The 71,718-nt window shown below is 35.7% G+C and overlaps 2 protein-coding genes across 4 annotated transcripts; one reads left to right on the top strand and one right to left on the bottom strand.

The window, feature by feature from the left end:
* The first annotated feature begins 20,542 nt into the window (after positions 1-20,542).
* On the top strand, positions 20,543-36,021 carry LOC131153989 (phosphoglycolate phosphatase 2). Of its 2 annotated transcripts, XM_058106436.1 has the most exons (12): positions 20,546-20,816; positions 20,939-21,006; positions 21,095-21,187; positions 21,929-22,000; positions 22,600-22,671; positions 23,323-23,442; positions 33,590-33,649; positions 33,733-33,785; positions 34,306-34,403; positions 34,509-34,608; positions 35,282-35,385; positions 35,608-36,021. In XM_058106436.1, the coding sequence occupies exons 1-12, from the start codon at positions 20,696-20,698 to the stop codon at positions 35,706-35,708; spliced, it is 1,062 nt and encodes a 353-aa protein (XP_057962419.1). In that variant the 5' UTR covers positions 20,546-20,695; the 3' UTR covers positions 35,709-36,021. The 2 variants fall into 2 exon arrangements, with proteins under 2 accessions (XP_057962420.1, XP_057962419.1); XM_058106437.1 differs by lacking the exon at positions 23,323-23,442 and having other exon boundaries at positions 20,543-20,816.
* A 19,685-nt stretch (positions 36,022-55,706) lies between these two features.
* LOC131153473 (uncharacterized) lies at positions 55,707-60,579 on the bottom strand. Of its 2 annotated transcripts, none has more exons than XM_058105815.1 (5): positions 60,531-60,579; positions 59,698-60,175; positions 56,661-56,779; positions 56,472-56,587; positions 55,707-56,186 (listed from the first exon to the last, which is right to left on the bottom strand). In XM_058105815.1, exons 2-5 carry the CDS (start codon positions 60,131-60,133, stop codon positions 55,934-55,936), a joined length of 924 nt encoding a protein of 307 aa, XP_057961798.1. In that variant the 5' UTR covers positions 60,134-60,175; positions 60,531-60,579; the 3' UTR covers positions 55,707-55,933. The 2 variants fall into 2 exon arrangements, with proteins under 2 accessions (XP_057961798.1, XP_057961797.1); XM_058105814.1 differs by having other exon boundaries at positions 60,426-60,566.
* Between the last annotated feature and the right edge of the window lie 11,139 nt (positions 60,580-71,718).

Genomic DNA, 71,718 nt, shown 5'->3' on the forward strand with positions numbered 1-71,718 from the left:
TAATTTAAATGTTACTGTATTATATTTAAATTCAAAAAAAAATCCCTTAATATGTGTAAGTTAAGTAGGAATATATATATTTTCATTGCATATTCAATTCCCATCAAGTATCCAAATTTGATTTAGGAGTACAAATTTTGACGGAATTTTAATTTTTATAAATTTATAAAAGTTAATACAACTTAAATTTTACTATATTATATGTATAAAAAAAAATTATATAGCTAAAAAAAAGTCTCATGGGTGGAAATCATCGGCTATAGCTCAATTACCCCTAAAATAAGGTTAAGACATGAGACCATTTGGGCATAGTGGGGACTTGAACCCGCAATCACATGGATACACAGTCGGTTCCTTACCACTAGGCCACCCACCCAATTGGTGACTTGAGTATGGAATTAATTATAGTTAAAGCATTAATAAAGATGCAGAAACATGAACAGAACATTGAGTTCACAAATTATGCAATACGCGTCACTCGCTCGATTTTCGCAGCACGCGTCACTCTCTCTCGATTTTCGTGACACATATCGCTCTTCCTCGATTTTTGAAAAGCATGTCACTCGAGGCACGCGTCGTTCTCTCTCAATTTTCGTAGCCCACGTCGCTCTCCCTCGATTTTTACAAAACACGTCGCTCTCTCTTGATTCTCGCAGCACACCTCGCTCTCCCTCGATTTTTGCAAAAATGCGTCACTCGATATCTGTGACACGCGTCGCTCTCTCTCGATTCTCATGGCACATGTCGCTCTCTCTCAACACGCGGCTATTCCTCTAAAAAAAAGGGTTTGCCTCCTCGAACTTTAAGTATCACAACTTTCTACCATCTTGAACAACCACATTTCGGTTTGCAGAGATTAGCTTTTCTCAACTTTTCTTTTGGTTGTCTCATTACTCGAAAATGTTGCCAACTTACCTAACTCCCCAAGTTGTTGAGAGCAGCATTAGATCGTCAATCCAAAGATGGAAACCCAGCAAGACACAGCTAGAGATTTTAGAGGAGGCCTTCCGCAGCAGTCAAGGGGAACTCCCTTCTGTGGAGCGGGCTATCTTACTTGCAGCACGACTTCGACGGTATGGTCCATCGAGCCGAAAAATGTACGCTCTTGGTTTGAGAATCGTAGGCGTAAGCGGGGATTAGTTGAAGAAGCCACTATTTCAACTACTGCCCCACCAACTATCCATCTTACCTCCTCCGCCACTATCGCCCCGAGCAGTGCCCCTGCCATTTTCCCAACCACTTGTACTCTCATCCCTTTTGATAATATTCCGTCTATGAAACTTATAACTAACATCACACCAATGAGTCATATCCCTTACAATGGAAGCATCGCAGTCACCACACTAAGGGTTTGTGATAATGCCTGCCTACTCCACCATTACAAAGAGATCCAAAACTTGAGACTCATGTACGAGTCACCGATGACTCGTTATGAGCATCCCCACCAAAGGCCACAAGGGGAAGAGGGTAGCACTTCCTCCCTTGCCGAACAAACGGGTGTTCTCTCCCTTTTTCCGACCCAAGCCGATGACATTACAAGAGGTCAACTCTACCAAGAAATAACCCAGGCAGTTAGCAGTGACACCGTTAGTACTTCGATAGATGTTGACGTTGAGCTAAGGCTCTAAAGGCTGATTTCGTTTCATTTTGTTTTATATATATATATTTAATTTATAGGACATGTATAATATATATATATATATATATATAAAATTATCCTTTTCCACATCTTCTAAATTTCTTTTCCATTTCAATCCCTATTAGACCGACGATTCACACTTCAGTTCCCAAAATAAATTATTTCACCAAATTGACCATCAATCTATTCTAAGATTTACTAAAATCGTTCATCAATTTACTCTTTCAAATAACGCAACCAATTATACAACACTCATTTTACATTAGCAAATTTTGAGAATAAAATTTTTATAAGGAGGGGAGAATGTGATGACCCAAAAATATATATACGATTAAAGCATAATAATAATAATAATAAAATAACAAAAATGCTCATTAAGTTAATATCAATACAGAAGTGTTGTTTTGTAGGATCCTTGATTCAATATTTGATGCCTAAGAAAGACCTTATCTTAGCGAATGCTCAGAGACCATTGCGGCTCAGTCGCTCTTTGAGGTCGGCTTAGTCAGAATGAAATTTCGTAAGATAAACAACATATACACTGTTTGTACACGTAAATAAGTATATATACATAAAATAGTATTTTGACAGACATAATTTGTAGAAATACATGGTAAATAATAATAATAATATAGGTATCCTATGTGGGGCCCACAAAACTGTGTGAGGCCCACATAATTCTTGAAGTCGCGTGGGATCCACATGAGTCCCGAAACTATGTAGGACTCATAAAATCATGTGAGAACTAATGGAGTTACGTAGGACCCATTTAGGTCTCGAAGTTGTACGGGGCCCACATGAGTTTTCAAAATTCAAACTTAATTTTTTATAAAAAAAAAATACTAAAACATAACTTAAAAATAATAAAAATGATAATAATAATAATAATAATAATAATAATAATAATTTTAAAAATAAAAAAATATGTTAATTAATTAATTAAGTAATTAATAAAAAATTAATTAAATGAGAGTGGTAGCAAGCACTTCCACATGACCTCCATCCCTATCCCATACCTAACTCATGTCTAGCCCATTCCATGCCCATTCCTTAATTTTTAAAAATTATAATTTCACCCCTCTCCCCACACATTTATAAATTCAATTTTCTTCTCCAAAATTTTCCTATAAATAGGAAGCTCTCAACCTTCATTTTTCACAAAAAAAAATTCAAAAGAAGAGAAGAATTAGTGAGTGAAAGAATTAGTGGTGGAGGGAGAATTTTTGCTATAATTAAAATTCTCAATCACCCACTTTTTCCGATCTCATTTTTTAGAGATATTCGTTGTATTCGTAGTACAAAGTAAATGAAAAGGTAAGTAAATTTGATTATGTTAGACTTTTATTAAAATTCATACCCGAATTTATTTGTAAGTAAATTTGATTATGTTATATTTTTATTTAAAATTCATACCCGAGTTTATTTGTAAATAAATTTTGATTATGTTAGTTATTTTTAGGCATATTTAATTATACTAGTTTTATTTTTAATATACTTGCATTTATTTTTGAGTTAAGAAATGTTTTAAACTTCGCGGGTAATTTATATCATTAATTTCTATTCAAGAAAATATTTTTAACATGAAAATTGTGTGGCATGAGTTTATTTATACGTTGCATATTCACGAAATTTACTTTTCATAATACTACTACTATTTCTGAAAATTTACTTATCCTTATAATATCTGAGAAAATTTCCCTGGATGGCTATATGTCATGATTTAACCCCTCATGATAGGGTTGTGCGACCAGAAGGTGAGACCTATCCTGACTGGCCGACCAAGGTAAGTCAACTGAACTCTGATAGTCTGATCGGCCCCCTCAATCCATATCTGATGGAGAGCTTGTCTCAAAGTGGGCACGATCAACCTTATACCACTGACTATCTGAGTGAAGTGGTTGCACTCTGAATTCAATGTTTATAGCTATGGTACCATGCTCTGCTGAATCTGATCCATCAGTGTCTGATACTATATAGGTAGCTGATAACTTTAACATACTGTTTTTCCATGATTTCTGAAATAACCATAATCCCATAGAATTTATCTGAAATTTTAAATTAATTGACTGAAAATCTAATTTCTAAATAACTGAACTGTTATTTGTATAACTAAATATTGGGGTGTTATTCTAGAGACCCGAACCTGCATAAACTGGATTCGTCGACGAAGTCCTTCAGAGTCTCGTCGACAAGAAAATGCTGAGGGGTTTTGGGGGTTCTCGGGAAATCCTCGTCGATAAAATTCAGGGCCCTGTCGACGATTTGTGTGGTGGATTCGTCAACGAAGACGCCGCCTTGTCGACGAATTGGACCGGGTCAAAGGTCCTATAAATATCCCATATGAGTTGCTTAAGGGCTAAGTCTCACAAAAAATCTCTCTCTCTCTCTCTCTAAGCTATGAGTCTCTCTCTCTAGGATTCTTCGCTGTTCGTCGTCCTTTTCCAAAAACGGAGGATACTGCGTGGATCAAAAGAGAAAACTCTACACTTTTAGTGGATCGAATCGTCGTTTTGAAGAGTTTCGGGTTTTCCCAAAAAAATCGAGGTAGGAATCTGATCTTAGTTTTGACTAGATATTTGGATAGCAGTAGAAAACATTGCGATTTGGACCATATTCATACGAAGTTTCATTTCGAGTATAAGAAAGGGGAACTTGATTACAACAGCTATTTTGAAAAACTAAACCACTAAAAAGCTAGTTTATGTTATTATGTATGATTTAACTGCTTATTTATGAAATTCTACCGAGTAGAAATGCTGGTATGATGATTTTACGATTTTTGGTAAAAACGAGGATTTTGACGTGTGATCTCCAAATTTTACAAATATTGTTTATTTGTGTTTATACTATAGTAGGAGAGGCTTGAATTTTTTATTTAATTCAATTAAACTATGTATATTAAAATTCTATCATTTAGTGGGTTTTTTTTTAAGTAAACTTGTGTGATATATGTTGAAATGGAAATGGATGGAATTTTCTATACTATTGATATAGAATATGGGAACGAAGTTCCAAATTTGTTATATTGAGAATGTGATAAATGGAGGCCGGTGATACACCGAGCTGAATCAGTAGACAAAGAGGGGTAAATTGAGTGGATAGACGCCGGTTTGAACCCAATGCTATTATATGAATTTGTGAAAAATACTGAAAATGCGCATGTTATCATATTTGTATAAATTGAATTTATGATACACGGAACCATAGCTTGAGAGTCCCGGGAGGGTTGAAAGATACCTTCTTTGCAGGGTTGAAATAAACTACTGCCATATGATACGGCGCGATATCGTAGCTAGATGTACACGTGCAACCACACGTATTAAACGATGTGGGTACCAAGATGGTCGGCTAGTAGGGTGAAACCATTGACTGATATTGGGCCAATGGAGGCAGTCGGATCGTAAGTAGGTACTCAACAGTGTCTGCACGAACAGGGCATTGGATGAGTATCAGTGCACAACCCGGGAAACAGGGTAAAACTGGTTATAGGGATATTTTTTTGTTGGTCATCTGATAAATCATTAAATGGTCAAAAGACAGATGTGAGAATTTTGTAATATGAATACTGATATACCTGATGCATAACTGTATTGAAAATATGTGATTTATATTCTAGATGTTGAATGAAAATATGCATGTATGTAGTCACACACTGTTGTGACTTCTTCTTCCTTACTAAGAGGTGTCTCACCCTATCATACAACTTTTGTTTTCAGGTCCATCAGTGCGTTGGTCTTAGTAGCTAAAGGGACTGGGGAGATTATTTTGGTTAGCTTACGTAAGCATCTGAATCTTGTATTAAACTTAGATGGAAGTCCTTTTTGGAGGGGTGTAACAACAAGATTTATTCTATGTTTGGAATTTATGTATATGATGGATGTATTAGTAAACTCTGGTATAAGTCTAGTAGAAATCTCACTGGATGTTTATGTTTTTCCGCGACATTTACATCATGATTATGTATGATTTACACCCTTATATCCCTATTTAGGGCGGGTTGTTTCCATATCTTGAACAGGTATAGGTATTTGATATATGTGAGTGACGCCTGGGTCCGTGTAAAGGGCCGGGTCGTGACAATTATGGTACTGAAAAACTGATTATTCTAAAATTACTGAAAATATATTTTTCTAAATATGCTGTATACTGAAAGTCCTTTATTCTATTAGCGTGTAAATATCATGGTATTTATGTTCATAAACTGTAAATATGGTATTCATGGTTTGTATAAATACAGTACTGTACTCTAATCAACTCAAGCCACACTAATAAATATTATCATAATCAGGCTCTGAAAACCATATATATAATTTGAATAATAATTTGATAACAATCTATATTTTGTACTAGAATCATAATAAAGTTTCCTAGCATAGCATGTTTCCCTTACCTGATTTTGGCTAAAACCCCCTACTATATTGAGTCTTACACTCGTAGGGCTTCCCACTCAACACCCCGAAAACCATATATTCTAGAACAAAATATTATTATTTCTACGTCTACTGCATTTCCTATAACTGCTGGAAAGCCAAATTTCAACAAAAGGCCTTACCCTGAACCTAGGGAGAATTCAACTCGATCCCACCGATGATTTGCCCCAGTAAACTTGGAGAGAACTTTTCCAGGAGTGTCGTGGTGGCCTCAGATCGTCGATCCGGAGACTGATAGGGCCGAAATCGAAGAGAGAAGGGAGAGAAACCGCAGGAGAGAGAAAGAGGGAAAACGGTGCCGAATTTTCTGCATTTAACTGAGGTTTTGCACTATTTATACTGTGAGATTTGTTGACGAGTCTTGTAGAAAATTCGTCGACGAACCTGCACCCTTGTCGATGAATTTCAGACTTCCCAACAATCCTCTCTCAGTATCTTCTCATCGATGAGACGGGACCTCATTGACGAGATCCTAAAGAACCTTTGTCGACGAAACCCCTATGTTCGTCGACAAAGTTTGCTGCCTCCTTCTGCTATCGTTTCCCATTTACTCTTTTCTTTATTACTTAAATACTATTATTTTTTGGGTCGTTACATATAGTATTAAATATTACTTTAAGAAATTATGAAAGCTCATTTTGGCTACACACTAATAATAATCTTAGTTACTTACTGAGCGTCGTCTCACTCCAATAATTATTTTACATTTCATATCATTTTAAGGAGCGTATTAGAAATCCGGAGTAACAAGTGCATGGGCGGGAGTAGAAAGAGTAAAGTAGAATATAAATTTAGCATAATACAATTTAGAATACGTTTGTGTATTTTAAAATTTTAAAATTTTGCATTTTAATAATTGAGACACATATTTGTAATAAAGTTAATTAGTGCTTTGGTAATAAAAATAATTTAGATTTATTTGCGTCCGCTGAAAAATTTATATGTAGGAACCCACTCGAGTTTGGGTTGTTATAGCCCTACACCACCAGATGTAGTTCCAACTCCTAGACCATACCAGGGAGGTTATCAGGCGCCACGTGGGAGCCAACAGAGGAATACAACTCCAGCCAGAGTGTTCGATCTGATGCCGGGTGATGCTGAGACGATAGGTGACGTGATGACATGTATGGTTAGTATGCTTTCTTTTAAAGTTATTGCATTGTTTGATTCAGGAGCCAAACACTCGTTTGTGTCTTCGGGGTGCGTTATACTAAGTGGGGCAGAAACATAGTTGTTGAATATTGAACTGTTGGTTTCTACACCGATTGGGTCGGCAGTGAGGTGTAGTAGGTTGCTTCGGGGTTGTTCAGTTGATATTCAAGGGAAAATTTTGTCTACTGATCTGGTTGTGCTAGATATACATGAATTCAATGTAATCTTCGACATGGATTGGCTAGCAGCTAATTTTGCCAGCATAGCTTGCCATTCACGAGAAGTGATATTTAGACCTCCGGGACGAGTGGAATTCAAGTTCGTAGGGTCGCGAGTGCAATCCCCGCCTTAGCTAGTTTCAGCTATCCAGGCTAGGAGATTTCTGCTGAGTGGTTGTCAGGGGTTTGTGGTAGTTGTAAAGGAAATGTCAGAGAAGGAATTGAAACTTGCTAGCACGCCTGTAGTAAAAGAGTTTACAAATGTTTTTTCCAGAAGAGTTATCAGGCTTGCCACATGATCGTGAGATAAATTTCCCTATTGATCTACTTCCAGGTACAATGCCGATTTCTAAAGCACCTTACCGGATGGTGTTAGCGGAGTTAGCAGAATTGAAGAACCAGTTGCAAGATTTGCTTGATAAGAACTTTATACGACCTAGTGTATCTCCGTGGGGGGCTCCAATTCTATTTGTGAAGAAGAAAAACGAGTCTATGAGGATGTGTATAGATTATAAGGAGATTAATAAAGTGACAATCAAGAATAAATATCCTCTACCCCGCATAGATGATTTGTTTGACCAGCTCTAGGGTACACGGGTGTATTCAAAGATTGACCTCAGATCTGGCTATCATTAAGTGAAAGTGAAAGCAAAAGACGTCTCGAAGACGACCTTCAGGACCAGGTACGGGCATTACGAGTTCCTTGTTATGCCATTTGGTCTGACAAATCCTCCTACTATATTTATGGATTTGATGAATATGATTTTTCATCCATATTTAGATTACTTTGTTGTTATTTTTATTGATGATGTACTGGTCTATTCGAGGAGCTATGAGGAGCATGAGATGCACTTAAGGCAGGTTCTGCAGACGCTCAGGGAAAAGAAGTTATACGCCAAATTCAATAAATGTGACTTCTGGCTTAAGAAGGTCATGTTTTTAGGGCATGTCATTTCTAGGAATGTTATTTCTGTGGATCATAGTAAGATTGAGGCAGTTGTGAATTAGGCTAGACTAAGGAACGTCTAGGAGATAAGGAGTTTCTTGGGGTTAGCTGGTTGTTACCATTGTTTCGTTGAAGGATTCCTAGCTTTATCAGGGTCTCTGACACGACTAGGAAGAATGCCAGATTTGAATGGGATGACAGCTGAGAGCAGAGTTTTCAAGAGTTGAAGCAAAGGCTAGTCACAGTGTCGGTGTTGATCATCCCGTCAGGGGGTGAAGATTATACTATCTAAAGTGATGCGTCCTTGAAGGGACTTGGCTGTGTATTGATGCAACATGGTAGGGTGGTGGTATATGCTTCTAGGAAGTTGAAAGAATACAAAAAGAATTACCCTACCCATGATCTTGAATTGGCAGCAGTAGTACACGCATTGAAAATTTGGAGGCATTACCTGTATGGCGAGCGGTGTGAGATCTTCTCCAACCATAAAAGTTTAAAGTACTTTTTTCACTCAGAGGGAACTGAATATGAGGCAGAAAAGGTGGTTGGAGTTTATTAAGGAATTTGATTACACTATCAGTTACCACCCAGGAAAGGCTAATGTGGTAGTTGATGCATTGAGTAGGAAATCTAGGGAATCAGTGTTGGCAGCTATGGAGATCCAGTATCCGATCATGATGGATCTAGAGAGACTCGACATTGAATTAGTTGAAAATGGTTCTCAGGCTCACATTGCCAGTTTAGTGGTGCAACCTACTTTACAGGAAAGGATTAAAGCTGTTAAGAGAGAAGACCAAGAATTAGCAAAGGTGATGAACAGAGTGCAGAGTGGTTAGGGAGAGGAATTCAGTGTTGTAGATGACGAAGCTTTGCAGTTCCGTTCTAGGTTATGTGTTCCTTCTGATGCTAACATAAGAAAGACTATTTTAGAGGAAGCTCACAGATCTTTGTATATAGTTCATCCCGGCAGTACGAAGATGTATAGGGATATGCGAGAGTCGTACTGGTGGAGTGGTATGAAGAAAGAGATCTCTGAGTATGTAGCGTAGTGTTTAACGTGCTAGCAGGTAAAAGATGAGCACCAGAGGCCGGTAAGTCAGTTGTAGCTGTTATTTATCCCAGAGTGGAAGTGGGATCATTTATCCATGGACTTTGTGTCAGGAATGTCGATGGCGTTACATGACTAGAATGCAATTTGGGTGATAGTAGACCAATTGACTAAGAATGCCCACTTTTTACCTATCAAGATCAGCTACTCCCTCAACCGTTTAGCGGAGATCTACATTCAAGAGATAGTTTCTTCTCATGGGGTACCAGTATCGATTGTGTCAGATCGAGACCCGTGTTTTATGTCACGTTTCTGGAGGAGCTTGTAGGAAGCTCTAGGGTCTCAGTTATCGTTTAGCACGACATTCCATCCTTGGTTAGATGGGCAGACTGAGAGGACGATACAGATATTAGAGGATATGCTCTGAGCATACGTATTGGATTTTGGGGGTAGTTGGACTCAATTCATGCCGCCGGTAGAGTTTGCGTATAATAACAGTTATCAGACTAGTATTGACATGACACCGTTTGAGGCTCTTTATGGTAGGAGATGTCATTCTCGTTTATTTTGGGATGAAGTGGGTAAGCGGCGAGTTATGGGACCAGAGTTTGTGCAGCAAGCCCGTGATAAAGTTCGAATCATCAGAGAGAGAATCAGTGCAACTCCGAGCCGACAAAAGAGTTATGCTGACAATCGTCGCAGGAATCTGGAATTTGATGTGGGTAATCATGTATTTTTGAAAATAGCTCCGTTGAAAGGGGTTATGCGATTTGGAAAGAAGGGTAAACTTAGCCCTACGTTTATCGGTCCATTTGAGATTTTAGATGAAGTGGGGCCGGTGGCCTATAGGCTAGCTTTGCCACCTACATTATCCAGGATGCACGACGTGTTCCACGTTTCTATGTTGAGGAAATATGTCCCAAATCCTTCTCATATCATCAATTATGGTGAATTAAAGCTGAGTGATTTCACTAGTGTATGAGGAGGTACCAGTACAGATTTTGGATAGGAAAGTGCAGGAGTTACGCAATAAGAAGATTCCTTTGGTAAAAGTTTTATGGAGGAATCATGCAGTGGAAGAGGCTTCTCGGGAGTCCGAGAAGTAGATAAAGCAAAAGTATCCGCACTTATTTTAAGAAGTTTAAGTAGTTAGGTAATATTTCTTTTGCAGGTACATGTAATAGTTAGTAAGTAGCATTTTTGTTTTGGGAGAATTTTCTTTTATATATGTAATCTCCCAGGACTGGAAATGTAACCAGGGTATTCCTTCACCATAAGAGAGGGTAAGTAATAAAATAAGTAGACTGCTTGGTTTTAAAGGATGATGAATTACATGAATAGCAAATTTTGAGAACGAAATTTTTATAAGGAGGGAATAATATTATGACTCGGATAAATTGTGGTATTTTAAATAATGATAAAGAGGGGGGAAAGTAGAAGTTGGAAGGGAAAAGAAAGGGCCAGCAGGCCTCGTCGACGAAGTTACAATTGGGCTCGTCGACGAGAAAATACAAAGAGAGGGTTTTAGGTGATTCTGAATTTCGTCAATGAGGAGAGAGTTCATCGACGAGTCTTCTTCTTGGCCTCATCGACGAGATGACGTGGCTCGTCGATGAATCCCATTGTATAAATAGAGCCAACCTTCATTTTTTGGCCATTTCCGGTGCAAATACTCCTCCTTCTATCTCCTCTATACCCCTCCTCCCTTCTCTCTGAAATCTCAGGTCAATCTTTCACCAGATCCAATATCCGGAGCCACCACGACACTCTTGGGAAAGTTCTCTGCATATCTGCTGGAGTGGATCGTCGGTGGGTCGAGTTCGGAATTCATCCCAGATCCAGGGTAAGACTTTCTACTCAATATTTGACTTATTGACAGTTGTAGAAAGCGTAGTACACATAAAAATACTGAAGTTTAGTTCTGGGGAATGTTGTTTTTAGGATGTTGATCGGAAAACCCTGCAGGTGCAGGACTGCTTATTTTAAGGGCTTTTCAAGAATCAGGTAAGGGGATAAACTAAGATAGTTATTTTATGAAAATGTATGTATGTTATTACAACATCTGATTTTAGGAAAATAAATAAATATATATATATGTTTTATATTTGGGAAATACTACTGAAAAATGATGGTATGTTAAATATATGAAAAACCTATTTCGTGTGGCATGAGTAGAATTTATAATGAAATACTATTTTCTGGGAATATGATAATGATATGTATATGATTTACCGGCGTACGGGCCGTGCTATGGAGATGTTTGCCGGTGTACGGGTCGAGCTATACGTATGATTTGCTGGTGTACAGGCCGTGCTATGGATATGTTTTGCTGGCGTACGGGCCGAGCTATGGTAAAATATGAAATACCAACGTATGGGCCAATGATTTTCATGATAAATGTATAAATATGCAAAATGATGCAATGATACTGATTTGGCAACTAATAGTATGAAATATCCATGTATCACAGTTTGATTATATGTTATATTATATCAGAACCTGGTTGCCTTGGTCTAGGCTAGTACTTGCATTGTACCAATGCTATATGTTCATGATTTATCATGATATTTGTGTTAACGCTGTTGTACGGAGTGGCGTGATGTTGGATGGTCGATGTAGTTTTAAGGAGTGTAAGCGCCCCTAGTGTACGAAAAAGGTCTGGCAGACCCATTGGACTTACATACTGTACTCTTGACTTGGCAGTGGTTGGCCAACCAATATCAAGTCCCACCTTCGGCCCACACAATCCAGTCATATGGGGGTAATACATGTCGACAACCAGCTAAACTATCAAGGTTGTTTTCGTATTATATGAGATGTATATATGTTTCCTAGATATGATACAGACAGTTATACTGATATGTTTACGTATGATTTTATATAGAACACAAAAATACTCATGTTGTCACACACTAGTATTAGTTTATTTCCCTTACTGAGAGGTGTCTCACTCCGAATTTCATAAACATTTCAGGAGGTCCTGATAAGAGAGCGGATAAAACTCCGTTGAGATAGATACAGCAGAGTTGCCTTTTCTCGAAGGGTAAGCGTTTTGGTAGGGTCAGATGTATTTTGTAGGAATTGACCCTAGTTCTCTTTTGGGTTGTGTATTGTGTATAAATGAATACAATGGATGTAGTACTTTGGTATTTTGATGACTGGTGTTATGTAAATGGTTTTATGAGTTATTGATGATTTTATGTTTCCTACTGCTTAGGCTTCCATTATGTGTTTCTGTTATATCTCTACCACCCACGGGTTCAAGTTGACCATGATCTGCTGGATTTATTATACTGATTTGTATTATTTAAGGAAAAAGATGTGTGAAAATTAAGCAAGTCATTACATCATGTTAGCTACACGCTATTTTAATATGTATATTTTTTCCCTTATTGAGATGTGTCTCACCCGAATTTGATTATTTTTTTTTCAGGACATCCTCGAGGTCGAGCTTAAAGAGCTCGAGGGTTTTTAGACTTTTTGAGAAGTATTAAGAGAATGGGTATATAATGATAATACTTTGGGGATTGTAAATATTTATGATTTATGTCTTTATGTTTTAAGGATGTTGAGTAAGGAATGATTGTGAAAATATTGAAATGTTTTGGGAGTTATGTAGATTAATGGAAGTGCAGGTGATGGATGATTACTATGGATTATAGATAGGAATTAGTAAACTCTAGTATTATGATATTATATGCATAGAGATTATGTTTATGTTTTCTGCTGCATATGTTATGAATTTTGGATTATCAGGATTTTATTAGGTATAACGCACTGGACCTGGGTTTAAGGGTTGGGGGCGTTACATATGTGTATTTTCGTTTTCGTCCATCATAATAAACAAAAATAACCATTAAAATATCTATACATTAAAGGTCCACAACCGTTTCAGATACATTAAAATCCATCATAATCCAAAATAATCGATCATTTTTAAATAGAGTCTTTCCTTATTAAACAGTCTACAATACATAATTGTTTCACATATATGTCATAATTGAATTTTGATCCAACATATTTAATTAAAATAAAACTGACAAATTGTTAAATATATATTTTTTAATTTGAAATATATAACATTAATATGGTAATACTAATAACATTTTTATTCCATTATTTTCCTACTCATTCTATATGTCGTAAACCAAACATAATGTTATTATACACACACATTCTTTTTGAGAAATGAAAGGTAGGAGAGATAGTTACACCCTAATAGAATTTAAATTCCTTTACTCATGTGTTGGGAAGTAGATTTTAAATTTATATTTAGATAAAAATAGTGAAAAATTGTATTGAGTTTCTTTAAATTTGTCCAAATCCAAACCTAACAATGAAATTTTTGCTCCCATTAAACAATTAGAAGAATGATACGTGGAGAAATTTTTAAAATAAATAAAATTAAAAAAACCATAGGTTCAAATGTTTAAAACTACTAATAATTATGAAAAAAAATTAGATTAATAATATGTGGTACTTACACACACATAACACATGTATCCAACATGAGAAAATTACAAAACCTTTCCTTGTTTAATCAAAAACCAATAAATCATTCTTTAATGTTATTTTGATTAGTAAATTCTCCTATGGTTTTCAACTTTATAAAAAGTTAATTCTATAAGGAAAGTTGTTATACATAAATTTAAGGAGAAATAATAACAGTTAATAACCTTGAATAGTAGACAAAATAAAAGTCAAATAGATTTTTTCTTTATTAGGAGGGTAGATTGTTTATCATATAAGAATTGTAAAGTTATTTCAGTGAAAGATTAATCACGTAACATAGAGTTTAGTGTTAGATATATGTATTACAAAATGGAAAAGAAATGATAAAATAAACTAATGTAAGAAAACTATGTGGTGGAACTTAAAGGGAGAAAATATAGTAAAATTTAAAAATAAAATGATCAAAGATGGTGATTAGATTATTGAGGATGGTATAGTTACAAATACTCTTTGTAGTAGAACAACGAATTCTATTCAAAAATACCTAAAAAGATTTCTTACTTTAGTAAGTTATTTAATGAACCAAATAAAAGACTTAAACTTAAAATTGAAAAATGAGAAAAAAAAAACTAAAAATATGATATTTATTCGCAATATTAGAATTAACGAAATTAAGTTTGCACTAAAGAAGATGAAAAATGGAAAAGTTATAGGATCGAATAACATTCCAATTAAAGTTTGAAAATTTTTAGGTGATAACAAAATTATATGGTTAACTAATTTATTTAATAAAACTATAAATAAAAAAAATGTCAGATGAATGGAGGAGAAACACTTTAATACCTATACACAAAAATAAAGGAGATATTCAAAATTTTAATAGTTATCATTGAATTAAACTTATGAAATGAAACTGTGGTAAAAGGTAATTGAATAAAGATTAAGAGTAGAAACTTATAAAACAGTAGTAAAAACGGAAAACAAAGCAGGAAGGAAAAGAATGAAGAAGAATATTATTGAGTGCTTTTCACTTGGTTACATTGCTACAGCTACAGGATATATATAACAAAGAATAGAATATTGTTGCAACAGATTTCAGTCATAGCAAATGGAACTTTTACACGTGATAACTGAAATTATTCTTGAGCATTCTGACTTGGCACATGGCCATATGAGGTGTCCATTAAGGGTTGTTCCCATGTGGGAAAGGTAGTGCTAATAAGCCCTTGCGAGCCAAACATGTCTGAAAGAACAGTGAGGCTCGATCGAAGAGTTGAAAATCTGGAAATAGACAAGGGCTTGGTAAATATATTGGCAAGCTGATCCTTGCTTGAGAGAAAAGAAACTTTAAGAGCATTAGCCTGAATTCGATCCCGTACAAAATGATAGTTAACATCCACATGTTTGGCATGAGAATGTAGCACATGATTCATGGAAAGGTAAGTTGCTCCCAGATTATCACAGTAAATAATAAGGGGTTTTGATAAGAAAATTCCCAATTTTGATAAGAGAGATTGAAGCCACAACAATTCATATGTGGCAAAAGCAAGGGCCTTATACTCCACCTCCGTACTCGATCTGGCTATCATAGATGTTTCTTGGAGCTACATGAGACTAAGTTTTTCCCAAAAAATATACAATAACCACTGGTCGACTTTCTATCATTGGGGCACCTTGCCCAGTCGACATCAGAGTAAGCAACTAGACCTAGGGTAGAAGATGATTGCAGAAATAAACCATAATGAAGTGTATGCTTTAAGTAGCGTAAGGTATGCTTAACACTTTGTTGATGAGATAAGCATGGAGCATGCATGAACTAACAAACATGATTGACAGAGAAAGTAAGGTCTGGCCTGGTGAAGAGCAAGTACTGCAAACTGCCCACTACACTTTGATGTAAGGTAGGATCTTCCACAGAGGTGGAGTTAAAAGTAGACAACTTAGTGGAAGGAAACATAGGGTTGCCAACTAGCTTATAGTTCAACATGTTTGTCTTCTTGAGCAAATCCAAAATATATTTCCTCTAGGAAAGCATGAGTCTAGCAAAATCACGACGACATTCAAGACCCAAGAAATAATGTGAATCCCCCAGATCCTTAAAGGGAAAATTAGCTCGTAAGACAGAAATAAGACGAGCTAAAGCACTCGAACTGGAACCAGTAAGCAATATATCATCCACATAGACTAGGAAATAGACCGTCACAAATTGATGTCAATAAATGAAGAGGGAGGTGTCGGATTTTGAAATAGTAAAGCTCAACTTCAGTAGCTGAGAGCTGAGTCGCGCATACTAGGCCCGTGGAGCTTGTTTAAGGCCATATAAAGCTTTATTGAGTTTGCAGACATAGTTGGGAAATTGAGGATGGATAAAACCAGGTGGTTGAGTCATGAAAACATGTTAATCAAAAGTCCCATGCAAAAAGGCATTCTAAACATCCAATTGATGAATGGGCCAACTAGAAGATACAACCAACAATATTTTGATTAGGGTCAGGAGGAACCAGCAACCAAGTATTGGTGGACATAAGGGCATTAAACTCCATTTGCATCGCATGCCTCCATTTAGGAAATTTAGAGGCTTGAGTAATAGAGGGGGGTTCCTTGGGAACAACAGTGGTAGTGACGAGAGCACGAGGCCAAGGTCATGAAACAGTGCCATCAATCCTTATTTTGGGGCAAGCTTTATTGGCTTTGGATCTGTTTTGCATGGGATGTATGAAGGTGGAAGAGATCGCAAATGGAGAAGTGGCGGTTGGAGAGGATGAAGCTAAGGGTGCCCTAGAAGTGTTAATAGATGGGTTAGAAGATGGAGAGGATTCAAGTAAGATGATGGGAAGGTGGGCTCGTGGGCTACGAGTAGAATAGTGAGATGGAGACGAAAAGGTATTGGGGTTTGGACTTGGGCTGAGCCGAGTAGGGAGTTGGTTAGAAGACGGAGAAGGCCTGTGAGACTGAGATGGAGAAAAGAAGGGTGACTGAACATGGGATGGGTTGGGCGGAGTTGGAAAGGCTGGAGATGGACTGGAAAGAGAAGCAGAGAAAGGGAATTTGGTTTCATCAAACAGGACATTCCTGGAGATATACATTCTTGCAGTAGGGACATGGAAGCACATATAGCCATGGTGAGAAAAACTATAGCCAAGAAAAATACACGGGAGAGACTTGAAATTCATTTTATGATTATTATATGTGTCACGCCCCGAACCCGAAAATGGGACCCAGGGGTGAATTTAGTAACCTAACCTGTCTCTGTATCAATTAAAACCATAACTGATACCACATACAAAGAGGGTCTGACCCCGTGGGGTGAACGGATGCCCTATATACATACATATACATGTCTATACTCAACAAAATACGCAGCGGAATACGGTCTTTCTATACATCAAACTGTACCATACCAGAGTTTATATCATACAAGGTTATACATTCCCACAATACTATACATACTATGGGTGTCTACAAAATTCATCACGACAACCCGGTTACAAAACTCGTACCTATCAGGTACTAGCAGTAGTTAAACACACCCCCCCGCTTCCGGATGCTAGGATGCTAGTTTCGGCTACCCGAAGGACCTGAAAAACATTTGTATATATTCGGGGTTAGACACCTCTCAGTAAGGGAGAAAACAAGTTATATCAGTGTGTGGTATACCAGTGTTATTTTCATACTTCATAACACATACATACGATACAGTTTGAAAAAAATATGTACAATTTCAAAACAAGTTCCATACAATTCCATACAGTTCTAGTATTTTCACAAAAACTATTCCAGTGCATACGATACTCAAATACATACATACATACATACGGTCAGTGTCGTCACACTACTCACAACTACACAAGTCACCTAGTCACACAGCGGTTACATTCCAACACATTAAACTATGAAGGTTTCCGACTTAGGCCCAATAGTGAATCCATTGCTACATATGCAACTACACAAGGTCACCTGGTCTAACCCCGATTACGTTACCATGTGCAAACTACGCTGTGTCAACCTAGGCCCACTGTGGTCCTTTGCTACATTCGGTGACCAGCCGAATCATACTGGTGATATTTCGCACCTCGGATATAGAGCCGGCCACTCTTGATGATATTTCGCACCCTGGATATAGAGCCAGCCACTCTTGGTGATATTTCGCATCCTGGACATAGAGCCAGCCACTCTTGGTGATATTTCACACCCTGGATATAGAGCCAGCCACTATTGGTGATATTTCGCACCCCGGATATAGAGCCGGCCACTCTCGGCGTACGGTAATTAGCCGCCCCTAGCTGATTTCACAAAACCTGGAATCACTTTGGAACTCACGTCCCTATACATTTCAGCGTACGGTAATAAGCCGCCACATAGCTGTTTTTCACAAATATCTGGAACACAATACATACATACACACGTACCACACTTATTTGGTTTACGGAAAATCATATCGTTTACAATTTCAAGTATACAATTTATGCAAATATGGATTACGGTCACCTCAATAATACAGTTTAAACAACATAAACGGTTTTCCAATCAAGTAAGAGATGATACCCGAAATTCCCAATTTTCCCGAAAACTATAACCCGAAAATCCCAAATTTTTACCCAACAGATTTTCCCAAATAAGTAGTCAAAACATACATACGATCGTAGCCTACAGGCCTATCGATCCTAATTTCAAAAATGAACTAATATAGACAGAATCCCCTTACCTCAACCCGAAACCAAGTCACAAACTCTACGGCCCTCAAAACTACGAACCGAGACTCTGAAATCTACAAACCACAATACTAAACATGCTTACAATCCATACTACTATACATATACCGAATCAGAAATGAAAACCGAGCCTTACCTCGATTTTGGCCCGAAACCCGAAAATCTCTGAAACGGGATTCCGATCCGCAGAAGTTGTAGAGAATCCTTCCACGATCCTCGTGGTAACCTCGAATTTCTGATTCCACCAACAACCGAGGAAATCTAGAGAGAGAGAGTAGAGAGAGTAGAGAGTTTAGAGAGAGAGAGAGAGAGAGAGAGTGAAACTTAATGAAGAAGAAAGAGTGAATTTCCTTTTATACCCCCTTTTACCCGCCCGGTTTTCGTCGACGAAAAATCAAGGATTTCATCGCGGATGTCGGCCGCCTCGTTGACGAAGTCTGATATTTCAAATTTCCCAAACCTCTCGACTTCTCTTCGTCGACGAACCTCTGAATTTCATTGACGAAAAGTCTTCTGCCTTTGTCGATGAAATCTGCAGAAATTCATTTAATATTTTTTGGGTTCTTACAATATGGTCTAAAAATCAAGCCACCAAAGGCAACCAAAGGTTTTAAGAAACAAGTAATCTGGTTTTTGATTAAATAGAACCTCAAAAGGTGATTTGTGATGTAAAGTGGGAGTAGGAAGGCAGTTGATTAAGAAAACAACAATGAAAAAAACATAGAACCAGTAAGAATGCGGTAGCGAAAAATGAGCAAGAAGTGCAAGACCTGTTTCCACAATATGTCTGTGTTTTCTTTCAATTGAACCATTTTGTGAATGAGCATATGGGCAGGAAATGCGATGACAAATACCAAAAGATTGCAACACTTTATTTGGAGATCAAAATTCACCACCCCAATCTGATTGTTAGGAACAAATTTTTGCATTAAAAAGCGTTTCCACATGACACTTCAAAGAAAGAAAAACTGGAACTACATCAGATTTACATCGTAACGGAAAAAGCCAGGTAAACCTACTGAAGTCATCAATAAAGGAAAGATAATATTCAAAACCACCAAGAGAAAACGCTGGAGCAGGACCCCAGACATCTGAAAACACAAGATGAAGAGGTGCAGGAGCACGATAGGAGGATTGGCCATATGGGAGTTGATGGAGTTTGGACTTGCAACACGAGGGGCATAAGCCCGAGAAAAATAGAAACTAATTAATTTGGTTTTATGCGTGAAGATCTACTATAGAAACTATATATCTTTTAAAAGGCTTAATGAAAAAGTTTAGGAAAAAGAAGAAAGACTTGCATATGGTATTTATTGACTTAAAGAAAACGTATGATAGGGTACCGATGGAAGTACTATGGTGCGTTTAGGGAAAAAAAAAGATGCATGTAGTAGATGCATTGATGTCCTGAAGGGTTTTAAAGCACACATGTTTAGGTATTAAAATCATACACTCAAAAAAAAAAAAAAAGTGTTCAAATACACACAAGAATTCTAGTGCAAGAAAAAATTATATATTAATTAATAAAATTTGTTTCATAAACAAAAATCTTCCATATTTGGGAACTTCATTCGAATTTTGAATTTTATATTTATGTCAATTTGCATAGAATATAAATATAAAAAATTATATTACATTTCATTTGAATCAATTCAATTTAAAATTTTTCTATGTGATAATTGAAAAGAAATAAGAAAAAACAAATGTATTACTATCTATAGTATAATTTACTCTTAAAAAGTATTTTTTATTAGTTTAAAAAATTTATATTCAAAGACAGAATCCATGCTATCAAAGGTATTGTTAATTTTTTTTTTAAAAGTCAATGTGAAAATATGAGTATTTAAATTAACTAGTTAATTCAAAATCCATGCTATTAGTTGAACCCGACCCGACCCGACCCGAAGCGAGCTAAATATGGTTGTCAGGGTGTGTTTGGATTGGTCGGGTGGGTTTTGAGATTTCCTCAAACCAGCACGCCGCACGCCCACGCTCAGGTCAGGGGATCGCTCGTTCCCAATCCCCATTTGGCCATTTCCCACTAGTTCTATTTTTAATTTTCTATTGTTGCTCCTTTCTGATTCTGGCCTTCAAAACAATGACCACCGGAAACGAAGCCAGCGTCGGAATTACTAAGGCCGGCGCTTCTGCGCTTCTCTCATCGCACAGCGCCAGAGATTTATTCGATTCCGTCGACGCTTTTCTCTTCGACTGCGATGGTCCGACAATTAATCGTCTCTCAGTTCTCTTTCTTCTTCTTCTTCTTCTTCTTCTTCTTCCAATAATCGTTTATTTCAAAATTTCGGTTGTTGCTTTCTCATCTCAATTTGGTAAAGTTTAGGTGTTATTTGGAAGGGCGATAAGCTGATCGACGGTGTCGCGCAGACTCTAGAGATGCTCCGATCTAAGGTTCTTCACTCCTCTCCTGTGTCTTTTTCTGTTTTGGATTTGTAAGTTCATTCTCATTTGCTAATAGTATGTGATTGTGTTGCTGCAGGGGAAGAGGCTGGTGTTCGTTACCAACAATTCGACGAAATCGAGGAGGCAATATGCAAAAAAGTTCTGCTCCTTGGGGATTGTTGTTAGCGAGGTTTGTGTCTATACGATTAGGCATATAAGCATAAACACACACAAAGAAATTAAACTGTAGCATAAACACACCAAGAAATTAAACTGTAGTATTACGGTTAAGTTATGATGCATTGATGCTACATGGTTAAATTATCGCTTGAGGCAAATATCAAGTTTCTAATATTTGTATAGCACTCAACTTAGAAGTGTACTATAAATAGATATGCCTATACTTATTCAATTTTAATTTTTTAAACATTTTTAATATACCACTTTTACTGTAAATACGGACAAGTTTTTCCAACGTTTTGGTTTTCTTTTATGATTATGCCTTTTTTGAGGATAAAATAATGTTGTGTTTAGGCATATGAATTTGGGACTTCGAATTTGAATTTTGAAGTGTGAATTTGGTTGAATGTCAATGCAACTCTGTTTTATTATTATTTTTTCTTTGGTTGTAAATTACAAAATCCCAAATTCATTTTATCTAGCACGATATAGAATAAAATTATATTCTAATGTGTTGTCATATGTTTATGTTGTGTTAAAAAAGTATAAGACGAGTATCTAAGAAGTGTCAAAAAAGTATATAAAAAACCCTTAAAATTTAAAAATGGTTAACATGTTTCTATAGTGTCAGGCACTACTTGTAGGAGTGTTCCAGGTCAATGGCTGACATGGATATGGCAACCTTATAGATGTCTTGGTGCTACGTAGCTAAATTCTACTCTGTTCTCTGTCACTCTTGACCATTTTGCAGGATGAAATTTTCTCCTCATCATTTGCAGCTGCAATGTACTTGAAGGCCATTGATTTTCCTCCAGAGAAGAAGGTCAAGAGTTTATTTCCACTCATTCCTGACTATTTGAGCAGTATAATCATTCTTCGGCAAGTCTTCCAATTATTCAGCATGTAAAACTCAATTGAAAAGCAGTGTTACTTTCTCTTGTTGGATGATGATTATAACACCAGTTTTCAGGCTGAAGTTCATGTTGCTTTCATATTTTGCTAGCCTCGTGTTTGTTGTCATTTTAGAGACTAGATAATGAATAGCCTAGTGTTTTTCATCTAGTTGTGCAGTTCTACATTAAATGTTTATAGATGCTTTACAGTTTACACACATTGAATTAGGAGCAACTTGATGCTTAGATGTTTGTATTTCTTTTTGTTTTATTTTTTATTTTTTCCATATTTTTGCAAGTATCCCCAACCTTAATGTAATATTAGATTCAGGTTGAAATTGAATGGCTGAAACTTTTGCAATATTAAAAAAAAAAAAAACTATTTTAATGAGCATTGTTGTTCTTTTAATTATTAATCATGCTGCTTTTCTCTAGTTGATGTTACTAATTGAGATATCTAAATTCATATAATAAATAAAAGTAGCTTAAAATTTAGTCTTTTCAAATCCTTCAATTTATTCTGTTTCAGGTTTATGTAATAGGTCAGGAAGGCATATTGGAAGAGCTCCAACTTGCTGGATTTACTGGTCTAGGTGGTCCAGTAAGTCTTCTCCCTCTCCCATTTTTTTCTTTAAAAATTATATATATATATATATATATATTTAATTGATTTCCACTTTTGAGTGCTTGAAGAGTACTGACTTCCTTTAAGATTCAATGGCTCTTGCAGTATGTTTTGAGTTAATTATCCCAGCTAGGTTAAAAGCAGTTCATTACTAGCCTTCTCACTGCTCTTTTTTGGAGTAAATATAATTATGCTGTAATTTTTGGTTCTTGAGGCTTATTGTTGTCTTTATTCCTTGTTTTTGGGTTTTAACATTCAAGATCACCCCTCTAGATTCTTTTGGCAACTTGGCTAGTTCAGCTGAGCTCCGATTCCAAATGCTGATTTGTGTCAAAATAACTTTAATGCTCCTGTAGCACAAGGCAGAATGACAGGTTTGTTCCAATAAATAGGTTTTTGTTTCACTTTGATAAACATTGAAGTTTTGAATGAATTCTGATTCAACATGCTTCTGAGTCCAATAGATAGGGCTAACGACACTATTTCTCCTGAGATTTGACAAAATGACACAAACCTCCCCCATGATTTAAAAAATTCTCATAACTTCCCCCTGGAGGTTTGGCAAAAATATTTAGACTTCTGATGAGAATCAACAAGCATCATTGAATGATCCATTGCATGTTTCAGTTGTGCCTATCACTAGAGCGAGATCCAAGAAGATCAAAGAAGCACTTCATGGGCTTATTCAAGATATTTGGGCTTATTCAAAAACGGAGCACTACAAGTTTGGCCTTAAGAAAGATGAAGGTTTAATAAAACTTAATCCAAGTTTTTGATGGAGTTGATCTTGCTTAATGGCTGTAATCTCCTTAATAATTGTGTGCTAATTCAAATATGGGATTTGACTTAATGGTGTAATATTGTAAGACAACTTAGCTTGCATGGGTTTTTAGTAAGTTGTGAGAGTCATTAATGTGTCTACTAAGTTGGTGTATTTATTATGTGTGTCTCCCATGCTTGTGTAGGAATTGCTCAGTACTTAATGTCCTTGTCCCCCATGCTTGTGTGGAAATTGCTAAGTGTTTAATGTCTTTGTCCCCCATGTTAGCTATATATATCTTACCATTGTAAGAGGACAACATAATGGAATAAAAATGTGAGGCTTTGTTTCTTCTTGGTTCTTTTGAGAACTTGTGAACTTATCAAGGAATCCTTCCTTGTGGCGTTCAAATTTTAAACCTTTGGTTCGTGATGCAATTATAATCATTGGGTCAAGGTTTGTTACTTTATACTTTCGGTTCATGTTTCATTTATAAACGTTGGGTCGGAGTTTCCTATCAAAAATCTGAATTATAGCTTTCTTGGGCAAGCATTCCAATATTGGTTGTTGGGTCTCAACGCATGTCGGTTGAGGTTCGCATCAACTTCCCTTGAGCTTTCAAAAATTCTATGGACCTCCCTAGAAGCAAAAAGACCTGGACCTTTGCTTGTGTTTACAAAATGACAAACATAGAGAGGGGATATAAGTGCCAAAAGTCAAATGTTAGGGGGTTTTGTGGAATTTTGAGAATCTTAGTGGAAGTTCACTTCTTTTTGTCAAACCACAATGGAGGTTTGTGGGGGGTTTTTGAAACTTCAGGGGAGGGAGAAAGATTTAGTGGACACAATTATGAGAAAAAAAGTTAATATTCTGCCTCCAAGAAACTAAGTGGGTAGTTTAGAAAGTTTGAGAATTGAAAAATCAGGATTTGAACTTTGATACATTGGAAAAGAAAAACGTAAGAATGGAGTAGAAATCATTATAGACCATAGTAGTCAAAAGCGTGCCTGAGGAGTTCCTGGGCGCGAGGTGCAGTGGGGCGACAAGGCTAGCGCCTCACCAGGGTTCAGGCAAGGCGACCTTCAAGAGGCGCAGCAAGGCACACTGAGTATCAAGGCGCCGAGAGTCGCACCTTGAGATATCTGACCTTTTTAACTTTATTTTTTTTTAACCTTTTAAGAAAGGAAATGCAAGGCTTTTGGCAGACATAGCTAGAGCCAGAGCCAGAGCCTTTAAACCAGCACTAGCCCTAGCCAGAGGCTTCAACTCGAACCAGCAGGTACAGGCTTCATCTTTGAGCCTTGGAACCAGCATGAAACACCTTTGTCTTCACGTCTTCAAGTCTTTGTGCCTTCGCCAGCAAGAGAGCCTTTGCAAGAGCCCTTCGTCTTCAAGGTTCAAGCCTTCGAACCAACACTACATTTGTCTTCGATCCTTAAAACCAGCACGAAACGCCTTCATCTTCAAGTCTTCGAGTCTTCGAGCCTTTACCAGCAAGAGGGCCTTCGCAAGAGCCCTTCATTTTCGAGGTTTGAGCCTTTGAACCAGCATGACCTTGTCTTTGCTAGAACTTTCAAACTAGTGAGAGGCTTCAAGCCAATGAATCGTTATCGCCAGTCTTCGTGAGTTGTCAGGCTGCTTCAAACTAGTAAGTCGTCTTCTTCTTCTTCTTCAGGGCTCAGCATTTTGCTGCTGCCACTGCCCTTGCTTCTTCTTCTTCTTCTTCTTCTTCTTTGTATTCCTCAGGGCTCAGTATTTTGATGCTGCTGCCTGCTGGTGGCTGGCAGGGTGCCCTGCTCTTTGCAAGTTATAGATAACTTGCATTAAGCGTCTAAGTTAATATTATATAATATGTAATTAATTATGTAGTTTAATGCAAGTTTATAATTAATATATAACATTTTTTTTTACTGAATTTAGCTGCTGTTTTGTTTGGAAATACAGTATACAAACTGAACATTTTTCTGAATTTAATTTATTTATCAATTTAAGTTTATTTCTGAAATATAGTATACATTGCTTTTGCATTTAGGATAACAGGTCTTAAATCTTAAATGGGTTTTGGAAACTTTGGCTCTGCAAAGAAAGATCCTGCGTGGGAGTATGCACATTTTGTAGTCATAATTTCTATGCATTTATGTTTTGGTATTGAATATTTTGGCATTTTAAATTCTAATATTACTATTGATGTGTTCATTTATCAATTACCCATCAAATAGGCATTGTACACAACTTTAATAATTGTGCGCCTCACCTTTGTGGGGCACGCACCTTCACCTCGTGCCTCGGCTCCAAGTACCCTTTGCGCCTTGGCGCGCTTTGTGCCTTTGAGAGTGACTACTATGTTGTAGATAAAGACTTAAAAGATAGTGTTGGAGATGTCAAAAGAGTAGGGGATAGAATTATAAAAATCAAGATGGTCTTAGGCTAAGAGTTAATAAATGTCATTAGTGCTTATGCTCCTCAAATAGACTTACAAAAAACCTTAGGAAATAAAAATGAGTCTATGGATATGATCTTCGAATTCTCTGTCATATGATTTTTTTCTTTTTACAAGAACTACTTGCTTTAAGAAGAGATAAGAACATAATAACCTTGAAGAGTGGACAAAATAAAAGTCAAATAGATTTTTTCTTAACTAGGAGGGCAGATCGTTTGTCATGGAAGGATTGTAAAGTTATCCTAGGTGGAAGCTCAACTACACGACATAGAATTCTAGTGTTAGATATTAAAAAATGGAAGAGAAAGGGTAATATAAATCAGTGCAAGAGAACTAGGTGGTGGAACCTTAAGGGAGAAAATGTAATAAAATTTAAAGATAAAATAATCAAAGATGATGATTAGACAATAGGGGATGTTGTAGAGGTGAACACACTTTGGAGTAGGATAGATAGCTCTATTAAAAAGGTAGCCAAATAGATTTTAGACGAATCAAGAGGAAGATTCTAGGATAGCGAAGAAAGTTGGTGGTGAGATTAAGATGTTTAAAAGCCTGTAAAGAATAAATAATTTGGTATAAAGACATGGCAAAAATGTAAAAACATGGAAAACTTTGAAAAGTATAATGAGGCGAGAAAAGATGCAAAAAAGGTTGTTAGTGAAGCTAAACATAGAACATATAATAATTTATATTCTAGATTAGATATAAAAAGGAGGAAAGAGACATATTTTAACTTGCTAGAGCTAGAGAAAGAATAAGGACTTAGGTAATGTAAAATGTATAAAAAATGATAATCATATTGTTTTGGTAAAAGAAGAAGACATAAAAAAAGATCACGAAGTTACTTTACTAAGCTATTTAATGAGAACTAAGTAGAAGACTTAAACTTAGAATTGATGAATGAGGAAAAGGCTAAAAATATGATATTATTTGCAAAAATTAGGGTTAATGAAGTTAAGTTTGCATTAAGAAAGATGAAAAATGGAAAATCTATAGGATCGGATAATATCCGAATCAAAGTTTGGAAATTCCTAGGTGATAACAGAATTGTATGGTTAACCAATTGATATAATACAATTACAAAAAAATTAGAAATTCCAATTGAATGGAGGAAAAACACTTTAATACCTATGTACAAAAATAAACGTGATATTTAAAGTTGTGACAACTATCGTGGAATTAACCTTATGAGTCATGAAATGAAACCATGAGAAAGGGGAATTGAACAAAAATTAAGATTAGAAACAAGGGTCTTAGGAAATCAATTTGGTTTTATGCGTAGGAGATCCACTACAAAAGCTACTTAAAGAAGATTTTTGGAAAATTTAGGTAAAAGAAGAGGGACTTGGATATAGTTTTTATTGACTTAGAGAAGGTGTAAAATCGGTACCTTGGGAAGTTTTATGGTGACTTTAGACAAAAGGATGTATGTGGTAGTAGGTATACTGATGTTATTAAGGATATGTATGATGAAATTATGACTAGTGTTAGGATTACCGGTAGAGAGGTTAGGAAATTTCCAATCACAATAGGTGTACATCAAAGATTTGCTTTGAGCCCTTATTCTTTTGCTCTAGTGATGGATGAACTTTCTTAGAATATCCAAAATGAGGTTTCATAGTGATGTAGGACAAGAAGCATGACCTTGGGAAGATCCATGTTGGAGACTACTTATCAAGAATTGGATTGATTATTGTTGGGTTAAGTTAGTAGTTTATTATGTGTGTCTTGTATTAATTAGTATAGGATTATTGCGTATTTGGGGTTTGTTTGTAATATTTGTGTAAAGTTGGGGTATGTTTGTAATGTAATGTAGTTTTAGGGGTTTATATGTAATTTCATTTGAAGAGGCTTCCTTATAAATAGTGTGTGAAAGCCATATTTAAGCAGTTGTTGATAAATTTGAATTGGAAGTGAACATGAGTTTCCCCTTGGTATCTCCTCTCTCCTCTCTCTCCCTTCTTCTCTTCTAATTTCTCCATGGCTGCAGAACCTTGATGCTGCCCCTGCATCATTTGGTATCAGAGCCCAACCACGATCTTCATTCTTCCATTTCAGTCCAACCATTTTCCCTTCACTCTTTTCCTCTTCTCTTCTTCTCCCTCCTATTCTTTGTTCTGATCTCCTGTTCTGTCCTTAATTCCCTGCTGCTCAGCAGCACTCTGCCCTTTTCTTCTCTATTTCTCCTCCATCTCTTCCTCTCTTTCTCTTCTATTTCTCTCCCCATAATTCCCTTGGTTCTCTCAATTCTCTTTCCTTTCATGTTTGCTGATCTGAATTTTCTTTTCTATTCCGATTCTCTAATCTTCTTCCTCTTCCCTTCTTCTATCTTCTTCGCTTTTCTTATCTTCATTCTATGGTTCTCCCTATCTCCTACCTCTCTCTGATTCAAACTTTTAGTTTTCTGTTCTGAAACTCCACTATTAAAAAAAAAAAGAGCGACCAAAAAGCAGTTTCCGAATTTTTCAGAAAATTCCAGCCGTGTCCCTTTCTTTTGAATCTTAATTTCCAGCTTATACTCTACAACACCACCCACATCACCAAAAACAGAACCCCTGAAACCTCACCCCTCCAATTTTCATCGCTGTTCGACCATCAGAGGACACCCCATGCGCCAGCTAAAACATCTCCAGCTGTCCTCTTTTCGAAAGCCCTATCCTCCTGTGCTTTTCTCATCACACCACTAACACCGTTGTAGTTCCCATTCCTTGATCTCTCTTTGCCCCAAAAATCACTGCTGGAAAGTTGCCACTGGCAATTTGCATCCCCCACACGCCGATGACTGTCCTGCTCCCAGAATTGAGAGAAATTGGCTCCAACTACGATTTGCAGCACAATATTTTGGTTCCTAAGTTGAAATTGTGCAGGGAAAGCGCTATGATATGCTGTGAGAAGCAAAAAATTGCTGCTGCCAACATAAAAAATCAGGTTTTATTGCTGCAATATGAGAGTTTGTAAGTGTGTTTGTTTCATTTGACATGACACTCAAGATCTAAGGTGAATTGAAGATATTTCTTGAAAATTGGGAGTCAAGTTTATGGTTTGCATGATTAGTTTGAGAATTGTGGCCAAGTGTGTTACGAACTTTTGGTGATATATAGTTGCAGTGTATATAAGTCTAGCAATAAGGTGACAAATTATTGGACAAAGGAATGCCATTTTTCATACCGTGGGCACAATTTCAAGATCTTCAACACCTTTCTCAAATGTGGAAAAAAATTTGCAAAATCATCATTGATGGAAAATGTCCAACGAATGTGGTTTCGATAAATGGGGTCACTCGAATGCAGCTTCACTTGGAACCTCACCCAAAGCCTTATGAGATGTCTTGGATTGATAACACTACCTTACGTGTTTATGAAAGATGTTTGGTTCCTATCAAAATGGGTGCTTGCTTTGATAATGTTTGGTGTGATATCATAGTTATGAAAATTGGCCATGTACTCCTTTGAAGACATCCAAAATCTTTCAAACATTCCTATTGTAGAGATTGTCAGCCCTGATGAGTTCATTGATGCTCATTCTCAGGTCAAGTTTATGGTGCTGCCAAAGGAACGTGGTTTCTTGTCTTATCCAAGCGCTCACTTTTGAAGAATCCAAGTTTGCCTTTTAATTCTGATCCTCCAATACATCAAAATTTGAGGCCGAATTTTTTTAACTGGGGGAGAGTTGATGTAGGACAAGAAGCAATACCTCAGGAAGTATCATGTTGGAGTTAAGAAGAATTGGATTGATAATTGTTGGGTTATCTTAGTAGTTTATTATGTGTGTTTAGTATTAACTAGTATAGGATTATGTATATTTGGGGGTTGTTTGTAGTATTTGTGTAAAGTAGGGGTATGTTTGTAATGTAATGCAATTTTAGTGGTTTATATGTAGTTTCATGTGAAGATGCTTTCTTATAAATAGTGTGTGATAGCCATGTTATAAGCAGTTGTTGATGAATTTGAATTGGAAGTAAACGTGAGTTTCCCCCTGGTATCTTCTGTCTCTTCCTTTCCCCTTCTTCTCTTCTAATTTCTCCATGGCTGCAGAACTTTGATGCTGCCCCTGCATCACATAGTGAATGTTGTTTGCAAATGATATTCTTGATTGTTGAAACTAGGGGTGGAGTAGAATTTAAGTTAGAATTATAGAGAGAAGTTTTAGAATCTATAGGTTTTAGGACAAGTAGAAGTAAGACAAAATATATGAATTTAATTTCAATCATAGTAGGAGGAATTCTAGAGAAAAGGATTAAACTTGATGGTCAAGAAATCAATAGCAATAGTAGATTTTGATACCTTGGATCTATTAAGCAAGTTGAAGGAGAAGTTGAAGATGTAATACATATGGTTAAAATAAGTTGGGTAAAATGGATCTTCAGGAGTGTTATGAGATTGTAGAATACCCTTAAAATTGAAATGGAAGTTCCATACTGTGGCTGTAAGACAAGTTATCCTATATGGATCAGAATCTTGGGCAACTAAGGAATAACATATCCAAAAAGTAAAAATTTTATACATGAGAATGCTACGGTTGATGAGTAGTATAACATTAAAAGATAAATTAAGGAATGAACGTATTCGCAGAAGTTAGGCGTATCTCTTGTAAAGATAAGGGATGGGCGGCTCAGATGGTTTGGACATGTGCAATGTAAGCCAAATAGTGCACTAGTGGGATAGCAGAAGGGTAGAGGTAAACCTAAAATAACTTGGAATAAGATGATGAGTGAGGATCTAATAACCTTGTTTTTGTCTAAGGAATTTGCCTATGATTGTATAAATTCGCGGAAAAAAATTCATGTGACCCCGACCTCACCTAGTGGGATTCTGTAAGGCTTAGTTTATTGTTGTTATTGCTGTTGTTAGGGCTGGGGAGGTTTGAGTCCTTCGGCCATACTTTAGGGCAGGTCAGTGTCTTTTGTCCTAATAAATATAAAATGTTTTTGTTAAAGAAAGTGGAAATTTGCTTAGGGGTACAGTTTATGAGTTAGTGCTTACTCAAGCATGCACCTTTTTATAACCTCATATAGTGTGCAGCATTCACCTTGAGTGATACTTTTGTTATGTCTAATTTCCCATTTTGGTGTGATTAACTATGCTATTATAGTTCTCTCTCTCTCTCTCTCTCTCTCTCTCTCTCTCTCGTAAGTTATCTAGACATACATGTTGCCATTATGTGCACAAAAAAACAGAAGCATTTCTGGATGTTCCCTAGCAGTGAAATGAAAAAATTTACAAATCCTGTCTAACTGAAGTGAAGATTTAAAGCATTGGGAAGTGGCAATATTGTTGCAGCAATAAGTTTTAGTATCTATTAAACAATATCTCTTCACCAAACTCTTTAATGGATCTTTTGCATATTAACTTCATATAATCTATTCTTAATGGAATTTTTACAGTATTTATTTTATTTAACTATGCAATTTTCTTGGATAATGTTTGCGTTAGGAAATTATCACACAACAAAATAAGAACACAGATTAAGGCGAATGGCAAATGCCCCTACAAAAAATAATTCTACCAACAATGAAAAGTTTGCATCATTTAATTCTTACTCAGAAACCCAACCCCAGTACACCCAAAACCCCACACAGTTCTGCTGCTCCATGCTCACATGACTATGCACTCGCTACTTTTATGTACTGTACCTGCGGCCCTAGCCAATGATGCAAGTGTTAAAGCTTGATATACATTGTTGGCCCACAACCTAATAGCTTAAGCTTTTAGGTAAAATGGTACTCTATATGGTGTCAGGGCTGGTTACTAGGAGGTCTTGGGTTCTAGTTTTGTTGCCCGCGTTATTGACTGTTTAAAAAATTATTGTGTTCCCTATTATGGGTGTTATTTTTCGTGTGTTTATCTCTCCATGTGCTAATCGGGTTGCACGTGCGGGGTAGTGTTAAAGTTTGATATACATTGTTGGCCCAGAACCTAATAGCTTAAGTTTTTAGGTAAAGTGGTACTCTTACAATAAGAAAACCAACTGAACTTTGGAAACAAAATTTCCTATTTCAAAGGGATACAACCACCATAATTTCCTAATGCTACCAAATTTAAATAACCAATATGCAAAAAAAATTGAAACTCTAAAGAATTCAGTTTCCCTTTGCAATCAAATACATACCTTACATGAATTTCCTAATTCAAGCCAATTTCCAATCAATTTTGACCTTGGCTTGAATTTTGTATGTATGTCATTCCCTTAATAGCATATAGCTTCTAACCAGATCCTTCGACAAAGTTCTTTTATGCGTGGGATTTAACTCATTATCATTTAGAGTTAGACTTCCATTCCTCCAATCATGGTTCTTCCAATCATCTCATACATATTTTTATCACTCTTTCACTTTTCAAGACCACCATCAAACCTCCACTATTCTTCATAAATCCACCTCAAATGAAGTACCTACATCTAAGAGAATCATGTCTGATAAAAGAAATTAAATTATTATCAAATTCTGGCACATGTCAAAAGTCTTCACATGTCCATCGTGAAGTTTGATCTTCACAATCCCAAATGCCTATGGCCTTTTCTTCTCCATCATTAACCATGTGAACCCTTCTCAGTTTTCATAATTGTTGTGTCACTCCCTTTTTTAGCAAAAAGATGGCTACAGCCTGAATCAAGCAACTGTGCGACACTCACATTTCTTCTCCACTCCTGCGCTGTTAAAACTGTTTCATCATAATTTTCTTGTATGCTCAGCCATCTCTTCCTTTTCCTCCCTCTTTTCCTTCTCTAAAATCTTCTTCAATTCTTCTGACTCTAATTTAGAAGAACTGGATCAAGGGATTATTGTGTTTAATTGATTAGTTTATTATATGTTTTAGTTTTATTAGTATTGGGCTTATGTTTGTTGGGGTTTTATGTAATATTTTTTTTCATTTTAGGGGTTCTTTTGTAATTTCATGTAACTTTTTTTTGGGGGGGGGGGGGTTTTACATCTGTAATATCTTGTAATTTAGGTTTTCTTATAAATAGGGTGTAAAAGACATGCTAGAGTTAATATTTAATGAATTTGAGTTGAGAATTGAACGAGTGCACTTTCGCTAATCCCCTTCTTCCTCTCTTGTTCTTCTCCTCCCCTTCTCTCATCTATCTCTTCCAATTTCTCTCTTGGCTGCAATTCCTTGATGCTGTCCTCCATTGCCTACTCAATTAGAATAACTCCACTAACAGTAAAATGTAACGAGTTGCAGTAATTAAATTCTCGCTCAGAAACCAATTCCTAATGCACCCAAAATCCCACATAATTGTGCTACTCGAAAGCCACACAGCAACAAACTGACTATTATTATGTATTGCACCGGCTGGCCCCATGAAAGACATAAAAGAACTCATCATAATTTGGAAACCAAGTTTTCCTATCTAAAAAGGGATGCAGCTGCTACATTTTCGGATTTTCCTAAGCCTACCAAAATTAGGTTATGCCCGGGTACTAGAATAATCAAACTCTTCCCTTGTTGGGTTAGAAATCCACCTTTGCTTTATGGTTTCCTTTGTAATACACTGGTGAATCCTGTTTCTTTAAAGAAAATGTGGGAAAAGGTGATTATTTCTTTTACATCATTAACAATTGCTTAATTTAATGTTTCCTCTATCTCATTGATTCATTATTTTAATTTTAATAGTTATGAAATAGAGAAAAAAAAAATGCTTACTGCCTGCCTCTCTAGGATTGGAAACACTGACGCCACAATCAATTGCAGGGAGATGGGGAAAAAACTGTGGAGCTAAAGCCAAATTGCCTTTTCGAACATGATAAGAGTGTAATGTAGCATGTTGCCCATAATTTCTTGAACAATTCATCATCTGCATGACTGATTAAAGACATTGCAATTCATATTTCCAGGTTGGAGCAGTCATTGTTGGATTAGACAAGTACATTAATTATTACAAAATTCAGTAAGAAAATAAACTTTCTGTTCCTTTCTCTCGTCTGACTTCTGGAATCCTTGTTCCCTTCTCTCCTATGCCTTATTGACTTACGCAATCACATGTTTACCAAGGTGAATTGAACTGTCTACATTATGATCGACTCATATGGCTCTATTTAATTATTTCTTAGTAGATACAGATAGCAAAATGGGGTCAGGACTCTTGCACTAGAATGGTTTCTGCAGATGAGATTTGTAAAATCTGCTGACATATTTATATATATACTTTTTCAGTACAATAGCTTAGAAGCGTACTTAAATAAAATAGCTACAAGAATAATTTCATAACTTCTTGGACTCAAAAGTCATATGAATTAGAATATGGTGTATCCAGAGATTAGGATGGATGGAAAAGCTTGAGCATTAAAATCTCACCTCCTTAAATGGTGGAACCAGATGTCTCCTCAAAAAACTTAGCTGAAAATATGTTTTTGTATATTTTTTATGCTTGAGTTTTGTGTTGTGTTATGTAATTTTTCAACTGGCAGGTATGGAACCCTCTGCATACGTGAAAACCCAGGATGCTTATTCATTGCTACTAATCGAGATGCCATTGGACATATGACTGACTTACAGGAGTGGCCTGGTTCTTTTCTTCATTCTTTTAGCCCTTTTGAAAAAACAATACTGTAAATTTGTAACAACACAGTAAAAAATTTAGCTTCATGATGGTTTTATCTATGGGTTTCAGGTGCAGGATGCATGGTTGCAGCCATATGTGGGTCGACCCAAAAGGAGCCTATTGTGGTTGGAAAACCATCAACCTTCATGATGGACTTTTTGCTACAGAAGTAAGCAAAATACTACATTTTTATGGGTTTATCTTCTTGCTCAACTATGGTTTAATCAACTAGGAGCTGCATAATTATTATTTTTATCAGTAAGACTCAACTTAAATCTCTTGGCATGGCATCAAGAGCAGGAATTGCATGGTTAGGAAAAACAATAACGCTTCATTTGTGATTTGGAATGGAAATGTATGGGCTTGGCAGTCCCGGTCTGGTCATTCCTATTCCCACTGAACTAGAATGGTTCATTCCCACTAATGATTAAATTATTTAAATAGGAATGAGAGTCAGTAAGGCGTCTTAGGTACATTTGGTTTTTGTTACTATGATAAAGGGCAATATCGCAATTTTGAGGCATTAAAACTAATTCCTTCTACCTGAATTTTTTGTATGCCAACATTAAAACTAATCCCCTCTGGTTTCCCAATCCAAATTTCAGGAATGGTAATGGATCCCCACTAGGAATGATTCCTGACATTTAAGATCCAATTCATGTGCATTGCCATTCATTTGGAGTGACTCTTGCATGCCAAACTTGGCTAATAGAAACATAGTTTGATTTAAACTGAGGAGCCTAGACAATGAAATAATGAATTATTGTGAGCTATAGTAATAATCCATGCAGATGGGTGCAGTGAAAAATTTTCATGCTCAAGAATTGAATTTTGTTTTGCAGATTCCATATCAGCACATCTAGAATGTGCATGGTGGGTGATAGATTAGACACTGATATTTTATTTGGACAGAATGCCGGCTGCAAAACTCTACTTGTTCTTTCAGGTGTAGCTACTGGTCTTTCTTCTTTCTCTAACACACTTGCTACACATTTGGTATGTAGAAATAAAAGGCAATAGAATGGAATTTATCACTTGATTTTGTCATATTCTCCATTCAAACTTTCATTCCTTTTCTTTCTTGTATTTTATCTGCAAACCAACATCATGTTAGTTTTCAATTTATTCACAAGCTCTCCTGATGTTAATGAAAATCTTGCAATTGCAGGCGTAACAACAGAATGCACCCTAAAAGATCCTCTAAACAGCATCCAACCAGATTATTATGCTGGAAAGGTCTCTGACATTTTTGAATTATTGGGACCATAAAAGTTGATGGTCGCTCAATTATACTCTTTTGGACTTTAGAAGTTAATTTATTTATTGGGACCATAAAAGTTGATGGTCGCTCAATTATACTCTTTTGGACTTCAAAAGTTAATTTTGTGCAATAGGCTCTTTTGTGGGTTGTAGAGAAGTGGCGTTGCATCTAATCCATCCGATTCAGTTCAATTTTGTATACCAAACGGGTATAGCTATTGTGCTTTCCTTGAATTGAAAACAAGATGCACTTCTGTCCAGAAATGCCTTAAACAATTTCTTTTTGTAGTTTTGTATAATATTACATGCACTCTTGTCTGCATTGATTTCTCCAGAACAGGGAGCTTTCATTCCTGGTAGAAGTATATTTGAAAATATTTCTTTGGCATAAGAAATGGTTCATTCTTTGCATAAGAAGTCTAATAGTAGAAATGTAATGATCAAAGTGGACATGACTAAGGCATATGATAAGGTCGATTGAGATTTTTTAAACTTGATTTTGAAAAGCTTTTGATTCTCACGAAAATTCTGTGGTTTAGTGGCGAAATGTGTTCCCCTTCTTGGTTCTTCATTATGATGAATGACACTTGTAAATGTTTCTTTAAACCTTCTCGAGGGCTTTGTAAAGGAGATTCTCTATTTCCTTATCTATTTATTATTTTATAGGAAGTTTTCTCTCGGCTTCTAAAGAAAAATTTTATAGAGAATAAGATAGGGGTTTACTATCATCCTCGTGGGGCGCCTTTGACATCTCACCTTCTATATGCGGATGACATTCTTATTTTTGCCAATGATAAGAGAAGTTCTATTCGAATGCTTATTAAGACTCTAAAGAAATATGAGGATTGGTCTGGTCAATTGATAAATAAAGAAAAGTTAAGTATTTTTTTGTCAAAGAGAATTGCTTTTGCTCGGAAGAGATCTTTGTTAAGGATGACTGGCTTTGCAGAAGGAGGTTTCCCTGTTACATACTTGGGTGTTCCTTTGGTTTCGGGTCGTCTTACGACCCGTATTTTAGAGCCCTTAGTTGATAAATTAAGGAAAAAGATAACGGGTTGGAAATTTAAGCTTTTATCTTAAGGGGGCTGCCCAATTTTAATTAAACATGTATTATCATCAATGACTGTTCATCAATTGGCGGTTTTGGACATTCCTAATACTATTTTCACAAAGATAAATTCTATGTTATCGAATTTTTTTTGGAGTAGAGTAAATGACAAAAAGAAAAGGAATTGGTGTTCCTGGTCTAATATATGTAAGCCTGTTTGTAAGGGTGGTTTGGGTGTTAAGGATTTGGAGGAGGTAAAAAAATCATTGCATATGAAGTTTGTGTGGAGATTGTTAACTATGGATAATCTGTGGATTCAATTCTTTAAAGCCAAATATTTGTATAAGAAACACCACTTGAGAGAAATGAAACTAGATAAAGGAAACAGATTTTGGAGATCGATTGTTCGTGTGATTCCTGAAGTTTTAGAGCATGTTCGTGTTTGAATTAAAGAAAGGTTGACTTTTTTCTGGTTTGATCGTTGGTTAGCATCCGGTCCACTTTGTGCTAAGGTTCAGGAAATCAGTAATCATAGGCTATGAACTCAAGATTGTTGGGATAGAGATGGGTGGAATGTTGATTTATTAGTGGATCTGTTGGGTTAAGATCAGGCTGAGGAAGTAATGAACTCTACTATTTCTTGCAAGGAGGGTCCAAATACAGTAATTTGGGAACTTTCAACAGATGGGAAATTCACCACGACAAGTGGTTGAGAAATTATAAGGGAGTATAAAGAGGAATTTTCAGTTTCAAAATGAATCTGGCATCCTATGTTGCCAAAAAGGGTGTCAATTTGCATGTGGAAGTCTTGGTTCGCTTGTCTTCCGGTTGATACTCGTATTAAAGAAGTAGGTGTTCAGATGGCCTCTCGATGTGATTATTGTTCAAATGCCAATATTGAATCTCTAGACCATGTGTTTTGCACATGATTTTTTGCTCAAGAGGTATGGAAAAAAGCAGCAGTGGTGTTGGGTGTTAGTTGTATGACAACGAGTACTTGGAAAGACACAGTTAATGTCTGGTTTGGTTGTGCAAGACGGGCCTCACAGTTAGGCATTTTGGTAGGTCTTATACCTAGTCTCATCATTTGGAGACTCTGGACTCGTCGATGTAGAGCGAGAATGGAATCAATTCATGATTCGGTGAGAACTGTGTGGCTTGATATTAAATATTGGCCGAAATCAATTCCAGACAAGTTAAATAAATGTGCACCTGTTTCTTGCACGAATATTGCAGTCCTTCGTGCTTTGGATATTCAAGTAAAAAATGTGAGGGTTCGTCTTCCTCGTGTAGTCAGATGGTGTAAACTTGGGATATGTTGGGTTAAGTTGAATGTGGATGGTTTCCTCATTATCGGGTTATAGAACAAATAACATGGCTGAATTGAAGGCGATTATTTTATGGATTAATCTGCGCAAAGATCTCATATTTGATCAAGTGGAGATTGCATGTGATTTTGTTTTTTTGGTTCAGTGGATAAATTCTGGGAAGTGCTCGGTTTGAAACTTATGAGAATTGTGGGATGAGCTTATGCTAGCATAAGTGGAATATGTTTACAAGGAGGCGAATAAAAGTGCAGATTTCTTTCTATTTTCTCGATTATATAGTTGCCAGGATAATCTTCCTCAGCAAGTCAGGGGAATGATTCGATTGGATTTGTTAGGTTTTCTTTCTTTGCGCTCATGATGTTTTGTGTTATGTTCTGGAGTTTTGTTTATTTTCCACTTTTAGTTGTTTAGTTCTTAGTTTTTTTGTTTGGTTGCTGGTCTTTGGGTTTTTGGTTTGGTTTATGTTGGTTAAGTGAGTTTTAGGGTCTTGGAGTTTGCTTTTGTTGTCCCAAAGTCTCAAGATTGGAACCACGGTATTCCTCCGCCATAAGTGAGGGGATAAGTGAGGGGTTTTCTAATAAAGTTAGGAGGTGCCACCTTCTTTTACCAAAAAAAAAAAAAAAGAATAGATTAATACCAGTGTATGGTTATTATGAGTTAAGTGTATGTAAAATATCATCAGTTAATAAATCACAGTCATAAAACCATTCTCAGACCATACTACTCACACACACACACACACACACACAAAAAATTATTTATAAGCGAAAGTTTCCGAGGATAGGGGAGATTACATGTCCACACATGTAACTTCTCTCTGCTCTAATACGTTATGCAACTTGATATGATTACAATTGATACCTATCAAGGCACTTGCCTTTCTTAACAAGCCTTCAGTTGGAGAGTTTATTTCGTCCCAAATATATATAATACTACTACTACACACACACACACACACACACACACACACACACACACACACACAATTATTTATAAGCGAAAGTTCCTGAGGATAGGGGAGACTGCACGCCCATACATGTAGCTCTCCTTTGCTCTAATACATTATGCAATCTGATATGGTTACAATTAATAGCTATCATGACACTCGTCTTTCTCAGCAAGCTCTCGGGTGGAGAGTTTACTTCGCCCCAAATACATATAGTACTACTATTTTAAATACATGTAATACTTTGTTACTTTACTCTCTATGCTGTTATCTTTGTAAAACCTAACTCTTCGTAATCTCTGTTTTCACATGCTCTATTTTCTTATCACATACTCTGTTATCATATTTCACAACCTCTGTCTTCATATATTTTGTATTCACTTACACTGTTCTGTATTTACATGCTCTGTTCTATTATGCTCTGGTTAAATCTACACATATGAATTTAGAATTTACTATCAAATGGATAAAAACCGACATGCTTCCCCTCATGACGGGTTGTGCGACCTTTAGGTTGGACTTAACCTTGGTCGGCCCACTAGAGGGTCGGCCCACTAGAGTTAAATCAATTCCCAACTCTTCAGTCTGCTAGTCCGATTGATTTTCTCATGTTGGTCTAAACTATAAGGGGAACTCTACCCTTCACAGCTCAATCGATTATTTAATACCAACACTCTCTTTAAGACGCGTGGTTGCACTAAACTCTCCATAACTCTCGCAACGGTACCATGCGTACTATGGTCCACTGGAGTTCTCAAACTATACATTAAAATTTAACATTAATACTCTGCTCAAACAATTTATCTAATACTCAAAATAAGCGTTAGTAAGAAAAACAGAGATAATTAACCTTACTCACATTAACCAATTTTAGAAAATGTAAAACAACTCCAACCAATTATTTTAACCAGTCAAATTATCTAGAGAATTCATTACTTAAATCCTGTAGTCTTTTTCTTTATTTTAATCGGTTCATTTTAAAAAATAATAACTATTAACACAATCCTAAGCTCAAAACCCTCAGTTTAAATAGCTGACTTTCAAAACTTGCATGATAATCATATGCATACACATATAATTTCCATCATAAATGGTAGAATTTACAAAATAACTACCTTAATCTAATCTCCTTACCTGATTTCCTGAAGTTATGCTTGCAGGGTTCTCAAAACTGTGTCTGCGGCGCTCACACGAACCCTGAATTCATAAATCCTAATTTAATCAACTCCAACCTCAGGTAAAATACTATTTTAACATTTCCTAAGACCACAAACTCCAAATAAATGATTAAACTCTCAAAAATATCAAATTTGTTTAATTATCTAATCTTATCATAACCTTGGAGTGGTGTCTGGAAAGTCCAGTTCAAAAATCTATTTCGCTAGACTTGTATAAAAATGTTCCTAGATCTTCGTGGTGATTTTCGATCGTCGATTTGGCTTATAAATGAATGAGAAATCTAGAGAGAGAGTGGGAGAGTGTGAGGAAAGAGAATGAAAGAATGGAAGCAATTGGGCCAAAGAACAATTCAGTCAAAGGTAAATGTGGGGTGGGAGAATTCTGGAAGAATGAAAAGCAATTGGATTTCAAATTGAAATCTAATCCATCAAATTGCATTTAATGCAATCACATGCATATAATCTTATATTATTTTATATTAATATTATATATATATATATGTATTTAATTAAATCAATTCAATATTATTTAATTAATTAGTCACTAATATTTTTTTTTTAGGTTACTACATATTAAGAATTAAAAATGTGGATTCTTTGATTTCTTATTTTGCTTTGAGCATGTGACTATTATGTCATAGAGTCACTAGAAGCCTAAAAACTAAAATAAATTCAGTATAATTATTTATTGTAAATGTAACTCAGATCTTTCAATAGGTTTAAGAGGGAAACTAAAGGAGGGATATTTCGATTTTTGGACAAAAAGGGGTTTAAAAAATACAAAATAACCCCTAATTTTAAGTTGGCAGAAAAAAAAAAAAAAAGGCCGAATGTAGGGTCAAGACTTTGATTAGAGTAGAAAATTTTGAATTATCAGAAAATAATATTTTTTTGAGTAAAAGACACTCGCATTTCCTAAGATTTGACAAAAAAATAGGAACCTCTTCCGAGGTTTTAAAAATGCCACAAATTTGGGGAGGTTTTTGAAAATGTCATAGACCTCTCATGAAGTTCGTAAAAAAGACAAATCGTTTTTTTTTTTTTTTCCATTTTGTAAAAGGATAAATTTTTTTGAAGGAAGATCAGTCTTTCTAGTAAACTTTAGGGGGTGGTCCTTGGAATTCTTATAGCCTCAAGAAAGGGTTTTGAAATTTTTGTAGCTTGAGGGAAGACCATTGTTATTTTGTCAAAAGTCATGAAAAGTCGGTCCCTTTTATTAGGGGCGAGCATTCGGTCGGTTCGGTGAATTCGGTTAATTAATTGAATTAATAAAAAAATTTCGATTTAAAAATCTCATTAATCGAACCGATTGAAATTTCATACTTAACCGAACTCAAAAACCGACCGAACCGAATTTTGGTTAAATCAATTAACCGATTCTAATTGACTTAATAATAATAATAATAATAATCTAAAATCAAAATTCAATAAAAATGAAAATCGAACCGAACTGAATCAGCCAAATTTACTCGATTAATTCGGTTTTAATCGAATTATGCTCGCCCCTACCTTTTTATCCTATTTTTTTTATGGAAACTTGGAAACGTGGGTTTGGACCCTCCTATAAGGGGGACCATCCCTGAAGTTTTAAACTAGTTTTAATGTTTATTTTCAAATAGAAAAGTGGGAGATAATCTCGCAATTGCTGTTAATTTTTAGTAGTAATTTTAATGAAAAGCAGGGGATTGAGCCACGAGTTCTGTTTAGAAAACAGAGAATGGTCTTTGAATTTTTAAATAGTACTGCTGCAAAAAACATTTGTCCCTGTGCATGATTTGAGAAATACTTGAGTAGAATTCTCACAATTAACTAGCAATTGACCGTTAGGTACAACATGCATGATCAAAATAAACTAGCTCTGAAAGAACAACACAATGATATGGTATAAACACATAAGAAAACTGTTATGCAATCTATTTCTATCGTTTTTAAAAAAATAATATTTTTATTTTGAAGTATAGAATTTGGATTTATATAGATTTGACTAGAAGTTAGTACAAAATTATATTGATTTTATTTGAATTTTCAAATTCAAATCTAAACCCTAAAAGGTTGGATTTCTATTGGAGGCCTCAAGTATTTTGAAGTATAGAATTTGGATTTATATAGATTTGACTAGAAGTTAGTACAAAATTATATTGATTTTATTTGAATTTTCAAATTCAAATCTAAACCCTAAAAGGTTGGATTTCTATTGGAGGCCTCAAGTTCAACTCTTGAATGGGTGATCAAAAGATAAGTGCTAAATGATGGGTTATCTCTTGTTGTGTAATATAGGCTATTTTGGGACTGTAATAATAATAATAATAAAAAATCAAAATAGAGGATTCAAAACAAAGAATTTAGTGATCCAAAATAGCTATAGTTCAATGATGTACGTGCTTTAGAAGTGAGAGAAATGTATCTTTCCCTCAAAATATAGACAGCCATGCATAATTCAATAAGGCGATTTTCAAAGGAACCTGTTTTTACAACTTAAATTCTTCAGATGATAAAATTGTAGATTTCAATTTGTATTTCGCTCGATTATCTTTTTCTCAAATTGGTATGCAAAGATGATCTTTTTCAAATTCATCTTCTCTCTCAACTGTTTTCAGCAACTATCTTTTAAGAGTAAAAATCAAGGGCTTTGGTTTCTTAAGTCATACTAATGTACTCTTCGAACACACGGTGCTTATTAGATGACCAAAGGGAAACGATTTTCCTTTTATTTTCTCTTTTTCATTTCAAATGCACATGCACATAACAATGGTAACTAGTACAAACACTCAATACACTTTAAATTAAGAATTTAATTATCCGAACATAAAGACTATAAATCATACTATCTCTCACATGTTATGGGAATTTTGAAAGGGTGTATGATGCCGTCTAGAAATAAGCCCCAATTGGTTTTTTGACAAAGGTTTCAAGTTGCATGCAATAAAGATGTTAATTCAATATTTCAAGAATAAAGTTCTTTGTTTAGCACAACAATATTCCACAATTTAATTTAAGCTAGCAAACAGCAATATTAAAGTCTATGGATTCAAATGTGCTATTCAAGTATGGAATTTCAGGCTTACAAGCAAAGGTTTCAATATAAGCAAGGGTTTACAATATATGTCAAGGATTCAAACAATAACTGAAATTTATCACAAGATTCAATGGATGCTAGACATTGCTCAACATGTAGTTGGATCACACCATAGGTCCTTTGAACAAGCTTCGAATCAGCAAGACAATCGCAGCAATGGAGTAGAGAAATAGTGGCTATGTGGGTGGTATTTTGATGATGGCCATGTGGGTGTTGGAGGGGAGACCGTAAGTGCAACGACCTGCTTCTCTTAACATATAATAAAACATAATAAGTAAAATAGTCAACCCGAAACCGTGGGTAATGAGGACACTTGTCATACACAGCGAAACCTAGGTAGCAGTAAATATAAATCATCATTCTGATAACCACAAAATATTTAATACCAGAGCTGAGTACAATCCACAGTAATACTGTATTCATATACAACCTCAAAATATCAAAAATACAACTAGAATCCCATAACAACAATCTCCTGACCCTAGCCCAAACTTACCCTCCTAGTAGGGTAGTACAATCGACTCAACGGCGGTCACGCTCTGCCGGTCTTTCTGGGTTTCCTGAAAATCATTTAATGTTCGCGGGGTGAGACTGTAACACCCCAACCCCGAGGGGCCTGGGATATTAACTTTTTACCATTGATTTACAGTGGAAGCAAATAAACTCAATTGTTATTAAACCAGAGCACTAATTATCCATATTACAACCATTTATTTCAAAAGAAGAAAAATTACATAAGTATAAATATCTGACATCATACTAATATTTCTAAACAATCTTTATTTTTCTATCCCCACCAGCATGCTTGCTAAGCCTGATTTCCAACATGCTCTTCAGAGTTATCTGAAATAAAAATATGATTGGAGTGAGACGACGCTCAGTAAGTAAATAAGATTATTATTAGTGTGTGGCAAAAATGAGTTTTTTAAAAATTTCGTAAAACAATATTTAACATTATAACTTCAAAATTGTCTCTAGAATAAATATAAATTTAAAAATTTCTACATAAAACTTTTACCATCAACTATAACAGTAAAATTTTATAATCATATACTATAACTGTTAAATTAAACTTTTAACTTTAAAACTGTATAAATATTTAATGATAAATATTCATATACTTTTCCTTATACGTTTTCTTTAGATCGTCATTTAAGCACTAAAATGATCATTTTCATGTAAACTTATACTTTTCCTTCAAATCATCGGTAACTTTGTACACGTAATTAAATATGTATAAACATATATTGTAAAAACTACCCTTAGGCCTGTTTGCTGTAAATCATGTTTACCCCCATGACTGGGTTGTGCAGTCCGAAGACTGGACTTAACTGGCTGGTCGACCAATCTAAATCAACGTACATAAACTTTAAGTGAGATTTTCCTTATTAAGTCCTGGTCCAGAACCAGGTGTGCATTCAGGAGAAATCCAGTAATATAAATAACCACTCTATAAACAGTGTGGGTGTACTCTGGTCCGTATAAACTTTAAGCTGCGGTACCGAGCATCTGTAACTTTGAACTTTCGTTACCATAAGGGGTTTTAAAATCATTTTATTATAATTTATGCAATTTAAAATAATATAGTGAAAATCTCATCTTTACTCATATTTTAATAAAAAATATAACGTAAAAACAAACTCATGCCACACAATTTTGTGTTAAAAATATATATAATTTTATTTTTGAATAGAAATAAATGCTGAAAATTTACCCGAGGGGATTAGAACATTTCTTAACTCAAAAATAGATGCAAGTATATTAAAAATAGAACTGGTATAATTAAATACGTGTAAAATAAACTCATGGAAATTTTGTGGAACTAATTAACATAATTGAAATTTACTTATAAAATAAACTCGGGTATGAATTTTAAATAAAAAAAAAACTAACATAATCAAAATTTACTTACCTTATTCTTTTATTGTGTGCTACGAACACAATAACTATCTTTAAGAAATGAGATTGGAAAGAGTGGGTGATTGAAAATTTATTCAAAAATTCTTTCTCCACCACAAATTCTTTCACTCACTAATCCTTCTCTTCCTTGAAAAATTATTGTGAAAAAATGAAGGTTGAGAGCTCCCTATTTATAGGAAAATTTTGGGGAAAAAATGAAATTTATAAAAGTATAGGGAGATTGGTGAAATTATAATTTTTTTAAAATTAAAGAATGAGCAAGGGATGGGCAAGGTATGAGTTGAGTATGGGATGGGGATGGAGACCATGTGGGAGTGCTTGCCACCATTTCCATTAAATAAATTTTTAATTAATCACTTACCTAATTAATTAATCAATTAGTTAATTAATTATTTTATTATTTTTCTTAATCATTATTATCATTGTTATTAATTTTAAACCATTTTTAGTATTTATTTATTTTATTATTTATTTTTGAATAAGAATTAAATTTGAATTTTGAAAATTCATGTGGGGCCCCACATGGTCTTGTGGGCCCCATACCACTTTGAGACCTAAACGGATCCTACGTAATTCCAACAATCCTCATACGATTTTATGAGCCCTACACAGCTTCGAGACTCATGTAAACCTCCACACGGCTTCGAAACTCATGTGGGCCCCACACAGTCTTGTGGGCCCCGCATAGGATACCTATATTATTATTATTTTATCATATATTTTTACAAATTATGTCAGTCAAAACATTATTTTATGTACTTATTTACGTATATAAACAGTGTCTTGTGGCTCCGGGACTCATGTGGACCCCACATAGTCTTGTGGGCCCCACATTTGATACCTATATTATTATCATCTTATTATGTATTTTTACAAATTATGTCTGTCAAAACAATATTTTATGTATATATACTTATTTAGGTATACCAACAGTGTATATCCTGTTTATCCTATGAAATTCCATTTTGACCAGACCGACCTCTAGGGAGCGACTGAGCCGCAATGGTCTCTGAGCACTCGCTTAGACAAGGTCTTTCTTAGACATCAAACATGGAATCAAGGATCCTACAGAAAAAAAACACTTCTGTATTGATATTAACTTAATGACCATTTTTATTATTTTATTATTATTGTGCTTTAATCGTATATATATTTTGGGTCATCACAGAGACACTTCTTAGTAAGGGAAAATAAACTAAATACAACTATGTGACAACATGAATATTTAATGATAATATAGACATACAGTACATTCTTCATACCAGAAAACATTAATCATTTAATAACTGCATAAATGTATACCTTCATATATCTAATAAATCATACTAATAATAACTATCTGGTATAGCTAATAATACTGAAAACATACCCAGGATGAATAGCTAACTGATGTTATGTATTACCCCCATAACAGGTTGTGCAGCCCGAAGGCGGGACCCGACAATGGCTGACCAATCACTGTTAAGTACGATGGGCCCACCACACCCTGGTCCGGACTGCCAGGTGGACATCTACAACTCTACACTAAAAGTCACATCAGCTATCCATCTCTCACCCCCTCGTGGGGTGGTTAGCACCAATCTGAACATATATATATATATATATATATATATATATATATATATATATATATATATGATCTACATAGCTACCGTACTGTGCTCTTGAAATTGAACTAAACTAACATCCGGGTTCTGATAACATATAATATATGATAATATAGCGTTTAACATAAATGAATTGATAGCATTTTCTATAACTTCATAAATACGGCCTTGTGCCGAACATTTCATAAATACGGTCTCGTGCTGAACATTTCAAAAATATGGCCTTGCACCGAAATCATACGTAAAACACGGCCTCTCGCCGGCTATCAATCACGGCCTTGCGCCGAATACCTTTTACATATCATTCTGAATAATAAATTAATTATCATGTATTTTCAAAATCATAATGTACTGTATTATTTCATAATTCCTGAAAACATGCTTTACTCGTAAAATTTGTCATAACATAATACTTATCACGTAAAATAATATTTATGCCACATAATGCTGAATAAAATCATACATTTCATTCTAAAAAATACATTTCGTATATAACAATAGTATTTTCCCAAATATGCATTTTCTCAATAATATTCAAATATAACACATGCTTTCCTGAAAATTAATTTGTTGATAAATAATACTAATTTGCATGGAAAATATTTGCTTTAGTTTATTCCCTTACCTGATACTAAAAAGAAACCCCCTAAAAATCTACTCGTCCTGCACCCACAGGGTTCCCCGAGCAACACCCTGAAACCAACAACTCAAAGAACTAAATTTCAGTATTTCTCCGTGAATAACCTTTCCTATAACTACAGGAAGACCAAATTCTGAATATTTAGCCTTACCTTGAATCAAGGATGAATTTCAACTCAAACTCACCAACAATCCGCTCCGGCAGATATGCAGAGAACTTCTCCAGGAGCGTCATGGTGGCTTCAGATCATCGAACTGACGTAAATTCGGCCCAAGATCGTAGAGAGAAGGTTGGAGGAACGTAGAGGAGAGAGAGAGCAGTCTACGTGTCAAATTTCAGTCTGAAAATGAAGTTTGAGCAATTTATAATATGGGTTTTGTCGACGAGCCACGTCATCTCGTTGACGAGGTCATGAAGAAATTCGTTGACGAACTCTCCCTTCGTCGACAAAATTCAGAGTCGCCCAAAAACATCTTTTCGGTATTTTCTTGTCGATGAAACACACCTTCGTCAACGAGCTCATAACACGACGTCGTTGACGAAGCCTGGTGCCCCCTTTTCTTTTCTGTTTCCATTTTCTACTCTCTTAATTATTATTTAAATACCATTATATTTCGGGTCATTATAGTGAGAGTGAGATAGGGATGGGATCGCTGGATAGGATAGTGGTCTCTCACCACCTGATCTCCAAAGAGAATGCGTAGCCTCTCACTACTTAATCACAAGGATTCGACAAAGCTTAACAAACTTCACAAAAGGGATTTCCTTTCAATATTAGTATATTCAGACTTAGCTTCATTTTTATAATGATACAACAACATATATAGACTTAGCAAGGGGAAGGGGGAAGACAAGATACTAACTAACTAATACTTCCCATACAAGCATGGGAGACAACACACTTAATGCTCATAACTTACAAACACATTAACTCACACAACTTACTAGACACTCTCACGTGCAAGCAAGTTTGTTGTCTTGCAATATTACACATTAAATAAAATTAAAAGGAAGGCTCAATCCATGTGGGGCCCACATAGGTCTCGAACTCGCTTATTTTGGTGTTCAAACGATGGTACTGTCGACTAGGTCGCACCCCAAGGTTCTTGGTCACGCCCATGGTCGAAGTATTCTAGACATCTTCAGTGTGAAGTAAACCTACTTGCACCTCAAGATCTCTTGGTCACGCCTTAATTGAGACAATTTGGAAAATCTGTTGTACTGGTACTTTGAAATCTGCTAGCTTGACCTGGTCGGCCATTGTGCCTTCTTGGTCGCACGAGATGGTCGAACAGGGACATTATTCAGTACTTGAATCCATAAGTACCTACAAAAGAGTTACAAACCAAAGTGAAAATCAGGAGGCCGTCCACGTGTCACCATGTCAGCGAAGGAAAGGGATAAGGCCTGCTGATCCCCATCAACTCTGAAATGCAACGTTATTTTATTTGCCGTGAATAGAACATCTGCAATAATTTGTTTATTCTTTTAGTAATAATAATGAGATTTATGTAGTTGATTCATCTAATGAGATTTAATACTTACTGTTGTTGTTGTAGTCAAACTCATTATTTAATTTTGTCTTAATGCATCAATTTTTTTTAAAAAATATTTGTATATTTTGTATGTCAAAAAAAAATCTAGTCTTTTTTGTTTGATTACATAGGAACTCAAGCCACCAACGAGCCTTTTGAACCCCTTGGTGTAGCACCAAACCTACGGTTTAGCATCCTCTGCCCTCAGGTCTTGCTAATCAGGGTAAAGTCCGAAATGCGGATACGACTTCTGTGCATCAGTTGGAAATTTGGCCAACCCGACCCTCGCGACACATCTCCATTACCATCCACGGTCCCGTTGGCTTATAGAGAACTCTCACTATCCACGGTCCCCCCCGGCTCACAGAGCGAACTCTTACCATCCACGGTCTCCGCTGGCTCATAGAGTAAACTCTCACCATCCATAGGTACCGCTGGCTCCGTGAGTGTATCTACCTGGAATTGAACCCCCGATGCTCCTTCTTACTTGCTGATGCCTTTCCACCGCGCCATGCTTGTGGGGGCAAAAAAAAAAAAAAAAATCTAGTCTTTGCCTATACATTAATTAACGTTGTGTAAGGTGGTCCAATATTATGGGACAAGTGTTAATAAAATCATTTAGGGAACATATTTCTTGTTAAACACAATTAGTTGAATTTTTAGTTGTTTTTTTTTAACCTAATTATCCAATGTGTATGCAATTTCTCCTTCCATTTCCACCTCTCTTGCATACTCGTTTGAAAATAGCCTCTTCATTTATGAATCATCTAGAACCACTTATAGAAAAGTATTTTTATTAAAAAAGTACTTATTTGAAGAAAATATTTATTTAAAAATATCTACAATTGTTTATTATAAAAATACTTTTTTAGACAAGTACTTTATAACAAAACAACTTTTTTTTTTTTTTTTGAAAAATACTTATTTTTCGAAAAACAAATTATTTTAGAAAAGTAATTTTTAAAATAAGTACTTATTTAATTGTAAATCAAACAATACTTATAAACACAAGTACTTATAAAAAAATACTTTTATAAAAAGTACTTATTTTGTAAGACACTCTTTTTTTATTTCTCGTCTTATTTTATTAATTACTTCACAACAAAAATAACAATAATAAAAACTAAACATTAAGTCCCACTAGGTGGGGTTGGTCCCATGAATCTTTTTCCACCAATTTATTGGGTCAAATACAATTTCCTTCAACAAATTTAGAACTATTAAATCCTTACTATCTCATTCCAAGTTATTTTAAATCTACCCCTACCCTTTCTACTTTTTCATAGTAACTAACTCACACTTCCTTATTAGTGCATTATATAGCCTACATTGCAAGTGCCCAAACCTTTCAAGTCGTCCATTTCTTATCTTATCTTCTATAGGAGTTAAGCCTAACCGCGAATATGTTAATTTCTTAATTTATCTATCAATATTATACCACTCATCCATCTAAATATACTCATCTTGACAATTTTTACTTTTTAAATATGTTGTTTCTTAGTCGCTCAACATTTTGATCCATATATCATAACTGGTCTTACAACCATCCTATAAAACTTCCCTTCTAATTTTAAGGGTATTCTACAATCACAAAACACACTTAAAACACCTCTTTATTTTACCCAATTTTCTTTAACTCTAAACATTACATCATCTTCAATTTCTCCCTCAATTTGCATAATAGATCCAAATATCGAAATCTACTAGCGCGATTGATTTCTTCATCATCAAGTTTAACTTTACCTCCAATATTCCTTTTACTATTACTGAAATTGCATTTCATATAATCGATCAAGTCTTAGATTCTTCCATTTTATTTCAATTTCCAATCCATAATATTCTGGGCAACCTTGCAAAAAATAGAAGCTACCTCACCTCAGGATCTCCAAAAGTGTGCGAAGATACAACCCTTAATGATCCCAATGAGGATTATTTACTTATTGAGTTTATTCAAAGTCATAAATTTTGTTTACCTGAGCTTTAAATATCAAGAGGCCTTGCGAGAGACAAAAACCACCCATCTCTGATTCCTCGAGCGCATGTAAAGACATAACCCCTAAATTCAAAGGAAAATTTATTATGGAAGTTTATTTCAAAGACACGCACAATCCATAAAAGCAAACATTTATTCAAAAGTATGTAAATCATGAAGTATGCAAAGCAATGCATATAAATCAAGGGGTCTAATAGAATCGCTATCAAAGGAACCCGAAGTGATTATGTTAGACTCCTTGCCCTTCAGGTGACAACTGGGGATTACATAACCCTAATTCATCAAATTCCTCCTCATGGGGGTGTGCACATGCACATAATCATGTAGACATACACGCACATTAAATAAAAGACAAAACACACACTTATGTAGCAAATGGGGCACACATATACAAACCATACCAGAATAGTCATTGGAACTTGATCATCTCTTTGAAAATAGTGTCATAAAATTTTTCTAGAATTTTACCATATTTTTTGAATTTTTTTTTTTGCAATTTTTAAAGATTTTACACACTTTTATTTATTTTTGGGATTTTAAATTTCTTATTTTTTGGTCCTTGGAGCCAAAAATGGCTCTTATAATTTTTTTTTCCTATTTTTCATTTTTTTTTCAAAATTTTATACTATTTCCCAATTTTTCTAAATTTAAAATGCAATTTCTAAAATTGTTATTATTAAAAAAAATTGGGCAGTTCAAGGTGGTTGAATCAGGTTAAACAAGTTGAATTAGTCAACGGTCCAAAGCAAGATTGACTCGGTTTATAGGGAGAGGTAGAGGGCGGAAGATAGGCAGATGATGCCATGTGTTAGCCACACGTCGGGACATGTGGTAGCACTAGAGTGGTCCTTTTTTGTTGAAAATCAGAGGCTAGCACATGGCTCGTGACGTCATACTGACGTCACCTTTCAGGTGGCAAAAGTTAGAGAAGGTGAGGCGGAATGCTGACGTGGCCCAATCCTTGCCATTCAAAGAAAACACACTCCAAATGGCTGCTATTGTGCCATTAAATCCAAATTATGTGGACACGGTGGTGCCACGTGTCATTGTATAGACAGTGACACACGTCATACTTAATTTTTTTTTTCAAAAAATTAATAGATTATATATATTTTTTTATTTTTTATTTTTTCTTTCTTTCATATCTGTTCTCCAAAATTTTCCAGAATACTCTCTATCTCTCTCTCTCTCTCTCTCTCTCTCTCTATCTCACACACACACACACACACACACACACACACACACACACACACACACACACACACACACACACACACATCCTCCTCTCTACTCCCACTCTATGTCTTACTTCTTCCATGGCTGCCACCTTCGGCATCCATCGCCCCCCCTTGGTAGAACCCCCCCCCCCACTCCTCCCTCTTTTTCTCAATCTTTCTAACATTATATGTTTTGTAATTTCCCAACCTGGGTCTGTTAGGGAGCATTGCGTCTCTTCTTCTTCACCTGGACCAGACAATAGGGGGCGGGGGCCTTAGGACTAAGACCGATCGAAAAATGAGTTCAATCGGTTTTCTTCAAAGAGGGACCCCCCGCAGGGTCCTGGTGGACAACCAAAGATACAGAGGGAAAATGGCAGAGCGGCGCCCGGGTCCGGTGCGGGAAGGAGGGGGGAAAGGGAGAAAATATGGGACGATGATATTGTTTAGTGTAAAAGGGGGGTGATTCTTATGATGTCTCGTCGAACACGTGTCCCCCATCGGGTATCCCTGACCTTTGGACAGGGATTGAAGACACGGCATGATCTAGGCCGTTTTGAGAAAACACAAATTGGACGACTCTGGGTAAAATACGTCATATAAGACCATACGGGGACTAGAGGAAGGCCACGTGTAAATGGTGGATCCCTCGGTGGACAAGGGCGGGCCACTAAAATATTTAATATAAAAGTAAAATTTTATTCCCTTCATTATTTTCTGGCTGATCTCTATGTCTTCAAAGTATCTCTCTCTGTATCCTCGTGCTTTATGGACTCTACAATTTCTCCAGTGAGATTTTATCCTTATTATTCACTTCAATCTTACTCAGGAACCATCTTCAATTTGCTCATCCCTGATTATTGTTCCAGTTCCCCCTTAATCCCCTGCAAATCTACTTACCCTTTCTCCTTTATTGTCATAGTTGATTTTTGTTCGGTGCAAAAGGAGCTCAGAGCAAGATCCTTAAAGGATAAGGATCCCTTTTTCTATTATGGTTTGGATATGTGTTTAAATTTATGATTGTGAGTGGATTTGTGTTCGGGTATGGGACTCGAGTGTTAATGTGTGTTCAATTTGTGATTGAGCACAAACATGCGTTGAGATTTGCGATTTGTGTGCTGATTTGGCGTGGATTGGTGATTTGTGTGCTTTCTGTTTTGGATCTACAATTCGTGTGCTGGTTTGGTTTGAATATGGGATTTGTGTGCTGATTTTGGGTATGGGTTGGCCGTTCTGAGATGAATGGGTTTAGGATGAGTCTACTCGCTTGGAACCCTAGCGAGTTTGGCTTGGGTTGACTTAGGTGAGTCAACCTAGTGGGTTGGTTGTCTGAACAGTTTGGGAGATGGTCTTGTGGACCTTGTTGTGCACGTTGGGGGCTTGACCTGGGCATGGGCTTTGTTTGGGTCACAGAGCTCGGGTCTTTGTTTTAAAAGGTGCGGGCTTTGTAAAAAAAATTGGACTATGAGTATTTGAAAAAAACATGGGCCTCTAGTGTTTTTAAAAATAAGGCCCAAGGAAGTTTGAAACAATTTTGGGTCTCAGGTAAAAAAATAAGGCCCAAGGATATTTGTTTTAAAAAATAAGGCCAAATTTTTTTTTAAATTTTTTTTGGCATAGGCCGCTTGCCCTGTTTTGTTTTTAAAATATTTGGGTTGTGGGAGTAAAAAAAATAAAAATAAATGAGCCTCTAGGTTAATAGGAAAACAGTGGGTCGTGGGCCCGATTCATTTTTAAAATTGTTGGGCCTCTGGGTTTTGGTTCTTGTTGGGCTTGCGGGTTTGGGTTCTTGTTGGGCTTCTGGGATGGTTTCAGTTGGGCTTCTGTATTTGGGTTCTTGTTTGGCTGCAGGTTGGTTTCAGTGTGGGCTTGGGGTTGGTTTTAGTCTGGGCTACGGGTTTGGGTTCTTGTTGCGCTTCTAGGTTTGGGTTCTTGTTGGGCTATAGGTTGGGTTCAGTGTGGGCTTGGGGTTGGTTTCGGACTGGGCTACGAGTTTGATTTCAGTTTGGGCTGCATGTTGGTTTCAATGTGGATGTGTGGGCTTTTGTTTGGCTTTTCAAGGGAAACTTGCATGTATTCATACACAGGGATGGGGGAGTCCTTGTTCTGATTTGAGTACTTGGGACATATAATAGTATATGGAAGGAATAGCCAATAAATGTATACCTGAGGTTTTTTTACTCCTTTGGGTCTTCTCTTCCCTGCGTTCTTGTCTGTCTAGGTAGCTTTCTGGATTTGCAGGGAGCGCTAGGGGTGTGCTTTCGGATGCCAGGGAGCACTAGTGTGTGCCGCGGGAGTGGGGTGAGGACTTCACCCTTTGAGGTTTCTAGGGTTTTGCCCCTCATAAATGTCCCGACCTCATTGCTTCTCTTTCAAAGTTCTTTTTTTTCTCTCAATGTGTTTCTACCTGTTTCTCTTTGAACTCCCCTCTATTGAACTCTCCTCTTTGTACCGTGCAAGATCCTTCAATTTATAGGGTTAGGTCTCAGTTAATTTAGGTAGTCTTTGGTCCTCCCCTTGTTCATTGTTTCCTTCCTATATTAACCAATCCCCCCATCCTTGTGATTTGGGCCGATTCTCCTTCTAGTGGACTGTCTAGCTGAATATATGGGGGGATACATCCCAATATTCAAAATCTCTCAATTAATTACATGATTTACTTTTAAATTTTTCCCTGTGCAAGATTGATCTACCTTCTGTTTTTTGGTGCAAGTATCTTCGGAGGTGCTTTAGATATTCCAGCGGGTGCAGGATGCTTAACCTCTGAATTTTTTTTTTTGTATTTTTGTATTTTTCCAAATTTACTTATGTATTTTCTGTATAATGTATTCCTAGTGTATGTATTCTAGTCTGCAATGAATATGAGAAATCTGATTTGTTTACTTTTCATTAATGCCTTGTGGGTCCCAGTTGCCTGTAAGAAAAGGGTAATTTTTATTCTAGAAATCAAGAGGACTTAATTAATAAGGGCTAAATTCGAATACAAAAGGGATTCAACATAACTCGATTAATTATAACACAAAAAGGCCTCAATTTTGAAAAAGGACTTCATTTTTAAAATAAAAAAGCCCAATTTCAAAATAACAGAGACTCAAAGGACTTAGTAGCTAAAGGACTTAATTTCAACTCACGAGCAGTCAATGAAAAGGAGTACTTAATAAAAAAAGCTTAATTTTAAAATAACAGGGACTCAATAATAACAAGGACTTGATGATAAAATGACCCAATTTCAACGGACTCAATAAAATTTTTCAAAAAGGACCCTCAAATTTTCTAAATACAAAATTGACTCCTCTTTATGTAAATCATCATGTTGTTACAAAGGGTCGACCCATCATAATGCAAGTGAATGAACAGCCCCCGGGGGGGCTACACCAAGAGGAAAGAGAGGCTCCATTAAAACTAGGGTGTGTACAATTAGTATCTTTTGTTCTATTTTATATAAATAATCAAATCATTTTATTACGACTTTTCTATTCTTAAAAATTGATATTTGGCTATCCAAATGTTTACCTAATGGGTACAAATCCTTGGTCATATTAATCAATATTTAGGAACAGAAGTAAATACATTTAATAGTACCAACCACGAAGAACAGTTTACAATCTGACCGTTATCTATTTTCTAATTTTATACAGAAAAAGAAGAAGAAAATATAAATAATAGAAGGCCAAAAAATTAATGCAGCTAGCATGGATGAAAGACGAGACCTTGAGATCTTCAGCCTCACACTCTTACCAACGAAGCTATCCCCGCAGGTGTCTCTTAACCTTACTGAAGATAGAATTAATAGAGAAGGAGTGACGATGGTGCCCCTCCTCATCTTGCTGCGACCTGGAGGAACTAGTGGAAGCATCGCTACTGCGAGGAGAGGGCATTTCGGTAATATGGTCAAAAACCACTTGTTTTCCATCACAGATGACAATGACTTCACAGGAATCAGGTGCTTTCCTCAGTATCTGGCTGGCCTTCCCACTTCCCCTCCTCGACTTCAGTTTCCTATACATTTACATACGCAGCACACCCACTGAGTGTTGAAAGGGATTGAGATATCAATTTTAAGAGCTTGTTTATTAAATGGATCAAACTTAAACATGTTAAAGCTCAGCTGGCTCGACTCCATCGTAACCATATATGCAGACATGCATATAGATATACAACAACAACAACAAAATTAAGTCTTAGTTCCACTAAATGGGATCGGTTATATGAATCATTTTTCCCAATATATAGATATACTATAATAAAAAATTAAAAAACTTGTAAGGCTGCATGAGGGTGTACCTTAGTTTGGAAGTCTTGGCTCCCACCACCAGCTGCCTTATGTTGAGAGTAGGAATGTGGTTGAGGATGGCTTTTGCCACCTTGTCATCCTCGATGAGAATGGTCTCTGCCTTCACCTGCACTTCAGTTCATTTAATTAGTTTTTATCAATATATACACACACACACATGCATGTGGGAGTTTTCTTACCTTAAAGGCTGAACACACATCAATGAATGGCTGAAGGAATTCTTTCCTCTTGTCACTTTCCTGAGTCATGTACTGTTGCACTTGTTGTGGATCCACTTGACTTATTGGAAGCTTTCCTACTATAATCACCAAAAAGGAAAATTTTTTTTTTTTAATGTTGCATACAATTAATGTGATTCAAATTTTGAGCTACTATAGTATGAAAGTTTTCATGTTAAAGATATAAAATTTTTGAGTTTGTAAGAGATTGAAAAGACATTTAATTAAGATGGAAGATGGACAACTTCTTATAATCTTCTTCAATAAGCCTTCAATAGACCATTTGAACTTTTTATTTTTTTTATTTTCACTACATAAGAGCCCCTTCTAGGGTCTAGCAAATGGAGGCTTTGAAACAAAATTAATATTGAAGCTTTGTTTGATTTATACTTTTCTCCTCCCTCATTCTTAATTTGCATGCTCTTTCCAGCCGAATTACATAATTTTCTTGCGCATTCATTTTCTTTGATTGTACTTTTGTATATACACACTTGACGTAGCTCGTCCCACCCCCACTTTAATATGTACAAAGCAAGTTAACTCATGATTCTTTCCTTATATATTTTTTTCTTTAACTAGTTTATCAACCCCCCTAGGTATTTCATCGAGGCTCCCCTCAACTGCATAATGTACAAATTGATTCATAACTACTTGCCCAGAATATCGAGACTATCACCACAACACCACTGAAGTGCTAGAGGTTCAAAACCTCTCCACATGTTTCAAGGTTAGACACTATGATTCCCGCAAGTCTAACTTGAACCTTTGAAATTGGAGACGTCAGCCCATACCACTAAACTACCACTTTGATGGTTGGTATTATCTATTTAATTTGTTTTGGTACATCATCTTTGATCCACTGGCACTAAAGATTCATAAAAAATTATTCGTTTGAATGAAGAAATCTTCGTGGAGGCTCAGATACCTTTTATTCAAATAGAATTTTAGGCAAATGATAGAGTACGACCTTAACTCAAAAACTTAAAGTTATTATTAGGTTATGGACCCATGCCACTCATTCTTTTACCTAATTTTCTAATATAAAATAATTTTTATAGATAAAACTTTCAACATTAGTATATCTAAGTACAATATTTTTCTAATAATTAAGATTAAATATTTGAAAGTTAGAAGATGAGAGAGATTACAATCCAGACTAAAGAATTAAAATAAACTAAGATTGGATCCACATTTTATGGGCCCTTCCCAGATTAATTGTACAAGTACAATTTTTTATTTTTCCTTTTAGAGCTAAAGTTAAATATTTAGAAGTTAGAAGATGGGATAGATTGACTCTTGATCTCTTAAAAATCAAAATAAATTACGAGTGGATCAACAGCTAGGGACCCTATACATGCATGCTTGAAGCAGGTGAATTGTAAAGGATACATAGAATGGACGGCCCAAATTTATACATGGCTAATAGTCATCGAATGGATGGCATCCAGCCCACGATGTCAACAATTTGATGCATCCATCATTTTCCAGAGAGAGAGAGAGAGAGAGAGAGAGAGAGAGAGAGATAGGCAACTAACGTTTGATTATAAAAAGTCAAGAAAAGAAAGGGAGAGAAAAAGATCGGTTACAAAAGTCTACCTTGAAAAAATGTTACATTAATTGCGTAGTTAAGGCCTTAGTTTGACATTTTTGCAACAATTTAATTTTCGTACATGCTCATTCATCATTGTTCATTATCATCTTATGCACGTGTAATAAAAAGTAAATCAGAACCGTTGGGTAAATCATGATGATTAACATGCACACATACCTTTTCGATATCATTATTTCTTTAAAAAAATTATCTTTGTGATGGTCAAATTAAGGTTCCTTCCACTAATAAATATAAATAAATTTCTCACATATTATTTTGCTTTCCTATAAATTTACTTTCCCTTTCCTAGAAACGTCCAACATTAAAAACCTAAATAGGGAATGATTAACTTATATAAATAGGTTAAGCATTTGGTTCGAATTGGTACTCACCCATACATATATATGAAGTCTACATAATGACTCCTTTATCTTAATAATGCATGTGAAATGCTATTAATTGATTCCCCATAAAAAAATTAAATAGAAAATTTGAGACATATATGCATGATTAGTTATACGACTTAATAATTTAAATTTTATAATCTAGTTGGTACTCCTTGTAAAATATTTAAAATCATTTAAACAAATATTTGAGTGGTTTTTAATTGTCATGTACTCCTTGTAGTACTAATTTTGAAATTTAATAATTAAATAAAATAATAAAAATAATTTATATTTTTTTATAGTACTTTTAAATTTGTATTTTTTTCATTCTTATTATTTTAATTTTGGGGATATTAATTAAAAAGGTTGCTAATTTTTTTTTATTTTTTATTTTTATTTCCATAATTTTGGTACCAAACCCCTCCAATTCTTTGTAATTTGGTATGCTGGAAAATTAAGGGAAAAAGTAACAAAAATTTTTTTTTAATGCTCTCAAAATCAAATATTTCAATATGTGGAAACTCAAAATTAGAATTCAAGTGTTAAATTTGAGTTCATGTAAACTGACTGAATTTTGTAGGAAGATATACAACTTAAATTTGAAGTCCAAACTCCAATCTCCAAATAGAAAAACAAAAGGAAAGAAACATATTATCTTCGATTTTCTATAATTTCTTATATTTCTTTTTATTTTATGCGTGATAATCAGTGCCAAAATTAATTAATTAATTAATGAACACCCGTCCAATAGAAATTTGAAGAAAGAAATTTTAAAAAGTACTTCTTCTTTACCTCTCAAAATTCTTTTGTCAAAAAATGAAAGACATAAAACAAATATCCATTAATCTGATTATTAAGAAATAAGAAACTTCTTATGTTACCCTCATTAATATTTTATTTATTTATTTATTTTTTTGTTTCTTCCTTTCCTTTCCTTTCCTTCTACTTCCATGTTGCCGAACAGAGAGAGAGAGAGAGAGAGAGAGAGAGAGAGAGAGAGAGAGAGAGAGAGGTTACGTACATGGAGAAGGAATATGGCGTATGTGAGGGAAGACATGTAGGAGATAAACAACTGCGGAGGTCCGGCTGCGAGGGCTGACAGCATGCTTGAGAGCCCACACAAGCGCCCCCGCGCTGGTGTCGCTCTTCCCCACAGCCACATAAACGCCGCGGTCGTCTCCGTCGCCGCCCCCCTCCACGTCGACCCTGCTGTAGTGCTTCCCGATATCGAACGAAAACAGGCTCTCCTCAAACTCACGATCTTCTCTCCACGAGGACGCCGTTCTGCCATGATCTTCCCCGATCTCAAACAGCTCGCTCGAACAATCACTTTCTCCTTCCTCCTCCTCTATCTCCCTCACACTGCTCGCCGGAGAAACAGCTTTTTTCAACCGGTAACTAATATTCTGGCCGCCCTCCCTCCCTTCGCGGCTTGTCTCCGTCAAGAACAATGGCATTTCCGGCTGCTTAATTTTCTGGTGACACCGGCCCGAACGCTACTGATCAGACGAGGAGAACTAAATTACTGTACGTCCCTACTATATATATCACATGCATCACATAATCTGCGTACGTGTAAAACTTAATCAAGGAAGAACTCTTGAAGGATTATAATTTGTATATATACCCGACACCGAGATAATCTAAGCAGAGAATTGAAGCTATATATATAAATATATATATATATATATATATAGATTATAATATATTATATATATATATATAGATTAATTGCCGCGATTATAGCACCTTTTTGTGAGAAAGAAGGGTGATTGGAGATATAGACTAAGCTGTCTCTGGAAATGAAAGCAATTTTAGAAGCAGATCATGGCATGATCTAAGTATGAAACGCACCGGAAAGGTGTGCCGTTTGTTGGTCTTCTACTTTTTGTTTTTTCTTTTTGGTTTTTTGCTTTCAAATTTGATTATTTTATTTCCTGCGAAGACTCTGACAGAAGATAGCATTTTCTTCTTTAATCTTTATTGCAGCCTGACCCACCATCTCCGTGTGTATCGTTGGTCTGCTCTTTATTGTTTAGGTATTTTTTTAAAGTTTTTTTTTTTAATAATATTAATGTCAATGCCCTTCCCCTTGCATAACAAAAAATTTAAATAATGAAAACAAAATATAATTATTGGCTTGATTCTCTAAACTCTCCCGCAGAGTCGTCAAGCCGTCACAACGCCCCAAGAGTGTGGGTGCCCCGGAGTTGCAAAATAAAAATGGTTTAATAATTTTTAAAAAAAATAGAAATGAAATCGTTACTGACATTTTAGTGTGGTTAGAACACTTAATTATTACTCAATTAAGGGTAGAATTGGTCTGTGTTAGCAAAATAGGGATCAGAAGTTCGGTTACGTAAGAAGAAGGTATGAGCATCCCCTACGCGCTCGTTCTTACGAACGACACCTAATTAATCAAAAATTATCCCACCAATTAAATTTAATAAATCTTTAAAATTACTCTCTTTCGTGAATTTGTGAAATACACATGCAAAAAAATTAATCATACAAAAATGTACATAATATATATATATTCCCTCATAATTGGGGTACGGAAAGTTTTAAAAAGCTCATACCCATTTTTTTAAAATCATAAGGAAATACACACACAAAAATAAATAATACTATAAAATAATATTATAATAAAATAAACTAAAGTATTAAAATAGAATACATATTAAGTTATCCCTCCGATACACACCATAATATAGAATAATATCACATAACAATAATACTGCGTGCCTCTACATACGTATGTATATATACATATACAAATATATCCAATAAGGGTAATAATAATAATAATACTTTTAATGGATAATACTAATAGTGATAACACATCTACATATATTTATATTGTTAGCTTTGGTGTATTCCCAAGAGGGGAGGTGAATTGGGTATTTAAAAATTAATCCCCTAGGTCAATCCACTAACAGCAGTATTACATAAACCTAGGTTCTGTCTATGCAGTTCCAAATGCGAAGATAAATATAACGTGCGGAAATTAAATTATGCACAACATTCACAATATAACATACACGTATAGAATAAATTGAAAAAATATAAACCTTGCACACACGATATGTTATCGGGGTTTGGTCAACTATGCCTACGTCCCCGCCTTACCTCACTAGCATAAGGATTTTATTTTGACTCACTTAATGGGTGGAGCGGCACCGGTTACAACTAGATCAATTAGTGAGGCTGATCTCAACCTACACCTTACTAAGATGGTGTACCTAACTTTTCTAACCGGATCTAAGCCAATCCGGGACTATTTCATAGGGCTAGTCTCCATTTTCAGGCCCACACCTGATGTAACGACCCCGACCCGCCACGTGGGCCTAGAGTGCTACTTTAGTGACGACAGTGTACCTGATACCTTATTCATCAAATATAAAACACACATACGCAATAGAAATAAAATATAAAATCCCCAAATTACATTACTAGAGTTCTAATTATCTTTATATACAAATATATCCATCCTCACATAATTACATCCCATAAAACTAAACAAAAAAAAAGTCTCTATCTACACACTACCTACGTAAATTTACACCTCTAGTTCGGCACCTCTAGCCCGATAGACCCGATCTCTAGGATTCCCTGAAAAGACAGTTTGTAAATTAGGGCTGAGGCACAACTCAGTAAGAGAAAGACTAAGTTAATGTCAGTGTGTGGCTAGTATGCATTTAGTGTACAGAAAATAACCAGTTTACTAAGCAGATAAACACATTTATGAAAATATTCTTATTTTACACTCTCACACACAATTAGCCGAGGATAGGGAAGATTACCCGCCCATACAAGTAGCTTCCCTCTGCTCTAATACCATTACTTTTACCAGGGCACTCACCTTTCTTAGTAAGCTCTCAAAATTATCTTATTAATTAACCGTATTCACATAAATTAACAGATATGCATATAAGACACTCCCTGTGACAAACACACTATTTACATTCCCATGGCACAGGTTGTGCGGCCTGAAGGCTGGACTAAGCCCGAGTGATTAGCCCAAACAAAGTCAAATATAACATCCTCTGCAAACACATCTGTAAGCATCCACAATAAAACTGCAGGTCCAACGCCCTTACTTCAACCTCACGCAGGCAGTCGGCTAGACCCCCTACACTTCTATCCAGACAGTGTGGGTGCACATGGTCTAACTAGTAACGGTATCGTGCTCACAATACACTGATCTTCAGGGTTTCTAAAACATATCATGTAATTTAGATAATAGAAATCATCATTTAAAATATTAATTTATATATATTTCCTTTTATTCCAAACACCTGGCCCTTGACCACAAAATATAACCTAGCATATAGCCATCAATTAAAACTCGACCCTCGGCCATCAAATAATAATCCTAGCCCTTGGCCAATCAAATAACACCCGGCCATTGGCCGTTAGTTCAAAGTCCTGCATTTCATAAACAGTTCCAGTATTTTCACAAGCATTTCCAGTATTTCACAAATAATTCAGAATTTCAAAATCCCAAATCTAAATATACAATAATCCATACAAATTAAATCATTTGCCACATAATTTTTCACATTTTAACATACCCATATAAACAAACAAGCTTTCCACCGTTCATTTTATTCAAAAATACCATACCATATATCCTAAGTTTGTAAAATCCATTTTGAACGGTTCGTTTCCAAAATAGCCTTTAAATTCCCAAATGAATAAACAAATAATTAAATAAATAAACAAATATTTATATTTACATAAACATAACAATTTAATTGATTCAAATTTCATAAAATTACTAACTTAACTTAATTCCCTTACTTGATTCCTGAAAAAGCCCGATAACACGGCCTACGTCCCAGGTGTTCAAAAACCCCTAAATCCTGAAATTCAAATTTCACCATATTATTTTTCATAATTCGTAGAGTAACTTTCCCTAAAATTTTCTTAAGTTTTGAATACCCTAAATAGCCTAATAAAATCCTAAATTATCAAATTTACCCTCGATTTAGGATTGGTACCCTGAAGCTCTGATTCGAAAACTCACTCTGGCTAGATTGTAGAGAATCTCCCCACGAGTCTCGTGGCAATTTTTATTCGTTAATAGGGCTTATAGTTTAAGAGAAATTGAGATAAGTTTGAAATTTGGCCTTACCCTAGGAGATATGCCTACGCTACTCCCACAACAGATCCGCTCCAGTAGAAATGTTGATGGCGGCGAGTAGAGTCTAGTGGTATTTTCGAATTTTTGATCGGCCGAATAATGGAGACGAAATGAAGGAGATTGGGAGAGAGGGAACGAGGAACTGAAGGACGCCCTGCGCTGTTTTTTTTTTTGTTAGAAGGTTACTTCCTTCCTGAAGCCAAGCTTCGGGAAGGTTATATATATAATATATATTATTATTATATTATATTATATTAATTAATTAATTATTTTTTAAAAAAAATTTTAAAATTTTAATTTTAGTTTTAATTTAATTTAAATTTCTTTTTTTATTATTTTTATTTTTATTTTTAGGATTACTACACCTGGAATACAACAAATGTATACACGAAAATGCTTCTTACGTACAAGCTAATATGTATCAATTACAATCAATCAATGCACATCAATGATATAGGATTTATAAGCTCAGTGATACATGTGTGCTATCAACACTTACGATAATGTCTATACTTAATCAAGCATAAGAGTGTATAAACAAGCTATTTCTTTGAAACAAGATGTAACAATTTCAATACTAGATTAGGGTTTCAAAATGCTGATCAAATATTCAATCTAACTCAAAATATTTTCCTCAATGAAATAAGCACTAGAGTTGTTTGAAAAATATAACTTGTAAAATACTTTGCACACAAAAATTATTCTTTTAACCAGCAATGAAATGAATAGATCACCTAATTACTACTTGTTGAAGAAGAAGAAGAAGACAAAGCAAATCCAAAAATCTACAGCATCAACTGAAATTTCTAAAGAAGAAAAAAAAAATCAGCTCCAAAGTTTGAGAACCAATTTTCTGAGACATGAAATAAAAGGAGCGAAGAAAGGGCACGACCAGCAGATTAGACCAAATACGAGTAGCTGGAGACAAGACGGAGATGGTGTGACGCCTGGAAACTCTCCAAGTGGGGCTTGGGTGCCACGTGTTCCAATCACCTGCATCTGATATCATAATTATCATGCACGCAGCGGAACATAAATAAATAACCTCAAATACATACCAGAGTTCTATATAACAACCCAAAAACAAACACTACAACATCCAAATATATATATATATATATATATATATATATATATATCTACAACCAGTATTTAAAACATAATCCTGTACAAATATATCTATACATATATCAGTATCTCACAATACCCCAAAAAGAAACTAGTAAAAACAGTCCCAGCCTAGGCCTTCAAACTCGGTCTCCAGAAGAACCTGAAAAGTTGTTAATCTACTAGGGTGAGACACTTCTCAGTAAGAGTGGAATAAATTATAACATTGTGTGACAAATGAGTTTTAATATTTACATATCAAAATAAACTGCTTCCCATATAATATCAATAACAACTGAGAAAATGTACCATTAATAACATTCCCGACATCTAATGTCATACACACATCCAATATGCACAAGTACATATTTTTATGCAGGCGAAAGTCCCCAAGGATAGGGAAGATTACCCGCCTATACAAGTAGCTTCCCTCTGCTTTGATACTAAAAACTACCTACCAGAGCACTCACCTAACTCAGTAAGCCCTCAGGTGAAGTATTATCTCGCCGCCAATACACACATTTTTATTATTTTAAAGGCGAAGGTTTTGGAGGATTGGGATGTCTACCCGCCCATACAAGTAGCATCCCTTTGCACTGATACCAAGAAACTACCTAGCAAAGCACTCGCCTTTCTTAACAAGCCCCCGGTGGTATGTTTACCTCGCCGCATGCACACACATACATTCACAATATGCTATACCATTATTTTTATGCTATAATTAAATGCACATGCGCACAACACATCCACACAGGAATCATGCATCTCATACTTCATTTTCCAATGTCCTCAGTACGTGGCCTACACAGAGCAACTGCGTACATATCAGTTGTGGTCCACACAGGCACCTACGTATTTCTTATCTACACTTGGCCCACATAGGCACCGCTACCCACACAGGGTACATAACATGGCCCACACAGGCGCCATTATCCACACAGGATATAACATGGCCCACATATGCACCACTACCCACACAGAGTACATAACATGGCCCACATAGGTGCCATTATCCACACAAGATATAACGTGGCCCACACAGGCACCACTACCCACACAGGGTACATAACATGGCCCACACAGGCGCCATTATCTACACAGGATATAACGTGACTCACACAGGCACTACTATTCACCAGTATCCAATCCCCATGACCTTCCCGTCATACATCAGTAGAACAAGCTCCTTGACCTGCCAATGTCCTACCCCATATAAATGACAATATGACAAGCTCCTCGACCTGCCAACGTTATATCATGGTTTACATATAGGCAATATAACAACCTCCTTATGCCAACGTTATATTGAGATGCATACGAATAACCACACCAGTTAGTTCACACAGACGCATCAATGCATTACCACACAGGTATCCAACAGATCAATTCATTTCCCACACAGTATCCCAACAGATCAATACATTTCCACACAGGAGTCAAACATAACAATTCATTCATCATGTCATAATCATTCCAAACATCCCCACATGCAAACCCAAATACCACAGTAATTCATATTTAATTTATTAGGAAAAATTACTCCTATGTCACACAAATTTAATATCATATGCAATTATTCCAAATATAAACCTTAAACAAAATCATCATTTTCTAGTACTTAGACGATTCTAAAAATCATATAGATAAATAGTAAATTTCATACACTCGTAAATAACTGGTTCGCCTTAATAAAATACTGATATAATTTTATTCCCCCTTACTTGATTCCCTGAATCACGTCTGCAGGGCTCCCAAACTTATACCTACAATGCTCACCCGAACCCTAATTCAATCATATCAACCCCAATAAAATATTACAATAATTAAATACCAATTAATTTTTAAATAACCCATTTATCCTAGTTTTAGGGTTATTTCCACAACGATCCCATGAGAAATTCGCTCTGCTAGATTTGTAGAGAATCATCCCTAGATTCTCGTGGTAGTGTCTAATCGCCCATTTGGCTTAAAATTTAAGAAAAATTGAGGCAGGAATGAGAATTTGGCTTACCCTAGGAGATAAGCTCACGTTACTCTTACGACAAATCCACTTCGGTAGACATGTCGGTGGCGGAGAATGGAGTCTAGTGGTATTTTTGGATTTCTAATTGGACGAGAATCCGCCGCGAAATCATCAAAAGAAGAGGAGTGGAGAACGTGAGCTGAGAGAATTTTTTTTTTCTTTCTTCTTTTCTCTCTGTGCGTGAGGCTGCCTTTTTTTTTTTTCTTTTTTTCCTTCTCTGTTTGCTCAGAAGACTTAGCCACCAAGTTTTCTTTCTTTTTTTTTTCTTTCCTTTATCCTTTACTTTAAACTTTATTATATACTTATATATACTTATACATACTTACTTATATATACATATATATATATATCCACAATCCTCAAATTTGTTAATTTAATTAATTTTTTTTTTTGGGTCGTTACAGATGGAGATGGAGATTGAGACAGAGATGAAGATGGAGACACAGACGGAGATGGAGACGACTACAGTGACTAGCATATCAGATCAGAGATGAGAGTGGAGAGCTACAAAGTCACTCTGAAGTGCGAGGCTCCAAGCTGACAATCTCTACAACTAAAAATCAAAGAAAGAAGATGTACAAGGCTCAGATAATGCAACCGCATTCTAACACGAGCACCAAAATAAGGACACTGGAGCCAGAGAAGTAGCCAGAAAACGCGATTTCGCCGGAAGACCTAGAGAGTCAAGAGCTGAGAGGCGAGGCCGCGAGAGGATTTGCAGAGGATAGCATTAGAGTGAAGAGGAAAGTGCTCTGAAAGGTGAGGTTATGAGAGTATCTTTGGAGGAAGACGGCGGGATGCTCGACAGATGAACCAAGAACTCTTAGTGGGGAACAGCGACATGGAAGAACTCTCAAGCTCTCTTGAAACGAGCGATCCGAATGCGAAGTGAAGATCCTAAGTTCAAATTCTATGATCCAAAGTTCAATTCACAAAATAAAGAACAAACATCAGTAGAACAATCCTTGTAGCTAAGGATGGGATAGATATTGGAGATTAAGAGATGTGTGAAATTTATAAAAATATATTCATCTTCTGCATTGCAGTGAATTACTTCATATATTCTCATTATTTTGTGAGTTTACAAAGATCTGTATATATATAGAAAAATTACAACTGAAATTGATAACTGATATCTAAACTGACAAAGTTAAACTAACAACTTAGCTAACTTGCTGTTACAAATAACAAAAACAGTTAATTAATCTGCTGCTGTTGTTACTTCTCCTCTACTGAGATTAACACTCCCCCTCAAGTCACAATTTGTAATCTTTGTGACTTGTGTTGAAGAAACTGACTTACTTTGTCTTGGAGCAAAAATATCCTTCAAACCAAGCCTTTCTGATAGTTTTGAAAAGGAAGAAAATCCTAAAGCCTTGGTGAAAATGTCAGCTACCTGGGAATTTGTTGCAACATGAAAGGTTTTTATCATTCCTTCCATGATTTTGTTTCTTACTAAATGACAATCCACTTCAACATGTTTTGTTCTTTCGTAAAAAACAGGATTTGCAGCTATGTATAAGGCTGCTTGATTATCACAAAATAACATGGCTGGTCTTGGATGTTCAATTTTTAAATCCTTAAGCAATTGTAATACCCATGTAATCTCACAAGTTGCACTTGCCATGGCTCTGTATTCAGCTTCAGCTGAAGATCTTGAAACCACTCCTTGTTTCTTTAATTTCCAAGATATCAATGACTCACCTAAGTAAACAGCATAACCTGTCAAAGATCTTCGTGTGTTTGGGCAACCAGCCCAATCTGCATCACAAAAAAACTTAATATGCAGCTCTGAATTACCTAGGAAGAAAATTCCTTTGCCTGGTGAACCTTTAATATACTGAAGTACTCTATTGGCTGCAAGCTGATGAGGTTCCCTGGGTTGAGATACAAATTGGCTTAACCTATGCACAACATAGGTAATGTCTGGTCTGGTTAGAGTTAAGTATAACAATCTACCAATTAATCTTCTATATTGAGCAGGATCAGCAAGTGGTTTACCTTCATACTTGGACAATCTCAAGTTTTGTTCCATAGGAAATTTAACAGGTTTGCTGCCAATAAAACCTGTATCATTCAGAATTTCCAGTGCATATTTTCTCTAGTTTAAACAAATTCCTTCATCAGTTCTTGCTACTTTAAGGCCTATAAAATATCGTAAAGATCCCAAATCTTTCAATCCAAATTTAGCATCAAGAACATGCTTCAAATTATCAACACAAGTAGGATTGTTGCCAGTAATTAAAATATCATCTACATAAACCAGTAGCACTGTGAAAGAACAACCAGACATGTGAGTAAATAATGAATAATCAGACTTTGATTGAACAAAACCCATCTGCAGAATTGTGGTAGAAAACTTTTCAAACCACTGCCTTGAAGCCTGCTTAAGTCCATAAAGACTTTTATTTAATTTGCACACAAGATGCTCCCCCTTGCTGTGAAATCTTGGTGGAAGAGACATGTATACATCCTTAAGTAACTCCCCATGAAGAAAAGCATTATTAACATCAAGCTGATGTAAATGCCACCCTTTCATAGCAGCTAATGTAAGAACTATCCGTACTAAAACAGACTTGGCAACGGGAGAAAAAGTATCTGAATAATCTAAGCCAAGTTGTTGAGTAAAACCTTTGGCCACCAAACGAGCCTTATACCTTTTAATGGAACTATCAGGATGATATTTAATTTTGTACACCCATTTGCAGCCAATGGGAGATTTACCGGGAGGTAATGGAGTAAGAGTCCATGTATTATTAAGTTCCAAAGCAGCAATCTCTTTGTCCATAGCTTCTCTCCACTCAGAAAACTGAACTGTTTGATGGAAAGAAGCAGGTTCTAAAGGTGTAGAATTAACAGCCATGACAAAAGAATGAAAAGAAGGGCCAAGGTGAGAGTAGCTTAGACCAATAGAAATGTCATATGGTAAACCAGGAGTAGGTTTGTTACTGACAAGTTTACAAGAATAATCTGATAAGTAAGAAGGAGGATGATGAGCTCTAACAGACCTTCTTAAAGAAGGAATAGGAGGAATAGAAGGAGAGGATGAAGTATCTATAGGATCAAGATTAATAGGAATATTGGCTGAAGAAGTAGGATTTTCTGAATCAAGATTAGAAGAATTATGTTCAATGGAAGAGCTATGATTTTCAGAATCTGTAGGTGAAGTGAAGTGAGAAGAAATGGAAGGAGAAACAAAAACAGAATTGAGATCATAAGATTCAAATGTTGAATGAGGGAAAACAAATTTATCCAAATAAGAAATAGAAGGATTAACAGATTCTTTAAAAGGAAAGATATGTTCATAAAATTGAACATCTATGGATATGAAAACATAATTAGTTTCAATATCCAAAAGTTTATATCCTTTAATGCCATGAGGGTAGCCTAGAAACACACACTTTCAAGCCCTAGGAGCAAACTTATGCCTATTGTGAGAGAGAGTAGAAGCAAAACATAAACAACCAAAACATTTCAAATGAGAAAAAGAAGGAGACTTGCTGAAAAGAAGCTCAAAAGGACTTTTATTACCTAAAGATTTAGAAGGAATCCTATTGAGTAAATAAACAGCAGTCAATATGCAATCACCCTAATAGCTCAATGGCATTTTGGACTGAAATAACAATGCTCTTGCAATATTGAGTATATGTTGATGCTTCCTTTCAACAATTGCATTCTGTTGAGGAGTATCAACACAGCTCAATTGATGTAAAATTCCATTTTTATGAAAAAAATCTTTAAGAATAAATTCAATGCCATTGTCACTTATGATGGTTTGAATTGTGGTATTAAATTGTGTTTTAACCAAAGCAGCAAATCGAGGAAGAAGAAACTGAGTATCAGATTTTTGCTTAACAAGATAAACCCAAGTACACCTAGTAAAATCATCCTCAATTGATAGAAAATATCTAAAACCTTCAAGAGTACAAATAGCAAAAGGACCCCATAGATCACAATGTATTAACTCAAAAGCTTTATTTGAAGCATTATTACTACAAGCAAAAGGTAATCTTTTTTGTTTAGAGAAATGACAAACACCACAACATTCTGGTTTATTAGAAATATTTACATCAAGATCATTCTGAAGAAGAATAACCAGCAAGAGTATGATTGACAGCAAAGGCAGTATGCACAATAGAATCTTGCAACAAATACAGCCCATTGTATTCTTTACCCAGTCCAATCGTGCTCCATAGAGCAAGGTCCTGAATGAAACAACAATTACCAAAAACTATAAGGCAACAATGAAGATGTTTGGTAAGTTTGCTAATTGAAATCAAATTAAAACTAAATGTAGGAATACACAGAACATCGGTAAGGATGAGAGTAGGAGAAATTTGTACTGTGCCTATGTGTGTGACTAAGGCCTTTTCCCCATTTGGCAAATAGACATAAGTTTGTGCAATAGAAGTAACAGAGGTCAACCGAGATGCAGAATGAACCATATGATCAGTAGCTCCAGTATCAATGATCCAATCATTGGATTTAGAATTATGCATATGAAAAGATGGAGCAGAAAATTGAGCAGAAAATATGGAATGAGATAGATTTGGTTGAAACCAAAAAGAGTTACCTGAAAAATTAGACGAATAAGAAGGAGTAGAACTACTACAAGCATGAAAAGAAGATTGAGAAGATGCAATGGGTGATGAAATAGAAGTATTCTGATGAGAGACTTGAGTACCAAATCCTGATCCAGTTATTAAATGACTTTTCAAAAAAGTAAGTAGCTGCTCACATTGAGCCTGAGTAATTGGACATTGTGT

The sequence above is a fragment of the Malania oleifera genome, chromosome 4 (genome assembly GCF_029873635.1).
Source record: "Malania oleifera isolate guangnan ecotype guangnan chromosome 4, ASM2987363v1, whole genome shotgun sequence".
Classification (NCBI taxonomy): Eukaryota; Viridiplantae; Streptophyta; class Magnoliopsida; order Santalales; family Ximeniaceae; genus Malania; species Malania oleifera.

Coding starts and splice junctions, on each gene's coding strand:
- LOC131153989 (XM_058106436.1), top strand. CDS start 20,696: ATGACCACCGGAAACGAAGCCAGCGTCGGAATTACTAAGGCCGGCGCT. Junction 23,443..33,589: donor TGGCCTTAAGAAAGATGAAG/GTTTAATAAAAC, acceptor AATCAATTGCAG/GGAGATGGGGAAAAAACTGT. Junction 33,650..33,732: donor TTTTCGAACATGATAAGAGT/GTAATGTAGCAT, acceptor TCATATTTCCAG/GTTGGAGCAGTCATTGTTGG.
- LOC131153473 (XM_058105815.1), bottom strand. CDS start 60,133: ATGCCATTGTTCTTGACGGAGACAAGCCGCGAAGGGAGGGAGGGCGGC. Junction 56,780..59,697: donor ACGCCATATTCCTTCTCCAT/GTACGTAACCTC, acceptor TGGTGATTATAG/TAGGAAAGCTTCCAATAAGT. Junction 56,187..56,471: donor GCCAAGACTTCCAAACTAAG/GTACACCCTCAT, acceptor GTAAATGTATAG/GAAACTGAAGTCGAGGAGGG.